This window comes from Coenobita brevimanus, chromosome 8 (assembly GCF_032717465.1).
Source record: "Coenobita brevimanus isolate Jiangsu-jjx chromosome 8, ASM3271746v2, whole genome shotgun sequence".
Taxonomy (NCBI): Eukaryota; Metazoa; Arthropoda; class Malacostraca; order Decapoda; family Coenobitidae; genus Coenobita; species Coenobita brevimanus.
The window spans coordinates 40,673,814-40,745,902 of record NC_136961.1 but is presented as its reverse complement, the minus strand read 5'-3'; the positions used below and the strand labels follow the sequence as shown (position 1 = coordinate 40,745,902).

Genomic DNA, 72,089 nt, shown 5'->3' with positions numbered 1-72,089 from the left:
CCCACCCCGTAAAAAGAACTATCTAAAAAAGCAAATAAAGCGCCTCGGACCCGGACGGACCATACGTTGACGACTAAGGAACGGACAAAGGACATTCTGAGGGTGGGAACATGGAATGTGAGAGGAGTGAATGATGAAGTGAAAGAGAGAGAGATTGTCCAGGTGCTTGAGGATGCAAAAGTGGATATATGTGGATTGACTGAAACTAAATGGCAAGGTGAAAGGGTGAGAGAATGGGAATACGGTGTAGGTATATGTGCGGGAGTCAGTGAGAATGAGAGGGCAAGAGAGGGAGTATGTCTGATGATAAGCAAGAAGTGGAAGGAGAATATAAGAGAGTATGGAACAGTGGGTACAAGGATTGTATGGGTGAGGATGAAAGTAGGTATACAAGCATGGGCGATTGTATGTGTGTATGCTCCAACCGAGGATCGGGTGGCAAGAGTGAAAGATGAGTTTTGGGCGAGAGTAGAAGCATGTATGGACAAGTTTGAGAGGAGCGAGAGAGTGCTGTTGATTGGAGACACGAATGGCAAAGTTGGGAATGTACGAGTGGATGGAGTGGTTGGTCAGTGGGGTGTGCCAGCTGAAGTAGATGGGAATGGTAGTGCTTTGGTGGACATCTGTGCTGGTAAGGGGTTGGCAATAGCCAACACCTACTTTCGTCATAAGATGATCCACCGGTATACATGGAGAGTAATGAGGAGGATGGATGGTGAACTTGTTGAACGAAAGGCAATGATAGACTACGTGTGTGTGGATGAGCGAATGAGAAGACAAGTGTTGGATGCAAGGGTGTGGAGAGGGTGGGGGAATGGAGTCTCGGACCATCACTTAGTGATGGCCAAGGTAGAGCTGCAAAGAAAGTGGTTGAGGAGACGAAGGGGAAGACAGGAGGAAGCAGCTCCTGTGAGAAGAGTGGAGAAATTGCAAGATAGTGAGAAAAGGACAGAGTATAAGAGCATAGTGGAAGAAAGATTGGGAAGGTATGAGCTAGAGCAGATGGAAAGGGTGGAAGACGTATGTAAGATATTCACGGAAGAGATAAGCCCAGCGTGTGAGGCGGTTTGTGGAGTGAGGAGGAGATGCAAGGGTGTGCAAGGGACAGCATGGTGGAATGATGAGGTGAAACGAGCTGTGGAACAAAAGAAGAAGGCATATGGTGAATGGTTGGCGAGTAGAGGTAGGGGAGAAGATGAGAGAGAGAAGAGAGAGGTATATGTGAGCAGGAGAAGGGAGGTTAAGAGACTGGTGAAGGAGAGTAAGAAGAAAGTGGATGAAGAGTTTGGGAGGAATCTGAGTGTGAAATGGAGGGAGAGTAAGAAATTGTTTTGGAAGGAGGTAAAGAAAGTAAGGCAGTGTGAAAGGGGAAATAGTAGGGGAGTGAAAGATAGGAATAATAGATTGTTGGTGGAGAAGAGAGAGAAATTGAGGAGATGGAAGGAGCACTTTGAGGATTTGTTGAATGTAGAGAGTGAGAGCAGTGTGAGTACAAGTGGTTGGGGAATGGCTGGGAGAGGAAGAGATGAGAGGAGGGAGGAAGAGATCAGTAGGTCGGAAGTAGTGGAAGCGATGAAGAAGATTAAGCTGGGAAAGGCTCCAGGAATTGATGGAGTGTGTTGTGAAATGCTTAGGTATGGGGGTGAGATTGTTGTGGAGTGGATATGGAAGTTGTGTAGATTGGCTTGGGAAGAGGGAAGGGTTCCAGAGGACTGGAAATCAGGTATAATTGTTCCTCTGTACAAAGGAAAAGGGGAGAGAGAAGTATGTGGTAACCATAGGGGTATTTGCCTTCTTAGTGTGACTGGTAAAATATATGGTAGAATACTCATTGATAGGGTTAGGCATAAGACAGAGGAGCTAGTTGGAGAAGAACAAGGGGGATTTAGGAAGGGAAAAGGGTGTGTAGATCAGATATTTGTTCTAAGATGTTTAGTGGAGAAGTATCTAGAGAAGGGAAGGAAAGTGTATGCTGCCTTCATGGACTTGGAGAAAGCTTATGACAGAATAGATAGGCAAGGTATGTGGAAGGTATTAAGAATATATGGAGTGGAGGGGAAATTGTTGAGTGCTGTGAAGAGTATGTACAAGGGAGCTAGGGCTACGGTGCGAGTGGATGGTGAGCTGAGTGAGTTCTTTGATCTCAGTGTGGGACTGAAACAGGGGTGTGTGATGTCTCCATGGCTGTTTAATATATATATATGGATGGGGTTGTAAAGGAGGTGCAAGGTAGGGCAGTGGATGTGGGGGTGGCCCTAATGAATGAGGGTGAGATTTGGAAGCTTCCGGTGTTGCTGTTTGCTGATGATACAGTATTGTTGAGTGAAGATGAATGGGAGTTGCAAGGTTTGGTGAATGAATCTGGGACAGTGTGTAGGAGGAGGAAGCTGAAAGTTAATGTAAACAAAAGTAAAGTTATGGTGTTTGAGAGGAATGAAGTCACAGAGTGTGCAGTGAGGTTGGATGGTGAGGATATGGAGAATGTGAGTGCATTCAAGTACTTGGGTAGTGTGATGAGTAAGGATGGAACTTTGGGGGATGAAGTACGTGAAAGGGTACAGCAGGGAAGAAAGGTTGTTGGTACACTGAAAGCAGTGATGAGAAATAGGGAGGTGAGTATGGAAGTTAAGAAGTCACTGCATGATGGTATTGTGATCCCTACCCTGACGTATGGAAGCGAGGCGTGGACCTTGCAAGAGGGGAACAAGTCAAGAGTGAGAGCAGTGGAAATGAGTTACTTGAGAGGAGCATGTGGAGTGACGTGGAGGGACAGGTTGACGAATGAAGAAGTGAAGGAACGTTGTGGGGTAGATGTGGATGTGGTTGAAAAGATTAGGAGAAATACACTGAGGTGGTTTGGACATGTGGAGAGAATGGAGAATGAAAGACTGACTAAGAGGGTGTATGTAGGTGAGGTGGAGGGAGGGAGAGGGAGGGGTAGACCGAGGATGAGGTGGAGGGATGGAGTTGAGAGGTATATGAGGGAGGGGGGGTGAGTTGGGGGGAGGGGAGTCAAATGGTGGGTGACAGAGTGACTTGGAGGCGTTTTGTCTGCGGCCACCCTTTGCGGGATTAGGGCGTCGGGCTATAGATAGATAGATAGATAGATTTATCTCGAACTTAGAGTCTAGGGTTGTGTGTGATAATAATAATAATAATAATTATAAAAAAAACGACAATCTATATGAGCGATTAACAGACTTTTCATTTTCCTTTAGACATAATGACATGGGAACTCCTAATTATAAGATCAGTCTCTGTAACTGTCATTCCTACCGAACATTACAAAGCGAAAGCAAAGAAGCATACCTTTGACAGTAAACACGTATTTGCAGTAATGTAGACAGACTTAGAGAACAGATTGGTACCATACAAACAACATATCGCTTTTGCACTTTGAGAACACGTTGGATGCATTATCATTGGCTAATGATACTGTGACGTTAGCAACTCTCCAAACCCTCCCACCCCCGGCCACCCTTCCTCCCACTCACAGTTACCAGACATATTGGGGTCTGCCTGCTGCTTTGTAACTATTCGTCGAGCACCAATGCTCCTAATAATGGGTAATGCGGACCTTTCCCTGACTGTACCATCCTCTGTAACTGCTCAGGAGGGGGAGGATAATATCACCTGGTGTGTATATCATTCAAAACTCTATGGATCCTACAACGACTCCATCGGCTAACCTCACCTCACATGTGTACACTCGAAAACACTAATTTCTCTCCCCTAGTAGCCGGAGTCGCGGTCAGTGAGCGACCAGGCGATCGAACACCCCTCACCTACCATCTTTACCCAACCCCAGTGTAAACGTTGTTGGACAGATGTGGAACGGCCAAAACTGGTGATGTAACAGTGTGCTATGATTGTTTTTATACACAATCAGATCCATTACTGGGAGATATATAAAGGTATTTAATGTGTATTACCGTGCTGTTATCCACACCATGTGAGAAAGGCACGAAAATTTAAGAAAATCTTCGTTGCATTATGTTATTGTCTATATACTTACTTCCTCTATTGTAATGTTTCAAATAAGTATAGTAAAGTGAACAGCATCTGGGGGCACTCATCATCCACTCACTCATTGTAGTGCTGCTCTTGGATGCCTGCCTTTTCCTGTCTTCCTTCTTTCAATCTTTCCTCTTCTCTCTTTCATTCCTTCATTCTTTCTTCTTCCTTCTTTCTACGGGTGACTCTACACTGAGTGACAAGCCAAATGGTTTCCTGTACACCAGGAAACAATTTACTACACTGGGTGGTAACCTTATAACCAGATTATGGCGCCTGGTAGTTTTGTGGGCAATTAAGGCGCTTCAATCGGATTAAGCTGGTGAAGGTTTATATCCAGAGGATGGTTGGGGTTTATTGCACATGTAATACCACTCAGGGATGAGTGAGGCTGGTCACTCTCATCTTAAATGTCAGGACCAATTTGTCTAGTCCCGGGCTCCTACGCTCCTTATGGGCCATTACTCGATTAGATGATGGATGGATGGATGGTATCCGTACAGTTTACAAGTGGACTGTTTGTTGTTCAGTAGGTATACTGTAGTGCCACCACAACCTGATGTGGCCGTTAACACAGTGGCGTCACTAGAGGGATGCGGACCGCACCGGCTGACACCATCAGAGGGGATGACACCAAAATGACTGTCAAAAAAAAAAAAAAAAAAAAAAAAAAAAAAAAATCGAGCAGTGTTTCAGGAAAAAAATATTATTTTTTATGAAAATATCTCTGTAGTTCTTAAGCGTTTTTACTTCATTTCTATTGTTTTCTTACAAAATTTTCACTTTAACCACATAAAACTATGTAAATGTAAATACATTTTGGCCATGCAAATTATATTATAATTTAAAGGTGTACTTTAAATTTTGTTAGCTATTCACCACATTACATTCAGTGATATACGGGAATTACGATTTATCAATAGAATAGTACAAAACATAGGCAACGATATGCTGTTGCAACCCGTCATCTGATCAAGCACATACCCCCCACCTCCCTGCACACCCAACCATGCGCATAACTGGCCTTACCCCCTTCTTCTCTGCATAACACAGATACATTAAAATTTAACAGTCTGAATAGTTTATCCATTGTAATACTGAAGCTATGAGCAGATTTGATGAAATTATGACTCATGCCTTTTTCATATAGGCAGCCATTTTTTATGAGTACATAATTAGTACAGTCATGGAACTTCATACACAATTAGATATTCATATAATCATTATCATGTACAATTTCGGCCTCCTAGTTGTAATAGTTGCAAAGTTTTAATAGAAAGAATAATTCAAATAATCAGTTTTTTGTATATTAGCAGTTTCATAATATAATCTCATGACAGTCTATCAAAAGGCACCAGAAGGCATATTAGCACACATTCCTGGAGAGTTTGAAGCCTTTACCCGTATTAGTTTCTGAGTCCTAACCCGGAAACGAAAAATAATTGTTTAAACTTTTTCATTTATATATATATATATATATATATATATATATATATATATATATATATATATATATATATATATATATATAAACTTTTTAAGACAGCTTTCTACTTATCAAAAGGCACCAGTTCAATATAAGACAAATAACTGTGAAATTTCATGATTCCATAGTTAATACTTTCTGAGATTTGCTCGGAAACGAAATCTCTCTGCCGGCACCTATTCTTGTTGATACCAGTGATAAAAGTACCCTCCTCTGACTTCGTCAGGTGAAGGGTAAAAATATTACTAAAGAATCTGTATGATCTGGTACGGGAGGAGGTCCATGGGGTGGGGGGTGACACCAACCCTAGTGACGCACAGCATCAGTGGTATAAATTCGAGGAATGACTGATGTATATTGATCGCATCATACCGGTCAGGAGAACCCAACTCGCTACTCTTACCTACAATGTCTCGAGTGTAGCTTACATCTGGGACTTTACGTTCCTGATAGAGCAATAAAGTATGGAACAATACCCAACACAGTAAAACTATGCAGCTACGCTCGACAGCAGGAGAGTATAGTTATGATCCCTAGAAGCTGACAGCAAACGTAAAAATAATAGTACGGATAACCCTTACGATGTTTCTGTAGCAATGTCATAGTTTGCCCTACCACATTTTCAGCAGCTGTTGTTAAGTACCTGTAAGGCTATCGGTTAGAGCCTCTTCCTCTCCCCCCTCCTCCTCTCCCTCCTCTTCCTTCTCCTCCTCCTCCTCCTCCTCCCTCTTATCATCATCATTATTACCATATGACTGGAAAAAGACCTTGTCTTTGTTTTTCTGGGAGGGAACAATCTTACGGGCTCCTGGATTTTGGTTCCTTCTTTCTTGCATAGAAAAACACCTGGCACAAAATTGGGACTGGGAAAAAAGAGAACTCGAATGCTAATACTGCATGTAATTCTATCAGTTGCGAAAAGAGCTACACTGCGTGACGGTGGTGGTGGTGAGCGAGGACCCAGTCTTCCTCGTCACCTTTGCTGAGTCTACCTTCAGAAGCCACCTATTGGTCCACACAACGAGGCTGCTCGCCTTCACTCGCCTGCCTCTCCACCGACTCCACACCCTCCATCACCTTCACAAGACCCTATCACGCACCAACTCACTCATCGCCGTCGTCAACAACGCTCCTTTCAGGTATTTTAGACATCTGAAAATCATCCGTTATAATTTTTTTTTCGATAGCATTCTATTTAATGGACAGATTACGCTATAAAAAGAATGTATAGCTGCAGACATTGATATTTCTTCCATAATCAACTGAACAGCTATGAAGCTTCTGTATGATATTGAAGAAAGTGAGTTGGATTATAAATATGGCACCGTTGTGTAAAAAAAAAAAACACTATCTCGTTAGTGAGTTAGTGCTCGTGTTTGCAGCTGGACACTGACCTATGTCAAAAAGTCCAAACCATACTACATCCGCTTATGAAGCAAACTTCAGAACAGAATGATGATTAGCATCTCTCTCTGCCGCACCTCTCTCTCTCTCTCTCTCTCTCTCTCTCTCTCTCTCTTTCTATTGTCGCATATGCACCGTGTGAGGACAGGAGTGTGAGAGAGAAAGACAGGTTTTGGGATGAACTGGATGAAGTAGTGGGAGAAATGCCCAGGAGCTAAAAAGTGATCGTAATGAGGGATATGAATGGAAGAGTAGGCACTGGCCCTGAGGATGACATACTATAATGGGTTATTATGGATGATGGATGGATGATTGGTGTTGGGGGTGTGCAGAGTAGGAATGCAGTGCCAGGGGACGTGACACTCGCACAGGAGAAAATGATAATGGGAAGCAACTAAAGGATATGTGTCAGAAGAGGAGGTTGTGCATTTGTAACTCATATTTCAAACACGAAGATGCACATAAATATACATGGTATAGAAGGAAATGGGATGTGTTGAAAGAAGCCTGATTGATTACGTGCTCGAGGTCGATGATGGGAATGGTTGCTCATACGAGGGCCATAAGAGGAAGATGTGGAGGTCTGTCAGATCATATGATTGTGGTATGCAAGATCAAGCTGAGAGGAATGAGGTGGATCAGGAGAAAGGGGAGCAGTCAGGGAGAAAGACTGAAAGTTGAGATGCTGGGGATCAAAGAAATTGTAGATGATTACAGGACCAAAGAGGAGGAGTTAGAATCAGTGAACTGGATGGACATGGATCTGGACAGCCTGTGGAATGCATATAGGGATTGTTTACTTAGGAATGCTAAAGTGGTGTGTGGTGTGGCAAGAGTAACAACAAGGAAGAAACATACGGCATGGTGGGATGAGGAGGTTAAGAGAGCGGTGGAGGAAAAGAGGAAGAAGTAGCTAAAGTGGTTATACAGGATAAGGGGTTCAGTTGAAATAAGAACTGATTATATTGAGAGCAACAAGTACGTAAAGAGACTAGTGAAGAGGAAAAAGAAGGAGGTAAATGATGACCTAGGAAGAAAAATGAACGCGAACTACTCTGAAAATAGGAAGTTATTCTGGAAAGAGGTGCGGAAATGTAGACGTGAAAACAGAAAGAAATGTGATGGTGTGAAGGATGTAGGTCGTAGATTATTAACCCATGGGGATGAAATAAGGACCAGATGGAAAGAATATTTTGAAAACCTGATGACTGGGAATAGAGAGAGCAGAGCGGCTGTAAACATGATTCGTGTTGGGGGTGTGCAGAGTAGGAATGCAATGCCAGGGGACGTGACACTCGCACAGGTGAAGAGTGCTGTGAAGTGGCTGAAAAATGGGAAAGCAGCTGGGGTTGATGAGGTGTATGCAGAGATGCTTAAGTGTAGTGGAAAGAGTGGAATGAAGTGCTTGTTGGAGATATGTAAGAAGGCATGGATGAGTGAAACTGTGCCTGCAGAGTGGAAAAAGGCTGTGACTGTACCCCTGTACAAAAATAAAGGTGAGCGAAGTGAGTGCAAGAATTATCGTGGCATAAGTTTCTTGAGCATGGTAGGGGAGGTATATGGAAGAATTATTATAGAGAAAGTAAGAGAGATAACAGAAGTCCTACTGAGTGATGAACAGGGTGGCGTTACAGCAGGAGTGGTAGAGGATGTGTGGATCAAATATTTGCAGTGAGACAGATAGTAGAGAAGGCTTGTGAGAAGGACCATGAGGTGTTTATGGAATTCATGGATCTGGAAAAAGCATACGACAAAGTAGACAGAGAAGGACTGTGGAAAGTTTTGCGCATGTACGGTGTAGATGGTAAGCTGCTAGTTTTTATGATGGTAGTGAAGCATGTGTAAGGGTTAATGGGCATCTAAGTGAATGGTTCACAAATGATATGGGCGTGCGACAAAGTTGTGTGATGTCCCCATGGTTGTTCAAAATATATATGGATGGGGTGATGAGAGGAGTAAAAGCACGAGTAATGGAGACAGGGATGGCGTTGGTAATGAATGGTGATGGATGGACTATCTCAAATTTGTTGTATGCTGATGATGTAGTACTGCTTGCAAGTACCGGACAATACCTTGGTAAGCTAGTGCAAAGTTTTGCTGATGTCTGTGATCGTCGTGCCTTGAGAGTAAATGTAGAAAAGAGTAAACTGATGATTACTGAGAGAGAAGGTGACTCCCAGTGTGATATTGCAGTGAATGGAGAGTGACTGGAATTGGTGAGAGAGTTCGAATACCTGGGTACAGTGAGAGAAAAGACAGGAAAATGTGCAAAAGAAACTGAAAGTAGGGTGACACAAGGAAGAAAAGTAGCTGGTGCAATGAAGGCCTTGATAAGAAACAGAGACTTGAGTGTTGCAGCTGCACGAGGCTTACATGGAGTGTTAGTGCTAACATTAACGTACAGTATGGATGTGAGACTATGGTGTGGTATGAAAATGAAAAGTCAAGAGTAAGAGCAGTGGAGATGGTACTGCTGAGGAATGTATGTGGAGTACAGAGGGTGGATAGGATACGAAATAATGTGATTCGTGAAAGACGTGGAATGAGGAAGTCGGTGGACACTAGAATCGAAGAGAGTGTACAGAGATGGTATAGTCATGTGGAGAGAATGGATAACAATGGAGTGGCGAAAAAGGTATATCTGAGCGAATTTGAAGGAGGGAGGAGGCGAGGTAGGCCAAGGAGATAGTGGAGAGATATGGTGGATGAGTGTGTGAGGAAGGGACGTTTGGAAGACGGTGAGGCTGCGGAACTGACAAGAAATCGAGCTGGCTGGATGAATGTTGTGAGAAGTGCATGATCAGGGTTTTGGCACCCTGTTTTAACGTGACAGCGTCCGGACTGACTCAATCGGATACGTTTATGTGAAGCTACGGAACGTGGTGAATGTTTTTGGTGTATCCGATAGAGCCAGGATTCCTGGGGCTTGAATGATGAGTGAATGGAGGCGTGGCCCATTGGATTGGGCAAATTTGGGCTGTCTGGACATTGCTACTCCTCACCCTGCCCTAGGGTGGGAAAGGAGGTCCAGATGATGACATGATATATATATATATATATATATATATATATATATATATATATATATATATATATATATATATATATATATATATATATATATATATATGTATATATATATATATATATATACTAGCAGGGGTACCCGGCGTTTCCCCTCCCCCTCCTTATTTATCTTCCTCCTCTTGTCCCTTCATCCCATCTCTATCTGTCTGTCTGTCTGTGTGTCTGTGTGTCTGTCTGTCTCTCTGTCTCTGTCTGTCTGTCTGTCTGTCTCTCTCTCTCTCTCTCTCTCTCTCTCTCTCCTTCATCCTTCTGTCGTTCCCCCTCCTTATTTAACTGATTCTTACTACTCTGCCCCCCTCCCTCAAAATATCGGTCTTTTTGAACTTAAAACCTTCCTTGGGTCATAAGACCAAAAAGACGAACACTCCAGTCCTATTTGTTATAATTCAGTCATTCTTTCTACTCCCGAAAGACCATGTACCTCTCATGCTTTTGAAAAGGGATTATAAGAGGTCCAGGAAATTTCTATTTCAGCTTTCACAGAATAATGCACAGTATTTGTGCGTACTTGTTTACTATCACAGGTGACCGAAAATGACCTCCTACCGGTAACCTCAAATGACCTCGGAGTCAACCTATAGCCTATGTCCGAACTAGAGGTCATGCGAGTCTCCATGTCAAAAAATGGGCTGCAGGGGTACCTGGCGTTGCCCAGGCCAAAAAGGTGAACACTCAACCGGTGACCTCAAATGACCCAGATCTGAATTTTGACCCTCTTTGGGTCATAAGGATTCCAAATATATAGGTTAACCCTAGATAGGTAATGTGGGGTCTCAGAGACCCCAGTTTTCGAAATTTAATTTTAAAAAATATGAGCATAAGGTCTACAGATCTGTCCGTCTCATTACCTTCCTGCCTAGTGATGCTCTTCATGGGGATGATGGGGTTATAGCTGTACCCGGCTCTGATTTTGCTCAATAGAGCCATTGGGGTATGTTAGACCCCAGATTACCTATAATGTAACCTCAGTTGAGCCCTCTTGTGATTTTTATATTTCAATTTGCTGTCTTTCTCCTTTTGTATACAGAAGGTCCCAACATCGGTCTACTGCAGACCATCCAAGGAATCATGATATTACTTTTCAATTTTGTAAGATTTAATTTTAAAATTTTTATACCTAAAATTTAACCATTTTTGTATAAACTTTAAAAAAATATATATTTTTTTCAATTAAACTTTATTTTTTCTGGTCCTGTTTACAGACAAGGGGTTGAATTATATGTGTTTTGAAGCATTTTGAAATATCTCAAACGGAAGTTTTTTTTTTTTTTTGCGTGGGGTCTGTCAGACCCCACGTTACCTAATATAGTAACAAAATCAAGATTACCTTACAAGGGTTAAGGCCAGATAAAATGAAAATTGAAGGAGTAGTTCGTGAACAAACCGACAGCCAGACAGAAAGTGCCCTTCACAGTGTGTGTATACATACATTATATATACTGTATATATATATATATATCCATCATCCAACCCTATGTTGCCACATGAGGAGCGTAGGATCCCGGGGCTAGGCAAGTTGTTCTTGACATTTAAGATGAGAGTGACCAGCCTCACTCATCCCTGAGTGGCATTACGTGAGCAATAAACCCCAACCATCCCTTGGATATAAACCTACACAAGGTCAATCCCATTGGAGCGCCTTAATTACCCACTAAACTACAAGGCGCCATAATTTCGTTATATGGTTACCACCCAGCGTAGTAAATGGTTTCCTGGTGTACATGAAACCATTTGGCTTGTCACTGAGTGTAGAGTCACCCACAGGCAGAAGAAAGAGGAAAGAATGAAGAAAAGAAAGACAGAAGAGGATGGAAGGAAAGAAAAATGGAGGAGAGGAAAGGGCAGACACCTAAGAGCAGCACTACATCAAGTGAGTGGATGGTGAGCGCCCCCACCTACCACATCTCTGTCTGTCTGTCTGTCTGTCTGTCTCTCTCTCTCTCTCTCCAGTATATATATATATATATATATATATATATATATATATATCTATCTATATCTATATATATATATATATATATATATATATATATATATATATATAAAACAGACCAGAACCGACGAAATCTCATTGTAGCAGTTTGTAAAATGATACCGAATTCTTCAGGTACTGCCAGAGTATAATGTCCATGTAAAGGAGCCTTCGTGACCGTGCTTATACTTTGCACAGGATAGCCGTGTACTACATGTTGCCGTACAGCCATCCTGATACTCGGCCACTGTGTGTGGCCATCTGGACTACTGCCCGGGGTCTGGTCCTCACATCGTCCACGCAGCTCTTCATAAACAAGTTTCTAAAGTTTGTTGAAATCACTTTTGTATGCAATGAAGCCAAGAATTTTGAAACCTTTAATGACGAGTGAATGGATGTGTGGTTCATCTTTCCTCGGCACTGTGCTGATAGTTCTCCCTCTTCTGTAGGCTAGTTTGCTTTTCCCGTTTTTGGATCCCTCTCACCCTATGTAAGTCATAAAAAGAGTTAAGATTATGCTTTTGCAAGCATTTGAGTAGAATGATTTCTTTCTCGCCCTGACTCTGGATGTGGACTCCATAGTCCGTTTCCTGAGGCCCAGTAAACCTATGTTCCACACTTTATATGTCACCACTTTGGCAACAATATCCACCTTCCATATCAAATGCAACCTAGAGCTGCCTCATTCAGGTGTGGTGTAATGGTATTAGCGGGAGTATAGTCATAACAAAATGGCTGGTCTTTGTAAAAGTTCTTTAAAGTTTCCTGTACGAAATTCAACTGTTTAGACTGCTCTCCGTCCACCATTTTTTGGGAGGGTAAAATTGGTCATGTCATCACATTGGCAACATCGGATCGAGTGCCTCGATAAAAAAAACTCAGCAATGTCGCACTTTCTGTCAACCCCCCCTCCCCCCCAAAAAAAGAAGGTTAACTTTAGGTTAGGCCTTAGTTGGTTAAGTATAGGTTGGCTGAATGTCAAAACACGGCTTTTCCGATGTTTTTTCAGATTGATAACCCGAATTGCTTCATGTATTCTCAAGCAAAGGTTTGACGATGCTGAATCACTACTCGCTGAACTCGCTCAGATGTTGCCGATATGACTGGATGACTACGTGTACCCGAATAAAAAAACACACTCCCCACCTCAGTTTAGGGTCAGTCTATCACTTCAGAGAACAGACAGTTTTTCTAACTACCTGACCTTTTCCTTATCTGACAGCAGCTTTCTTCGCAGGATGAGGCTGTGCAAGCTATACTGTTTAACCTGGTCCAGATTTTCTTCCTTTTGCAGCTTATTTCACAGAAGAAGACACTGCAATGACAGTAGAAGACAGTACTGTAGTTTTACATTTTTTATATGGCACTTTCTCATGGCTAGCATCACACCGTACTGATCATCCCATATTGCAGCCAGCATTAAAAATTTAGCGACGGCAATCTTAGTCCGTGTTTTTATTTTTTTTGTCCGACTCTGGGCAAAGGCTTCAGAGTTTATCCTCATGGCCCAGTAGTCCTCCTACATACCACACACTTCCACATGCCACCACCTCGGAGTTAACACCCACCGTCCATATTGAATACATGCTAGGGCTGTCTCATACAGGACTGGTGTACTGGTATAAGCAGGGATATTTTTACATGTCGTCAGCGGGTCATCTGGTAGATCAGAAAAGTTTGCTTTATGAAATTAAAATCCTTAAACAGTTCCCTGCCCCGGCCGGGATTCAAGCCTGAGTCCATTAGGACTGCAGGCCGCCTCTCTGCTGGTTCGTACAGAAGCAGTATAGTTTATTTTTCTTTGTCGTCCCCAAGACGTCGTTATTACTGTGTTTTGGCTAATGATGGGCGATGTTTTTCAGCATCGGTAGATGTCATCGGCGTTTAGTTATTAAAGAAGCGTATCATCTAACACCTTCGAATTAGAAAGTCTCCCCGAAACCGTATGAGACTATCTATAATAAACAGATAAAATAATGAAAAAAAAAAAAAATGGCTTCACAATGCATGAGAAAAGTCATTGTTAACTGTGCTGAAAATGTTATTACTACTCTTATTACTAAAACTGGGAGGACAAAGTCAGGAGAGCTTCATATTTTTAACGATCATTATGAAATGATGAAGGTTATGTTAGGACTCTAAAATATCATAACACACTACATAATAGCTAGTAAGGTATATATGTAATGCAGAGGTTAGATGAAAGTCATGCCTAAGCGAGAGGGCTAGAGGAAATAACGTTTGCACATCCTCAGTTAGGAATTTCAAACACAGCAAAGTTTGATGCCGGATGGAAACACCCCAGGCTCGAGAAGATTCCACACACCCGTGCCCTTACACGTGACACAATCAGTCATATACAGGAGAAATTGGAGAGACAGGGCAGAAGGCGTTTAGGAGAGAATAGAGGCACGGCGAAGAGAGGCAAGGAGAGTGCGGGGTTGGCCAGCATAAAACCGCTCTCACCTCAGTACTGCTTGTGTGAGATACTCCCTAGAAAACTCACCTCAGTATTACTCTTGAGATATTCCCTTTGAAGAAAATATACTGTAATCAAACCCCAGACTCATCTTTATCTGTCTCCTGCCATCTACGACAAGTACAATGAACAGTCTCTCCTTCTTAAAAATCCCTACAGTTCAACCCACTGCTACAATAGCTCGGCGACAACTACGATATATTTTACTGACAACTATGATATATTATATTTTGGTGGCAGCAAGCATACGAAGCACATCTACGAGTCTACAGTTGAGTCTACATTATCCAGACAAAAAACAAAACAAATACACACACACACACACACAAACTACTACAAGTTCGAACCACACGACGCCTCACTACTTTATACGGGCAGGTTTGACAATCTACAATTACAGCCAACCTTCCAATTTCTACATCAGTCTACAATCAACTTACGCCTCACGATTTTATCAACATTCAACATTCAGCTACGAAAATTTCACTCAGCTATGAGCTTCAGTTCTACGATTCACGATAAACTACAAATATCTACGATTGTCACAAAACAACTCACATATACAACTCTACATGCCTACAAGTACATCACAAAAAGTAAGATGCAAGAAAATGAAGTAAGGGCAGCAGGAGGAAGAGAGCTGTGGTGAGAACGCTGACCCACAACCACATCAACCCCCACCTCACTCCACCATTCTCCCCAGCAACTCTCCATCACCACCATTACCACAACTAACAGACTGAGGAGGCGCTGATGCCTCAGCAACTACCCGACAGCCCTGACCCCCCACCACTCACCTCACTCAACATGACTCATTGATGATCCATCACCACGGAGCTAAGTCTCCGAGGGTGACATCATTCTGCCTTCTAAGTGGATGTATGTACTTTACTTATTTTTCCCAGAGAGCTTAAACATACGATCTTTCTCTCTTTTTTTTTCTTCTAATAACGTCACAAATGAATATCACCATTATCCTATAGGGATGTATGGCAAATACGAGTGATGGACACATTGCCTAAGATATACAGTACAGGTGGCTCAATCGGTCGAGAGGTGGCCTGCAGTCCTAACGGACCCAGGTTCAAATCCCGGCTGGGGCAAGGAACAGTTTAAGGATTTGAATTTCATTAAATCAGGCTTTACTAATCTACCAGAAGAGCCGCCGACATGTAAACAAACCCCCGCTAATACCATTACACCAATCCTGTATGAGACAGCCCAAGCATATATTCAATATGGACGGTGGTGTTAGCGCCGAAGTGGTGACATGTGGAGGTGTATGGTATGTAGGAGGGCTGCTGGGCCTTGATAGCAGGCTGTGAAGCCTATGCCCAGAGTCGGACACATAAAGAAAAAAAAAATCGTATTTACAACAAACTAGGTAACACTTAATATACAGTTATTATGGAAAAGAGGGTTAGAAAAAACATATACAAAAAAATATACTAACACACAGGAAGTGAGTGACGTTACGACCTGAGATAGCATTGTCACACGCCGTTTAATTCTTTATTTTTTCTTACCACATTTTACTATTTCTAGTAACAAACACCACTTCATCTATATACAGACTTACATACATACACCTTCTTCACTTTAACTTAAGTCCATTACTGATTACTAGTACCAACAGTAACAATTATATATATATATATATATATATATATATATATATATATATATATATATATATATATATATATATATATATATATATATATATATATTCGTTGTTATCTATACAGTTAACCCATACATAAAATAAGAGTTTCATGACAACATTCCTTAGCAAAATGTGTTGCTTAATTAGAGATTAGTGCTATTATAGGATGATTGCAACGCCACCAATTTTATTGCCAGAGGAGACAGCATTTGAATTACCCAATGACGATTCACAGTTAGTACAAGAACAGGAAAATGTAACAAACACACATAGTTCTCCACAAACAAAAGATCAAGAAATATACACTTCTGGGAGAGGAATTGAGGATAATGACGTTTCTTGGACAGATTTCTCCGATGTAGAAAGTAAAGATTACAGCACTGGCATACACACCTATGAAAACTTACTCACTAGGGTTCACAGCTCAGGAAACACATACCCAACTATTCCTTCCCATAACAAGGGATTTCCAAGTGAATTTGACCAAACAAACAAACACTATGGCTAGCGGATCTAACATCACAGTTCCAATTTCCCCACAGCAGGCGTTTGTGTACCATGAAGATAAAAATCTCCCAAACTTCTCAGGCACAGAAAAGGACCGCACTGATGTGATATCTCTTAAAAATCAGTGTGAGCAACTTTTTGTTAAGAGACATATAACAGATGAGAGTGAAAAGATGGCTGTTTTTTTCATCATGGATTAACCAAGAAAGATGCCCAGCTGGTGATCTGCTTAGATTTGATAAGCTCTTACGAGCTCAGACATATGATGAGTTTAAGACAGAATTCCCTAAAGAAATCATCTGGATGTATAAATTTCTTCAATCTATCTATAGCCCAACTTCCTAATCCCGCAAAGGGTGGCCGCAGAAAAAGCTCCTCCAAGTCGCTCTGTCACCCACCATTTGACTGCCCTCCCCTCAACTGACTCTCCCCACCCTCATATACCTCTCAACTTCATCCCTCCGCCTCATCCTCGGTCTCCCCCTCCCTCTCCCTCCCTCCACTTCACCTACATACACCCTCTTAGTCAGTCGTTCATTCTCCATTCTCTCCACATGTCCAAACTACCACAGAGTATTTTTCCTAATTTTCTCAATCACATCCACATCCACCCCACAACGTTCTTTCACTTCTTCATTCATCAAGCTGTCCCTCCATGTCACTCCACATGCTCCTCTTAGGTAAATCATTTCCACTGCTCTCTCTCTTGACTTTTTCCCCTCAAGCAAGGTCAACGCCTCGCTTCCAAACGTCAGGGTAGGGATCACAATACTATCATGCAGTGACTTCTAAACGTCCATACTCACCTCCCTATTTCTCATCACCGCTTTCAGTGAACCAACAACCTTCCTTCCCTGCTGTATCCTTTCAAGTACATCATCCCCAAAACTTTCATCCTTCCTCATCACACTACCCAGGTACTTGAATGCACTCACATTCTCCATATCCTCACCAACCAACCTCACTGTGCATTCTGTGACTACATTCCTCTCAAACACCATAACTTACTCTTGTTTACATTAACTTTCAGATTCCTCTTCTTACACACTTTCCCGCATTCATTCACCAAACCTTGCAACGCCCGTTCATCTTCAGTCAAGAATACTGTATCATCAGCAAACAGCAACACTGGAATCTTCCACATCTCACCCTCACTCATTAGAGCCACCTCCACATCCACTGCCCTACCTTGCACCTCCTTTACAACCCATCCATGAATATATTAAACAGCCATGGAGACATCACACAACCCTGTATCAGTCCCACATTTAGACCAAAGAACTCAGCTCACCATCCACCTGCACACATCCCTGTTTCAGTCCGACATTTAGATCAAAGAACTCCCTCAGCTCACCATCCACCCGCACCATAGCCCTAGGTCTCTCGTACATACTCTTCACAGCACTCAACAATTTCCCATCCGGTCCATTATTCTTAAAACCTTCCACATACCTTGCCTGTCTACGCTGTCATATGCTTTCTCCAAGTCCATGAAGGAAGCATACACTTTCTTTCCCTTCTATAGATACTTCTCCACTAAACATCTTAGAACAAATATCTGATCTACACATCCTTTTCCCTTCCTAAATCCCCCTTGTTCTTCTCCAACTAGCTCCTCTGGTTTATGCCTAACCCTGTCAATAAGTATTCTACCATATATTTTTCCAGCCACACTAAGAGGGCAAATACCCCTATGGTTATCACATACTTCTCTCTTCCCTTTTCCTTTGCATAAAGGAACAATTATACCTGATTTCCAGTCCTCTGGAACCCTTCCCTCTTCCCAGGCCAATCTACACAACTTCCATATCCACTCCACAACAATCTCACCCCCATACTTCAGCATTTCACCATACACTCCATCAATTCCTCGGGCATTTCCCGTCTTGATCTTCTTCACTGCTTCAACTACTTCCACCCTACTGATCTCTTCCTCCCTCCTCTCATCTCTTCTTTTCCCAGCCATTCCCCAAACACTTATACTCGCATTGCTCTCACTCTCTATCTTCAACAAATCCTGAAAGTGCTCCATTCATCTCCTCATTTTCTCTCTCTTCTCCACCAACAATCTATTAATCCTATCTTCACTCCCCTACTGTTTCCCCTTTCACACTGCCTTACTTTTTTTACCTCCTTCCAAAACAGTTTCTTTCTCTCCCTCCATTTCAGACCCAGATTCCTCCTAAACTCTTCATCCACTTTCTTCTTACTCTCCTTCACCAGTCTCTTAACCTCCCTTCTCCTGCTCACATATACCTCTCTCTTCTCTCTCTCTCATCTTCTCCCCTATCTACAGTCGCTAGCCAGTCACTATATGCCTTCTTCTTTTGTTCCACAGCTCGTTTCACCTCATTATTCCACCATGCTGTTCCTTGCACACCCCTGCATCTCCTCCTCATTTCCACAAACCACCTCGCACGCTGCACCAATCTCTTTCGTGAATATCTTGCATACTTCTTCCACCTCTTCCATGTGCTCTAACTCATAACTTCCCAATCTTTCTTCCACTATGCTATTATACTCTGCCACTTTCTCACTTTCATGCAACTGCTTCACTCTTTTCATAGAAGCTGTTTCCTCCTGTCTTCCCCTTCATCTCTTCACCCATTTTCTTTGCAGCCTTACCTGGCCATCACTAAGTGAGGGTCAGAGATTCCATTCCCCCACCCTCTCCTCACTCTTGCATCCAACACTTGCCTTCTCATTCGCTCATCCACACACATGTAATCTATAACTGCCTTTCGTTCAGCAAGTTCACCGTCCATCCTCCTCATGACTCTCCATGCATACCTGTGGATCATCTTATGCCAGAAGAAGGTGTTGGCTATTGCCAACCCCTTACTAGCACAGAGGTCCACCAAAGCACTACCATTCCCATCTACTTCAGCTGGCACACCCCACTGACCAACCACACCATCCAGTCGTACATTCCCAACTTTGCCATTCATGTCTCTAATCAAGAACACACTCTCGTTCCTCTCAAACGTATCCATACATGCTTCTACACTCGCCCAAAACTCATCTTTCACTCTTGCCACTCAGTCCTCTGTCGGCACATACGCACATACAATTGTGCAAGCTTGTATACCTACTTTCATCCTCATCGACACAGTCCTTGGACCCACTGCTCCATACTCTCTTATATTCTCCTTCCACTTCTTGCTTAGCATCAGACATACTCCCTCTCTTGCCCTCTCATTCTCATTAACTCCCGCACATATTCGTAAACTATATTCCCATTCTCTCACCCTTTCACCTTTCCATCTAGTTTCAATCAATCCACATACATCTACTCTTCCATCCTCAAGCACCTGAACAGTCTCTCTTCCACTTCATCATTCACTCCTCTCACATTCCATATTCCCATCCTTAGAATGTCCTTTGTCCGTTCCTTGGTCGTCAAAGTATGGTCCGTCCTGGTCCGAGGCGCTTTGTTCGCTCGTTTAGTTAGTTCTTTTTACAGGGTGGGGCACTAACCCACCACTAACCCTTTTAGTCGCCTCATATAACAAGCAGGGATACTGAGGGAGTATTCTTGAAACCCCCTTACCTCGAGGGGGATAAATTTCTTGCCAGGTATAATTCCAGAGTTACACAACATACCACAAACCCTTTCTTATGTGAAGTAACGGCAGATGTGTCCACAATTAAGAGAACACTGTTAGCCACTATAGAGCTCAAACTGGGTGACAGCTGATGGGAAGATGTCACCAATGCATGTCGTAGACATCCTCGTTTATGTAGCTGCACTGAGTAAATTACCTGATTGGGTATTGAAAACTGCTAAAACTGTAGCATACACCCAAGGAATGTGTTTGTTAAATTATATGAACAAGGTAGAGATGAATTGTAGCATTGCAGGTGTGAGTGAAATATCACAACCTAATACAACCAGAATGAGAACTACAGACACAGTGGCAGCCATGAATACACCTAGCCCATGCACAGAACAAAAACGATCGTGTCCTGAGAACAAACAAACCAAACAACAGCTGACATCGAGGCAACAATCTCAAACACCAGGCCACAGGCAGCCTTAAAAGTACGTACATAGTCCAAGCAGAAACCATGCCATAGAAAAACCAAAATATGGAAAGTCATCTCGAGGGTCACATTCAGGAGATAGGTCCACTCTATGTTATTTCTGTGCGAATCCTGGTCACACGAAATCTGAATGTTACATTAAGCTTAGGGCGGATCAAGACAAGGAAAAAGGGATGCAACCATATTGCAGAAAACATAAAAACACAGGACACTGCACGTCACACTGTAAAACATTTGAAAGGATAGTATCTGTTTTTAAGTCAGGGGAAGGGCATGCCACGACAAAAAATGACTATACATATAGAAAGCCAAGTCTAAAGTACACATAGGAAGCATACTCGGAAACGAGTGTATCTTGGTGCCCGCTTCCTGTGAAGATCAAAACATTTCATTATTCTTGGATTCAGGCTCTCCAATGACTTTATTAACACAAGAGGAATTTGAGAGGATTTTTAGAAATAAGATGAAAGTAACTGTCATGGAGGAATCTGATTTAGACTTATATGTGTTATGCTAGGTGTTTTTAGGGCAGCTTCCTGTCCTAAGAACGCCTGGCCTAGTTTTAGGTTCTTTTCAAGACTGGGGCGATACCGCAAATATAAGAGGAACAGGGCATAGAAACTCAAGGCAACACCTTACACGTATATTCACTAAGGGTCTACAGGGACAATAAGATTTCTCACAAAATTATTGACTCGTCAATTCTGGGGCTGCTGAACAGGAGTGAGAGTATCTCGCAGGATACGTGACAGACACAGTTTACGATTCACAGTGGTACAATTCACGGTACAGTTCACACTGTAGGATGACACAGTTCACAGTACAGTTCACAGTATAGGGTGTTACAGTTCACAGTGTGATTCTAGGTGCCTCAGGATATTTATTTACATTCAGTCTTTAGGAACACTGGCTCCATGTCACGTGAGAATCTGTAAGTCCAACCTCGTGATGATCACTGAGGGAGGGGGAATGACTTGACTTTGTTGCAGTGAGTAAACAGAGGTGGGGGGGAGAATCTAGGTTGGCACAAATGCAAGGGGGGTGGGAGTTTGTGGAATCTTAACCTTTCGCGCGCGGTTAAGTTAAAAAGTTTTGTGTGACATGACGTGCCTGCTTTTCTCCCCTTCCCCCCTGCCCACCGTGTGCTCCAAATATGTGTATTCTCGGCTTATTTTCACCACCAAAACATATTTATTTTGCCACAAACCCCACATATTCCTATTCGTCGATGTTTGTTCTACACGAGCAAAAAAAAAAAAAAAAAAAAACTATACATACATTAGGGCCATATGAATAAACATTCAAGAGCATACATTTCACTTCCCAGCGTCATAAGTCGGATATTTACTGACCAATCTCTACATGTTATACCATCATTGAAAAGAGAATTTTATTAGCTTTCGAATGCCGGAGGTCCCAGTTTGATACGAGGTATGGTGTTCGAGTAATGAGCGAAAAAGTAAAACCCATTTCTGACAGACAACAGATTTTCTTTATTCGGGGAGCTCTAGCAAAAAACCTTTCGTGCCACTGTCATGTTTTTATTTTATCATCCTATGCAGATTTTAATTGGCTTTCATTTGAGCCCACAACGGTGATCCTAGGTCTCATAGCTTTCGAGAAAAAAGCAAAAAACTACGGTGTACCAATGCCATGTCATGACTGTATGGCAGTTTCCTGCCTTCCTCTAAGCTACTGCACGTATTTCACCAATTCTTTGTACACTAGATATGCACACTATATTCACATAATTCACTGTCACTATTATTATAGCTGAATACTCACATTTGGTGCAGGATTGAGGCAGTGTGGTTGATTAGAAACAGTAGCATAATCTTCGTTGGGCCAACGGTTGATAACGACCAGGATTGCTTCACAAAAACCAAATATCCTATTGCAAACACCAAATCTAATTGCAACAGTGCCCAGACATTATATACAAGCACTACTGGTATAGTGAAATGTGTTGCACAGCTGGGACAGGAGTAAGAGTGGAAATTTAAAGGGACAAAGCCACACACTACCTTCCCCACTCACAGCTCATTTGGTACTGAATAACCTGTCGGCTCTCTTGCTGGTATCAAGACCCACAGTTGCCAACTCATCACTTTTGACAAGGAACAGAGAAGCTATGAAGCCTCCGAAAATGATGCCGATGGGCCAAACACTTTTCCTCTGAAGAAAGTTTTTATGCTTTAATGACGCCAAAAGCGTCAATGAGTATAGTCGCAGCCACACCCATATGACAAATGCCTCATTGTGTACGAAGGGGTTAACCCCTAATGCGCGGCCATGGACAGCCGACCCCCCCCCCCTGGGTGGCAGGGTTGTATCGCGGTCTGAGTACCTGTAGGAAAATATTAGCCAAAAATCAGAAATTAACCCTAGAACATTATACTTGGTATGGCAGATAGTACTTCCATTCAGCATTCTCCAGAGACAAGTTTTGAGCCTTTGTGGACTACCCAAGGATTTGTGGAGACTTGCAAAGTTGGGTAACAAAATCTTCACTTTCACACCTCCAGCAACCCGGTTTCCCCTCTACCACAGCCTCATTCTGTCACAGTAAACTTTATACTACAACGTACAGGTAGTTTGGAATCCGTATTTGTACAATAAGCACTGAAAATAAGGCTAAAATCAACGAAGCGTACGGCCGACATGCAGCGCGGTGGCGGTCTTCCCGTCACTCAACAAACATTTCCATTTTCACAGCTAAAAACATGTATACTACATTATTTTCAATCATATTACTTCCCAAAAGATCACCGCAGCGTGCTTTTTATTGTGCCTTACGCCAGTCACTTTATTCTCCTTCCTGTCGGCCGCTCGCACTGACTCGGAAGAGCTAGAACTCGCCATAATGTCACTTTGAAAGCCTGCGGTAAACTGACGCTAAACAGGGGCAAACCATGCGAAAAAAAGCTAGTGTTACAACTGGGGAAACAAGCGTTTCCTATTAGCATAAACTGCTTGTGAGAGGAGAGTGCAGATTTAGTTCTGAGCAGTCAGAGCGCTGCCATGTATCACAGCCAGGCTGGCTGGGCCGTGGTGGGGAGGGGGAGGGGGGAAAAACGCGATACTTGGCAACAACGGAGGTCAGTAGTACAAAGGTAAAGTATGCTAATTGTAGCTAAAGGGTGGTGGTACTGATAGACAATACCAGCTGGAACATCCTTGCCCGTGTTTATTCAAAATTAACTCAAATCGCAATTGCGACGCTCCGCCGTTATGTCCTTTTTGGCGAGGATCGCAAACGCGACGATCCGCATTTAAGGGGTTAATATCACTACTTCGGGTATGGGAGCCTTACATCTATGACACTGCACATTAAGTCACTGTCTGATCACGGTCACTTAACGATTTTACTCTTGGCACTTTCACTGTATATTCTCGTACTGTTACACACCTGAATCACTTTACAGTCCGGGCAGGTTTGTGTCATCCCCTGTGGGCATGATGAAGGGCTCCAGGTGCTGGGGGCTTGAGACAGAGGTCTGGCTTGTGGGGTAAGGACCAAACAACTCCTCCAGATGCCTTCTGAGCTGCTGGGTGCAGGATCCACGACGCCTTGGCCGGGAGTGGGGTGGTTCTTGCCCCGGGGAGCCAAGGGCACCATCAGGGACCCAGGGGCTGCAGTCCACTCTGGGGTGCTTCACCGTCAGGAGGGGGCTGCGGTGTCATTCTGGGGAGGGTTCCGTCAGGGGCAGGTCCTCCTCAGGGACTGGCTGCAGGGAGAATAGCCCCGGGGACACTACAGGGCCCTGCCACCAGGCTGATGGTGGACTCCCTGGCTGGAGACTGTTACTACGGCAGGTGGATGTGGGAGGACGACGTGCTGGCGTAGAGCAGCTGGAGGTTGTCTCTTGTTTACAGGTGCGGCAGGAAGCTGTCACCGGTGTCTTGTCCTCAGGACTGCTACCTACTCTGAGGGTAGTCCTTGTGGAGTGGGTTGAGGCCGTCTCAATAGTCGAGCGGCTTGAGGCCGTCTTATTAGTGAAGGAGCAGCTTGAGGCCATCTCGTTAGTGGAGTGGCTTGAGGCCATCCCGTGTGTGGAGTGACTGGAGGCCGTCTCAGTAGTGTAGCAGCTTGAGGCTGTCTCTAAAGTGGAGAGGCTTGAGGCCGTCTCTAAAGTGGAGCGGCTTGAGGCTGTCTCTAAAGTGGAGCGGCTTGAGGCTGTCTCTAAAGTGGAGTGGCTTGAGGCCGTCTCCTTGGGGCTGTAAGGGGTGTAGGATTCAGCTCCACCCCGATCCTGATGCAGGCTGGGCTGGTGAGAAGGTAGTGCACCCAGGCTGAGGTGTACGGGCTGGGTCGGTTCTGGGGAGTAGGGGCGCGTGGCTACCCAGGACTTGTGCCCATATGGTACAGACACCCCGTATGCTGCATCTACCCCTCTGTTGTTGCCTCCTGGGGGTGTTGTGTCATCTTCCGTTGTTATCATGTCTTCTGCTGTTATCATTTCAATATGCTGTAGATGGCAAACAGATAATCGTAAAGGACATGATACAGTTAGACATCAGTTTTAGAGACTACGAGACTAATCTCCGCTATTTTCTAAAAACAGTAGTAGAGAACTTAGCAATTGAGCTAACATGTTACTGGGTTTGAGAACTATAAGGAAAAAGAATAATAGTTTTACTCTCACAAATGAATGGGATACAACATGATAATGAATTCACAGTGGAATTTTCACCAGAATTGTCACCCAACAATGGTAGAAAATGGAAAGGAGTTGGAACTATCAAACGACTAAACAGAACTACTCAGTCTGATGAGGGTACACATGCACTCACACCATCCCTCTCATCCCCCCCCCATCCCCTTTGTCAATGGGCCCGAGGTGACAGTAAACCCCCAACATTACTCCCCACAATCTCACCAATGATGTAGTTATTCTGCCTAACTCATATATGAAAGTCACCATAAAGAGTAAATTGAAGAATGGTACTGTTCTTGTCTCAGAAGAATTATGTAAAGTCAAAGGACTCTCGGTGGAAAACGCCTTATGTCAGGTGAATAACATAGGGAAACTCATGTGTTCCTAATTAATCAGATCAATGGAGAAGTGCAGATGAAAAGGGGGACTTGTATATGCAATTTTGAGACATGTCCCACTCCTATATGGGAAATAACTATAACTGGAACTTCAAGTTAAGATAAAATCGATGGACAGAGAATGCATAAAGAATTTGATTCATTCAGGAAATTTTGACGTGGAAAATGATCAGCCTGATTTATAACAAGAACACCAATAAACTGTAGCATTACCTAGAGAACAATTAGGGTGCACTAACCTGATTAAACACATGATTAACGTACACCAGGACACAATCAATATATGTACCAGCTTATTTTATGGAATATTTTTGAATTGGCTACACAAGATCTTCAAGAAATAAAAAACAAATTTAATATGATTGTAGTGCCAATAAGTTAGGTTAAGATGTAATAAAAGTGTAACTTAGATGTAAGATAGTTGTAATTTAGTAATTAAGAACAACTTAGATAAGTGTGAATAATTATAATATAGTATGTGTATTATTAGTATAAAAATAAGAATGATTTTTGTATCCTAGAGATAAGTTAGAAGTGAACATCTATGTATTATGTACTTCGCATTACTATATCAGCCGACCACATCCCCTCCTCCCTTCCATAAAACACGCGGGTAGCGGAGTTTGGCGAACATTAAAATTGGCTTAACCCCTTAACTGTGGGGTGTCACTTTCGTGACGCTTGGGAGCAAGGGATCATACCACAGGGCGTCACTTTTGTGATTCTGTGTTATTTTTAATTCAACCGGGCTTTCAAGTGGTGGTTTGTATCATCTATCAGTACTGCCTATGTCCAACACTAGTCAGCACTCCTAATCTCATCTGTACTCCCATCCATTGTTGACAATTTAGCCATTTCTCCCCGTTCTTAACTTCCCTCCCTACCTCCCCTCCATTACCCTATCCTCTCGCCTGCCCGGCCGTGCTATGCTAAGTAAATCTTCCCTGGAATTTTTCACTGATTTCATCCATTGAAATAAGCCCTAAGCCCTATTCTTATACCAAATAATATATACAAGAAAGAAATAAGGTAAATGAGAGTGCCATACACCTAGAATTGGCTAATTATCACCTGACAACACCTCACATACACTCGTTCGCTAATTTTCGCTGTTTATTTCCCCTTGAAATATGCTGTATAATCTATTTTCGTAATAAAAATATATATATAAGAAAGGAAGGGAGAAGCCTAAGTGATATTTACATTCACCTGGAACTACCTAATTATTGCAGGCCACCACACTGTATTCTACTGGAATTATCCACTGATTTCATCCATTGAAATAAGCCCTATGCCCTTGTTTTATATCAACAAGATCTGAAGCAAAAGTGTCAAAGAACACATGGGTATATTTTACATTTGTCTCAATAACTGGCTGTCTGCTTAACTTTAACCATGTTCCTTTAAGATCATAAAAGGGGCCATAGCTACATATTTGTAAAGTTACAGCTTTGCAACTTTTGTGGTTTTCTCTACAACATGTTGCAAAGGAAACACTGAGCAGATTTGAATTTGGTACTATCCACTAATGGCAAAATATCCAGCCACAGTTCTCAGAAAACGTTTTTGTTTATCGGATTTTCAATCAGACAGCTGTATCTCAATTAGTTTACTAGAGATTTCAATTTAAAATCTGCAATTTTCACACAAAAAATGAGTATATGACCTTCCAAAATAGGTCATGGCCATTTACATTTGACACCAGTACTTGGGTTACCCAAGGGTACCTTCCTATATAATATTATTAACCCGCCCCCATCCTGACCGATTTTCCACCACTGCCCCCCCCCCCCATCCCGACCAGTTTTGGAAAAAAAATCTTTTTGGCTCAAACCTCCGCTTTTTGGTGAGAAACATTGAAAATTCATAGAGAAATTGCTCACCTGAGGTTTAAAATACTCGATACTGGTAGCAGTACCCCTTACCTCACTGGGTTTTCTATCATGCTGGGTCCAAAGAAAATGAGTTCTATGGGAGGGTAACTGTTCCACACCACTCATAAACGGTATATATTTATTTATTTGGTACGAATTTATATGTAGTATGAGAGTATATTGGTTTTCACACAGTAATATTGGCAATATTAGCAATGTTTCACTCACCAAACATATCAACATACCTGACCTTTTTTGGCGACATTAGCTTATCATCATTTCTGACTGTTTCTTCCTCTAATGCTACATAAACTTTGTCCTCCACATTGTCATTGATTGCGGAATCACTCTGGCCCTAAATTTCGTACAGTGGCACAACATGTCTTTACTGGCCAAGTCACTGGTAACAGATGAATTGCCGAGACAATAGCATGTGGAGGGGGGGGAGGTCATGCGGGGTAAGGCATTGTCCCTGCCTGACATCTTGTAGAGGAAGGTGTCCCGTGTATACGTACCAAAAATCATGCATGAAAATTGAAAATTGTGCATATTAGGGACCTTGCAATTGCTTCGTATTTATATACGTCAACGGGACTGACAGTGACAAAACGTGTGGACGTATATATACGTCAATGGGACACGGCGGGTTAAGATCTAAGAAAAATAAAATTGCAAAGAAAAATAATAATAATGCCTAATTACCTGTTTACTTATTGTGCAGCTACAATAAGAAACCTGTGTATGGGTACATCTTACATTTGTCTCAATAACTGGCTAACTGTATTCTTAACTGTTACCATAATCCTTTCAGATAATGAGAGGGACCACAGCTATATTTCTTTAAAGTTACAGCCTTACAGCGTTTGTGGTTTTCTCTAAAACGTGTTACAAAGGAAACAGTGGGCAAATTTGAGTTTGGTACTTTCCACTAGGCTAAATGGCAAAACATTCAGCGAAAATTCTCAGCAAACTTTCTTATCATAGGATTAACAACCAAACAGCTGTATCTCAATTAATTTCTGAGATATTTTAATTTCAAATATCAATTTTTGCACCAGAAATGATTATATGGCCTTCAAAAATAGGTCAAGGTCATTTATATATGGAACAAGTTACCCTAGAATACCTTCGATCACCATGATCTAAGAAAAAAAAGGTGCAAACAAAAATAACAATACTACCAAAGCAATAAGCTTCACCATATATATGGCAAAGCTTAATAATAATAATACTGTTGAAAACAACAATCTATGCGATTTATATGGCGAAGCTTAATAATACTAATCATAACTGTACCAACACTAAAATGAAATAAACAGCAGTAAAAGCCCCAAGTATGCTGACAGGTAAATTTGGAATAGGTGGCACTTGCACAAACGTAACTGATAGGAAAAGCACCCCTCAATGAAAGAGTCATATTTGTCTTACAGTACTGGTAAGTTTAAAATTAAATTGGACAACAGTCTATGTGATATATACAGTAATTTATTTTAGGAATGCACCGATGAGATATTAACAGTTGGGACACTTGAGATAACTGTGTATCTTTGATCAATGTCTGTTTATACACACTCTGATGCAACACCAGAAAGGCTTTCATAAGGATAAAGTTATACACCGTGTCAATATACAAGCCTCCTCTCACCTTGGTACAATGATGAACAAAGAAAGCACGTCACTTATCTGTGGGTGATGTTTGACAATGATGTTGATGATCGTGATGGTACTGATGATAGTCATAGTACGTGATGATTGTTCTTAATGACTGATGACAATGATGATATTGCTGGTGGTATCAGGTACCCACACGGCCCCCACCTGCTGGTGACGGGAGAGGAGCTGCCAGATCAGAAGGCCATCATGGTGGATGACCCCACAGCACCAGGGGGCAAGAGGCTCACCTTCAGGGGGCCCATGGATGACGTCATGAGGGTCGCCAGCAAGCACATGAACCTCACGTATGTACTGTACGTTAAACCTTTCACTGTGGTTGGGACACTTGCCTAATTTTTCAAGCTAAGGGAAAAAAAAAATATTGGTCTATTAAAGAAATATGTAACATGTATTATCATTGATATTTGGCATCACCACTTACTGATACTGAAGGAGATAACAAAAGGTGTTCTTGATGTTGACTGCTTTATTCTTAAATAGAATTGCGCATACTCGCACGTGTACCCTCATAACATTCTGCCCTCAACAAACTCGATTTCTCAAATGCAGGTGGAAGCGAGTGACACAGAGCACACTTGCAATAATGCTAACTCGGTAATCTCCACTTCTCGCTCTCTCTCTCTCTCTCTCTCTCTCTCTCTCTCTCTCTAAAACGGTATTGTCCTCGTCGGTTGTCAACTTACATAAAGTCATGTATAAGTAACTACCCTAATAAATATGTACAGAAATACAAAATAATTTTGGAAATACATGTTACGATCAAATGTAAAAAAAAGAAAAAAAAGCAGTTCGTAGCACCCTCTTAATATCATAGCATTAGCTGAGCAATTAATCCTAACCAATCTTCGGGTATAAATGTAAGATGTAAGCCTATTAATAGTCCATCGGGATTTCAGGCTATTTAAATGACTCCCACGACCACTACAGTAGCTACGGTAATGGAATAAGGCCGTGCTACCCTCGGATTCTAGTTGTTCTCTGTCTCTCCTAATTTCGTTGGGAGTGGGGAAAGTGAGCTTCAGTTTACCACCACGTTACGCCAAGGGATTCTCGGATGTGTACACATAGAACAGTAATCTCAGCGTTTTCTTTCTTAGCTTGCAAATTTAACGACAGGAAAATGTCAGTGCAAGTCAGCGCATGCAAGCAGCGCCTGGATCATCAAAACTCAGTATCAAATATCTGCTCACTTACTCTGCATATTACATTTGTCTCTCCCTGGGTAAATAAGATGTCTCCCGACATGTTATAGGCGTAAATAAGATGTCTCCCGACATGTTATATGCGTTGATACTGATACAATTCAGTCAGTAAAAGAACACTGGTAATGTAAGTGAATGATAAGAAATTTATATGAATAAAATATGTCCTATACTAATAATAAGAGCAAACTAGTTAATAGGAAGATAATTAACTAAAGTAGTGTACACACAGAAAAGAATGATGATTAGAGCTTCATTTAACTTTTGTTTTACTGTTAACGTTATAAACATTAATTTCTTGCTGCAGCATGTTGATGGTAATGTATTATATACTTTTTGCAAACTCTAGTGTTTTATGTTTGTGAATTATGTGTTACCATGAGTGTTAAGTATGAGGTCAGCTTGAGATGTAACTGCCAGTTAAGAATGACGGGAGGTGGTTGCGTTAGGTAGGGGCATGGCGTAGGGTCGGGAGCTGGATAACAGGCGGGTGGAGCTCGTTTCGTCCCTCCCTCCCCTCTTCCCTCGGTATGCAGGGGTAGGATGGGGGCATCCCTGAGCAGATATTAGTGCTCGTGAGTGCAATGCGTATGAAAAAATTCCGACTGCACAGAAACATAATAAACGAGCATAATGCAGAACGGAATAAATCTTATATTGGCTTCAAATGTAAATTATTGTAATATTTTCTTTACATTCAAGCTCGCTTGGAATTCTGTCCGGCAGAGAACCATGTTGTTGGACAGAAGCCATATTCAGAGAGATAGACAGGGAGACAGAAAAACTGACGAAAAGACAGGTATATGCCTTGGAGAGATTCGATACTGTTGTTATGTTATTCTCAGTATCAACAACTTAGTAAGCCAAGATGAATATGAGTATAAACTATTCCAGCAAGGAAAAGGATTCACACAGACGAACACACGCCGTTTGAGATTCAGGATGTATGCTATTTTATTCTTGTTAAAGACAGACGATTACATCCATCCTCTGAAGGAAATTATCTCCTAAATATGAAAACAGATATACAGACATAAACAGTCTCTGGATTATTGATTCATGTTGACTTACTTCTTTTTTAGCTCCACCAGATAGCGTGATTCAGATTAAGTGCTAACAGACCCCTCTCGTTGAGGAAGATGTGATAGTCACTAGGATAGACGGACAGAGGGAACGACAAACAGAATGTTTCTCAATTATTATTTCACATTGATTGCACTTTTTTACTCCTGCTAAAGGCAGACGATATTATTCGGCATAAGTTAGAATAAACTCTTTCTACAGATGAAGACGTGAAAGACAAAGAGACAGAACAAACTGAATGAAAGTGGGGCCGACAGTTTCCGAAATATTATTCTCACATTAATTGGAATTATCAGTTCATATTAATTGGTAATCCATTATTGTAACTACAACGCCTCACTCGTGGCACAGATATTTTTACTTACTGAATTACATCAGCCACATTGATGCCCAAGAAGTCAGAGCGGGTGTTATTTTTTAGCAAGATTGAGCCAAGCTCGAAATGACCAGTTTTCTTTCCTTATTTTATTATGTATTTGTGTGTGTGTGTGTGTGTGTGTGTGTGTGTGTGTGTGTGTGAGTGTGTGTGTGTGAGTGTGTGTGTGTGTGTGTGTGTGTGTGTGTGTGTGTGTGTGTGTGTGTGTGTGTGTGTGTGTGTGTTCTTCAAACCGCGAAGCAAAGGAGTAAGCTACCTCTGGATCAAGAGAGGTGGTGGTAGTTGATAATAACTGAAGGAGGGAGGAGGAGGGGAGAGGGTTTGAAGTCGTGTCCGAACTCCAGACCATTCTTTGTTTCCTGGCCACGGCATTGAGAAGTCCTGGATCCTTTCCCTTGCGTCTGTACTCCTGCGGACATATGAACCTGCAACACGTCAAGTAGCTGGTTGGCGATATCTGGTAACCTGCCCTAGCAAAGCTTAGAAATCAATGAATGAACCTCGTCACTTGTAAGAGTGATCCTGATTGGCTGCTGTATTTTATGGTGTAGTTATTGGTAAGTTTTGCTGAAATGTATAACATGGCAATAATGAACTCATGCTTTCACAATAGAACAGGGAGAAAATAGACCTGAAGAACTCCTACAGGAGAAGCAAAGAATGATACCGACTTGATTATAGCAGATATGGATGACACAGTCATAAATGTCACACTCATCAACGAAATATTTATAGAAAGTGGCCACAGAATGGTGGGTTGCACAGCCAGACTCAATTTCAGAAGTGAAAGAAAAAAGCTGATTAGAAGTGAAAAGATATGCTCAGTACAAGTAAGCGAAAACAATGCAGCCTTTGAGTTAGAAATAACGAACAGATTTCAGGCTGTAAGTTATGCGGAGTGTAAGTTATGCGGAGGTAGTAGGGAATGATGGTACCACCAAAGCCAACAAGTGTTCAAAAATGACCCTCTAGCTCACGAAAAGAAGAAAGGAGATGAAAATAAAAACAAAAAAAGATGAAGCAGAAAGAGTGGAATTGAGTAAGCCAATCAGCAAGAGACAGAGAGAAGAAAGAAGAAAGAGAAATATGGATCAAATGAAAGAAACTGTCAAAGAAGGAGAGTCTGAAACAGGTCCGAAGTAAAATGGCACTAGGAAAGCAACAAAATATATCACTGAAAGACAAAAACGAAGTCATTACATGCAGAGGTAGAGTGGTGAAGAGAGTTGAAGAATTTTACAAAGAATTGTACGGATCAAAGATAATAGTACCAATACGAGTATCTAATCTTTCAGTTGACAAGTTAAATACCTGAATAACACCAAACGAAGTAAACTTTCTCTTAAAAGTATGAAAGGAGGGAAGGCCCCAGGAGAAGGTGGAATAGTAACAGATTTACTGTCAGATGCAGGAGTAAAAGTACTATGGGTCACAAAAGCATTCATGCACAGAGGGTCAGATGCCTACTGAAAACATTTGAACAACTGCTGTACATTACCAACGTCTCATTATGTATTAACAATGTCTGTTTATTTAAACAAGTCGTGCCAGGCACAACAAACCTTGCCCGACAGCAGTTGTTTTATTGCTGTTAAATACTTCATCGAAACTGCCATTTAATGTCTGTACGGTACACAATAATTGTCTAAGGTAATGGCGCAAATGTTTTCAAGTTACAACCTCTCAAAATCCTTGATCTTGCTTTTGACCTTTCAAGGTCACTAAAGTCATAAGTCACGGTGCCAAATAAAAGCCCATATGAGACTTCCCATATCTTGATAGTAGTAAATATCTATCTTCAGTGAATTTCGATTTATAGCCCCCTGAATATCCGTGACTCTGAATTTGACCTCTCAGGGTCACTTAGAGTCAAATGTCATAATACCAATTAAAAGCTCATATGGGACTTCTTATATGATGATAGCAGTAAATATCTATCTTCAACCAGTTTCAGAGTTATAGCCCTCTGAGTATCTGTGACCTTGAGTTTGACCATTCAGGGTCACCCAAAGCCAAAGGTCTTGGTGCCAGAGAAAGCCTACATTCAAGAGTCCTGTATGTTCATAATAATAAATAACTCTATCTTCAACCGGTTTCAAGTTATAGCCCTCTGAAAATCTGTGACTTTGATTTTGACCTTTTAGGGTCACCCCATTACCTCCAAAATGTAATCACTTTCTTTTGGGACCAGTGCCCACATATCCTGAAAGTTTTATGTAATTTCATTTAGACGTTTTTCTGTAATGTTGCTAATAAACCAACCAAAAAACAAACAAACTCAACCAAAAACAATACCTCGCCTGCTTCCGTCCATGCGAGGTAATAAAAAATTTGCTGTATGTGTGGAAGGGGATATTGCCAGTTGCTGATATAATATAACACATCCCAACATCAGGGCTGCCAACGTGTGGCAGGGCAGACACTAATATCAGTGACGTTCGTTGTGTTCCCAAATGTTTCACGTACAGTAGTGCACCAACTTTCGCTACAGCAGGATTCGCGGAATCCACTTTCGCGGCATGCACCAAATATTCCCTAACTTCCACTTTCGCTTGAAAAAAATCGATTTTCGCGCACAAATTTTGGGTTTGGGACAATATTTTGAACTTTGAATTTCCTGCACCGCCCGCCCGCAACCCACCGCCATCTTGAATGACGTCATGTCAACACTCTGTCCACCCATTCCTGCCATTGTGTACGAGCGTGCTAGCTCCATTGTGTTGGATTCTCACGGTTCAATGGCCTCTACTATACCCGGTAATGTGGGGAAAGGGCCTGGTGGTGTGGGGGGAGAGCCTGGTGGTGTGGGGGGAGTTGCATCTGAGGAGGCAGAGAAAGAGAGTGGTAGCGAGGCAGCAAGAGGTGGCGCCAATAGCCTACGTCTGGCGTGGCTAAATAAGCCCGCCACGCGCCTCGGATACTTACCCCCAACATCCATTAAACACCTCAACCTGGTCTCTGTGGTATGTTTCTCCTCATATAATGTGTACTGTACAGTTTTTATTGTTTGTATCTCACAATGCAATGTATAATAGTGATTTGATGTACTGTATTGCAAGTGAAAATGAAAATCTGATGTTACTTTAGGATAACCGGGAACCAATTAGCCTTTTTGCCATAAAGACAATGCCCCAACTTTCGCTAATTCCACTTTCGCGCATTATTTTTGGCCCCAATTAGGCGCGAAAATTGGTGCCCCACTGTATGTAGTGCACGGATAAGCAGTCCCCCCCACTTTTCAACTTGATGTATAAAGAAGAAAATTCCCAAACCGTGGTGTAATGCAATAGTTATTTTGCTTTACAAAAAAGGTAACTCAAAAGAGCTTAGTAACCATCGACCCATTAGCTTATTACCAGATATTTATAAACTCTTCACTAAGTTCTTGCAAATAACAAGAAATTTGGAAGAAAACCAACCGCGTGAGCAGGCAGGATTCCGAAGTGGGTATTCAACTACCGATCACCTACACGCAGTGAATTAGCTATTTGAGAAAACAACAGAATATAATAAACCACTGTGTTTAAGTTTAAATATTACGAGAAGGCTTTTGACTCAGTGGAGCACATAATTCTAAATTCACTGCAGGAACAAGGAGTAAATAACATCGTAAAACTGTTCGAAACATACGTACAGAGGGAACTGCTACAATTAAATTACATAAAGAATCGGAAAAAAATAAGATGAAAAGGGCGTGCATCAGGGAGATACAGTTTCACAAAAATAATTTAACAACATGCCTAGAAGGTATTTTCAGATAGCTCGACTGGGAGAGCAAGGAAATCACATAGATGGAGAAAACCTAAACCATTTAAGATTTGCAGATGATGCTGTCCTAATCTCAGAAACAGCAGAGATATTGCAAGAAATGTTAAATGACCTAAAGAGGGAACGTCTCAATGTAGGGCTAATGATGAATGAATTAATTAATGAACGAAAATATGACATGGCGGCGCAACACCAATGGTCGTATGTCGCCGAACACAATCATTAAAAGAAAGTCAAAATAAAAGAAAACCTTAAAAAGCAAAAAGAAAGGCCATACTTAAACCAACAGAAGAAAGAACTAACAAAAACTAAAAACTAGTGGAAAGATAAAGGTTAAAACAAACTAAAATACAATAAAGCCCTACAGTTTGTGAAGAAGGCCAGCACTCAACACAAAGGAGAAGGTGCCTTCCCCCATAGCACAGGCTTCCTTCCCAAGCACTGAGGAAAGTAGGTATGATCTGTCCCCGGCTTAGCACCTGGAAAGGTATTGCTGACGAAGGTCCCCTAGAATGGGGCATTCCACAAGAAGGTGCCACATGGTCAAAGGGACCAGGCAGTCACCACAAAAGGGAGGGGGTGCCCTCACCATTAAAAAAACCATGAGTTAGCCTTGTGTGGCCAATCCGGAGGCAGGCCAAAGTTGTCTCTCACCGTCGGAAGTCTCACATAACCCGGTCGCCCAAGTCCCAATGAATGCTGTGCAGTTTGTTTGCCCCTACTACATCCCACCTTCTCTGCCAGAAGAAGTGGACAGCTTCCATAGTGGCTGTACATAGATCCTCGGACGGGACACGGTAATGAGGAGAGGAAGGGCAAGAGGCAGCAACTCTTGCCCAAGCATCAGCACGCTCATTGCCCACGACCCCCACATGAGCAGGGACCCAACACAACTGTACAGAGCATCTGTGTCTGTGTAATAAGAAGAGCCACTCCACAATAGACAGGACTGAGGGATGTGATGGGAAGCCAAGAGACAAAGCTTGCAAGGCACTGGTTGAGTCAGTAAAAATTGTAAAAGAAGCTGGAGGGAAACTAAAAATAAATTCAGCTGCAACTAAAATCGCAGTAAGTTCAGCAGCAAAAACATGCGGAAGAAGGGAGACTCCCACCATGGCTAAAATAATTGAAAATATCACCAAAGCCTGTTCCTGCACAGGATTTGGATTCATCAGTATATACTAGGATTGAGTCACTGTGAGCAGAGGCATGTTCTAAAAAATAATAAAGTGCTGCCTGTGAGGAAAGAGAGACCTTCCTGTCAGGGAAGTAAACACATGGTCATGCTTCTGGGAAAAGCCAGGGAATCACTCGGGGAACATGCACTGGGCAAACAGGGGAGAACTGAACACCCTATTACCCCATGGCAGCCCTCACTCTGTACCCAGATGGGTGTGGATAGTGAGGGTGGGTGTTGTAAAAGGGAAGAAGAATTTACTGGTTGCATCTGTGCCTTAGTAGCAAAGGAGTATAGTACACAACCATGGTCCAATTTGCTCCTTACTAAGGCATGGTAAAGGCGAAGTAAGGTAGTTCTGTCAGTGTCCTGGGCAAGTGAGACAGAGTCCATAAGAGAGAAGGAGGGCTCAGAGGCAAGATTGTCATAATGAACGGATGTGAGGAACCCACGTCGATCTCCTGCCAAAAACAAGTCTAAGAAACCGTGCCTCATCCACACGTTGTTCAGTGTGGCCATATCCCTGGAGGTCAGGGTCAGAGTGAACACCTCTCAAGTGGCAGAAATGCAAGGTCACCGTTTTCGTTGGTGAGAAACGGAAACCACGCATGCTGGCCCAGTGGAAGACTCTGTCCTGGATGAGCTGAATGCAAGGTTCAGCCACGGACATTCAGGAAGCAGCATACCATAGAGCCAAAGCATTGACATACAGTTATGCAGACACCCCCTCTGGAATAAAGAACACAATACCGTTCAGCACTATAGCAAAAAGGGTCATACTGAGGACATTTCCTTTAGCCACCCCTTCCTCCTGAGTGTATGAAGACAGGGTGACATCAACCTGAACCCTGAATGAACGGTCATGCAGAAAATTCAGTATGAATAGGGGCAGCCTGCCAAGTAAACTAAAAGAATGGACTTGTTTGAAGATACCAATCCGCCATGTAGTATCATATGCTTTTTATAGGTCAAAGAAAATGCAGACCATATGCTGCATCCTAGCAAAAGCATCACATGCTGCAGCCTCAAGATGGACAAGTGCAATTGTTGTTGAATGACATTTTCGAAAACCTGACTGACACTGAGAGAGACATTTATTCCTTTCAAGAAAATACTTTTGGAGGGTACTGACCATTCTTTCAACTAATCTACACAAGTAAGTTAGGACAATTAGCCGATATTCCAGGAGACTGTAACCTTCCTTCCCTGGCTTCTGGAATGGCGGACTATAGCCTCACGCCAAGAGGTGGGAAGAGAAGAGTCCCTCCAGAGTCTGTTAAAGAGGCTGAGGAGAAAAGACAGTGTATCATCATCCTGGTGCTGAAGCATCGCGTATGGAATAACATCCAGCCCTGGTGAGATGTCATGACAGGGGGAAAGGGCAGACTGGAGTTCGTGATAAGAGAAAGGGAGGTTGTAAAGTTCCCCATTCTCTGAATGGAAGTCTAGCACCCTAGCCTCCTCTACCTCCCAATGTCTGGCAAAAATTGGAGAGCTAGTATCTCTATGACTGACTGTCGCAAAGGCAAATGCCAAAATATCAACTACAACTGCAAGGTCACCAACAAGCTCACCATTAGACATCAGCACGGGGGACCTGCTTTAAGCAAATTTATCCAAAATCTTTTGCACCCTCTTCCACACCTGAGACACTGGCGTCTTAGATTTCACAACTGACACATAAGCCATCCAAGATTCCCGAAGAGCTTGTCTGAATACCTGATGAGCCTCAGCCCACGCCCTCCTGAATTCAACAAGATTATGCTCTTTCTGCATCGACAGTAACTTGAGAAAGCTATCTACTTAGCATGTACAGCAACACTACAATCCTCATAACACCATGGGACAAGTCGATAGCGATACATGTCAGAGGTTTTAGGAACAGCGTGAAGGGCAGCAGAATGTAGGGCAGAGGTAAAGAATGAAACAGACTCAGCTGTGTGTGGAAAGACTTCAACAGAGATATTAAGAGAAATCAAAGACGAGAAGGGAACAGCTCACCTTATCCAACCTCCACCTCAATAGATGGGAACTAGGACTAGATGCCACTGCAGTTAGGAGGATGAGAAAGTGATCAATCCCATGCAGATCCTCCATAACACCCCAGGTAAAGTCCAGGAGGCAGTCAGGAGAGCAGACAAAGAGGTGGCTAATGATGAACCAGAATACGAGTAATGTTTCATTCAAATACATCAAAGAGCGTCACCAGAATATGTGAAGAAATTCTTGCAGAGGTCGAGGAGTACAATTACTTCGGACAACTACTAAAACTAACGAAAGACCATAATAGCAAAATTAAAAGATGCACTACGGTTTGACGGAAAGCTTGCAGTAAACAGAGAAATAATTAAAAGTAGCATGCCAAATTGTATGAAACGACAAGTACTGTATATATTCATCCATCCATCATCCAATCCAGTGTTGCCTCATGAGGAGCACAGGAGCCCGGGACTAGGCAAGTTGGTCCTGACATTTCAGATGAGGGTGACCAGACTCACTCTTCCCTGAGTGGCATCATGTGAGCAATAAACTCCAACCATCTCTTGTATATAAATATGCAAGGGCTCAATCCAATTGGAGCACCTTAATTACCTGCTAAACCACCAGGTGCCATAATTTGGTTTATATTGTTTATGTGGTTAGCACCAGTCGAGCTTGGCAGTACTCCCAAGGTAGATGGAAAGCTGATGACAGGGAGAGCTGGAGCTCACGTTTCATCAGCCCTCGGGACTAGGTCCCGACCATCCCCGTTTGCTGAACTTTTTCAGTGTCTCAGTAACACAGAGAGTAGACCAGCATGCTCTCCATTACCAGTTTCTCTAACTATCAACACCAGACTACATGCACAGTACACAATAACACTTCCTTTTCCAAAATTTTATGAAATCATGCCATCTCAACACGTGGCCTCAGAGTCCCCAGGGGGGGGGGGAACATAAATGTCCCCACCTTCTGCCCCTCTCCCGGTGATGACCCGAGCTGCCCGGAACCACTGTCTGATTCTCTTCTTCATTTCTACAACATTCGCGGCCTTTCCTCTAACTTTCGCTCTGTTGAGCACCACCTCTCCTTCTCTAAACCTCACCTTCATTTTCTAACTGAGACTCAGCTGTCTGAGGCAACTGACAGCAGACCCTTTTCTGTATCCTCCTACTTTCTCTATACTTTTTTCAAAGCCAAAGGTGACTGTTGTGTATATATACTTAACGACTTTTCTTGCTCTCATGTTCCTGAACTCGATTCTTCTAAATTCTCTACACTCTGGCTTCGGCTCTCCTGTCATTCCCTGACTAAATATATCTGCATTGTTTACTTATTCCCTAATTCTACAGACTATCAAAAATTCTTTGACTATCTTACTTCTACCATGGAACACATTCTATCCATTTCTCCTTTCTCTGAAATCTCCCTTCTAGGAGATTTCAATGTTCTTCACCACCTTTGGCTCTCCTCTCCTTTCAGTGATCCACCTGGTGAACAAGCCTACACTTTTTCTATCCTTAACGACCTCGAGCAGCTTGTACAGCACCCTACCCGTTCACTGACCGCCTTTGAGAGAGCTCCAACATACTTGACCTTTTCCTTACAACTAATTCTTCTGCTTACACTGTTAATCACTCCTTTTCATTGGGCTCCTCCGATCACAACCTTATCACCTTAACCTGTCCCATCATACCGGTATGGCCTGTGGACCCTCCAAAGAAATGTCGTCTGTGGCACTTTGTAGCTGCGGATTGGGAGGCCTTCAGGCAGTATTTCTTTGATTTTCCCTGGAATGGTTATTGCTTCCATGGCCGGGAGCCATCTGGTTGTGCCTTGCACATTACAGAGGTTATGCTCTCGGGCATGGAAGCATACATTCCTTTCTCATATCCTCTGACTAATGCAAGAAAGACTTGGTTTAATCACGCTTGTTCTAATGCTGTCCACAACAAGTAGAGGGCCTATAAAAGGTACCGGAGCCAACCCACCCCTGAATCATCTTTAATATGGTTCTGCCCTGAATTGTGCTAAGTCTGTTCTTCTCTCTGCTAAAAATAATTTCATCCATCCTAAATGCTCTCAACTCTCCAACTCGAATGCTTCCCGCTCCTTCTGGCACCTTGTCAAAAACCTTTCTAACAACTTTACCTCATCATCCTTCCCTCCTTTATTCTACTCTGATGGTTCTGTAGCTATTTCTCCTACTGATGAAGCAAATCTCTTCACTCAGACTTTCTCCTCCAATTCCACATTAGACAATTCTGGTGCTGTTCCTCCATCACTTCCTCCCTCTGACTTCTTCATGGCTGACATTAAAATTTCTTCAGCTGATGTATTTTCTGCCATCACAGGCCTCAGTACTAATACAGTAAGGCATATGGGCCTGATGGAGTCCATCCTGTTGTTCTCAAGAACTGTACTTCAGTGCTTACACCCTCCCTAGGCAAACTCTGTCGCCTTTGTCTATCAACTTGTACCTTTCCTTCTTGCTGGAAGTTTGCTATCATTCAGCCAGTCCCAAAGAAGGGTGACCATTCCCAACTCTCTAACTATCGTCCAATTGCTTTAACATACTGTATCTCAAAAGATTTCGAGTCAGTTCTTAATAGAAAAATTTTAAAGCATATTTCCCATCACAACTTCTTTCTGATCAATCAGTATGGGTTCCATCAGGGATGCTCCATGGGCGATCCTCTCACCTACATTTCAGACTCGTGATCATCCTCCTTTTGGGACTTTGGCGAAAGCTTTGCCATTGCACTTGACATCTCAAAGGCTTTCGATCGAGTCTGACATAAATCTTTATCCCTTAGGCGACGGGCATGGGTTTACTTATCCACGTCCCAGAACCGGGTTATTTTCAGGAGAATCGATTTTCCCCGAAAATTTTTTTTTCATTACAAATCAATCATAAGTGACAAAAAACACATAAAAAAGTGCGTACTTATTGTCTGTTGGCGATATGGAGGTGGTGGTGTGGTGTGAGGGAGCCGGTGTGTGGCAGCTGGGCTTAGCATGTTCAGGGTCACAGTGGTGTGTTGGCGGTATTAGTGAATGGAAGACGGATGATTACCTCACGCCAAAATAAGTGTTGAGTGTGTATTTGTTTCTCTCACTAATTCACAGTGCCGTATGAACACAATATTACAACGAAAATAGCAAAAAAACGCAAGAAAGTAACTTATTTTCTAACAAATTTATGTCTATTTATTCACTATTATTTACGCACTATTTACACATTATTTCACTGTTTTTAGTAACTCTTGACGGTATGATACTCTCCATACACTCTCCCCCACACCCCTCAGGGCCCTATAGTAGCCCTCCTTGCCACCCCACCCCTCCTGACCCCTACCCCAACCCTGAACAAGTATCAACTGATTCCAAGGCCACACTCTCCCTACGCCGGTTTCCCTCCACCCTCCACCACCCTCCTCACTGCTGGGCTGCCCTCCCACCCGGCCAGCCAGCATTACCCCGCGCACCAGCCATGCTGGGACAATACTCTGAGTCCATATGGCACGCTACCAAGTTCAAACATGCCTGTGAAAAATTAAAATGTCATATGACGTGGACTGTAGGCCACTACCAACACGTCATATGATGTGGACCGGCACCTAGGGGTTAATTTCCAAACTGCCCTTTTCTGTCCTTCTATCTATGTTATCATCTCTAGCTTCCTTTCTGGTCATTTTATAGCCGCTGTTGTAGATGGCCATCGTTCTTCTCTTAGATCTATCAACAGTGGTGTTCCTTAGGGCTCTGTCCTATCACCAACTCTCTTCCTTTTATTCATCAATGACCTTCTAAGCTGTACATCTAACCCTATCCACTCATATGCTGATGACTCCACTCTTCACCTTTCCATTCGGTTCCTGCAACATCCATCTCAGCAGTTACTTCAACAAACAAGGGAGGAGGCTATGGCTCACCTAATATCTGACTTGGGTCAAATCTCTAACTGGGGTAAAAATAATCTGGTTGTTTTTAATGCATCAAAGACTCAGTTTATACACCTATCAACCCGACAAAATCTTCCACAGGTATACCCACTAATGTTAAATAATACTCAGCTTAATCCTGCATCATCCTTGAACATGCTTTGGGTTTCATTTACTCGGGACTTATCTTGGAAAGATCATATTACATCTCTTGTCAAATCTGCGTCCAAGAGATTGGGTGTGCTAAGCCGACTCCATTCCTTCTTTACCCCTGAACAACTGTTGACTCTATACAGGGGTTTTATCCACCCCTGTTTAGAGTACAACTCTCATGTGTGGGAAGGCTCCCCACATACAGCTCTTCTTAATAAGGTGGAGTCAAAGGCTTTTCATCTCATTAACTCTCCTCCTCTTACTGACGTCCTTCAACCTCTGTCTCTTCATTGGACTGTTGCCTCTTTATCTCTTTTGTATCGCTACTTCAATGGTCTCCTCTGAGCTGTCTGCATGCATTCCTCCACCTCTATGATGGGTGTGTAGCACCCATCTAGCAGCAAACTCTCATCCCTTTTCTGTCCAACTCTCTAATGCAAGAGTTAACCGTTACTCTGAGTCCTTCATTTATGCAACGGGTCAACTCTGGAACTGTCTTCCTCTGTCTGTATTCTCTGCTTCCTATGATCTCCAGTCTTTCAAATGCAGTGTGTCCAGGCACCTCGAAAAAATTGGATCTTGAATGTGGCTCACTCTTCTATTTTGTTTTTCTCTTGGAAGGAACAATAATTGCGAGCTCCTGGCATTTGGTTCGTTCTTCCTCGGATAAAAAAACCAGAATAGTAAATGATATCCTGGTGCATGGGAAACCATTTGGCTTGTCACTGACTGTAGAGTCGCCCATAGACAAAAGGAAAAGGAAAGAATGAAGGAAGAGAGTTAACGGCAGGCACCCGAGAGCAGCACTACATCGAGTGAGTGGATTGGGAGCTCCCCCACCTACCACAATATAACGAATGGGTAGTCCCACCTATGACATACAGTTGTGAGACCTAGAAACTGACAAAATCTATTGAATATCAACTAATCCGTTCTCAAAGAGCAGTGGAAAGGTCAGTGTTGGAAATATTTTTAGGAGACAGGAAAAGATCAACTTGAGTGAGAGAGCTAACTAATGTTAAAGACTTACAGATTTTATAAAAGAACAGGGATGGAGGTGGGCAGGTCATGTAGCAAGAATAATAGATAACCGATGGAGCAAGAGGCTAACTGACTGGACTCCAAGAGATATGAGTAGCAGAAAAAGGCCAGGCAGGAGGTGGAGAGATGAGATAGAGAAGTTTGCCTGCAAAACATGGGTGAAATTGGTTCACTCGAGGAATTTGCTGAAAAGGTTGGGGGAGGCCTTTGTTCAGTAGTGGACTTGCAATGGCTGATGAGGATGATTGCCTATCAGTTCCAGATGGTCTTACACCTTCTTCCTCCGAAGATGATGATTCACCTTGTGCTTGCTCACCTTCAGGCGAAAACTCATGTACAACTGTTGCTGATGCAGCTGAATATTTCTCCATTCTCTTCTTCCTCTCATCTTGAGTTCTCTTCCATTCCAGTGCTGCTGTCATTATCTTTGTTGTCAATGTATTCACTGTACTGATAGCCCCTCTTGTCCTGGTGCTGACATCATTTCCACGATGAGTTAAGTCTCATGCTATTTTTACATATTACATACAGGAGTGTTTATTCATAACTGAAGAGTATGTAATATAGTGATGAGATCAATAACCAAATACAACTTCACTATGAGTGTGGTGTGGGAACGAGATGAGAGCCCAGACGTGCAAATGCTAGCATTTTAAGACATAAATAGAAAGGATGAAAGAGGGTGATAGGAGGATATAAAGTATGCATATGTTTAAGTCTTGGGGAAATATATATATGTGTTAATACACCTTATCCAATTAATACTGCCTTATTGAGATGTATGATGTGCATTGCAGAGTTGTAACTCACGCCTACTCATGTACATACCTCTCTATGTGTGAGAGATATGGCATCTCTAAATTTGCTGACCTATTCCTGGTTCCTAGGATGACAGTGAGCCAGATCAGATCACTCTTAGCATTTGCTGGATGGGAACACTCTACTCCATTGCTTTCTCTCTTGTCACAGCTGTATCTTTATTTTGTGGCATAATAGAAACACATCGACTCCAGTCTTCTGATTCACCTGCACATTACCCTACTCCTGACTCACAGGCTTATCACCACCATTCTTGGCGGCAACTGTGGCAGCAGAGACTTAGCTGCAGTAACTTAGTGACCAACTGGAGAACTCAGTGCAGTCTACACGAGCTGGTACATTAAAATTGGTGGCAGCGGTGGGATAAAAGACAAGGAGTTCTTTAGCTTTCAAGAACTCCTTTTCTTTTGGTTGTTAAATAAGCTTCATTGCATTGCCATGGGCGACATGAACAAAATGGTGAGCTCACTCTTGAAGGTTCCTCTTTTTCTTCTTGGGTTGGAATGCAGCGTAACATGTCTTCTTCAGACCCTGCCATTTTTGATGGAAGTCCAAAATCATTTTTATCATGTGATCCTTCCTCCTACTGGAGATAGAAGCACGATTCCAGAGGGCTTCCAATTGTCTCCAGACCTCTTTGGTGTTATCCTTTGTGCACTTTTTCAAGGTGATGTGGTGGTGGGGAAAAATTCTGAGAACCTGCCCTTTTGATGGATGTTGACTCTCCAGAAATTGGTCAGGATTTACCATGAGATAAAATCACCATTCGTCTTCTTAGACATATGGCATTCATTAACGCTCAGCCTCAGTTACTTGTGAATAGGATATGAAACAATTTTGAGTTGACGGCATTTCAGCATTAGTATTCACTGAACATGCCTAGGTTAGGTTAGGTTATGCGCTTTGGTAAACTAACCTAGTGTGTTTTGAGCGACCCCTAAGTGTCATGCGAACTGGTTTAAACTTGTACAGACATGTTTTTATGACAAAAGGAAAAGATCTAAGGGGTGGGAGTGAAGTTTCTCAGACGTTTGTATTTGTGGACCACCCTAATATATATATATATATATTTATATATATATATATATATATATATATATATATATATATATATATATGTATAAAGAGAGAGAGAGAGAGAGATCCATACAAAAATACACATACATACACAGATATATGTATTTATCCATATGCAGTATATTATATGTCTGTATATATATATATATATATATATATATATATATATATATATATATATCTTGATAAACACCAGACATTGTACGTAACCTCCCTCGTCCGAAACATCGTAGCTGGTAAAATCTCCTACCACTGATCACCATCTTCAGCCCACTTTAAACCGTTTAACTACCGGTATATGTCCCACACAACCATATCTAATTAGTTACATTTTTTCTGGCTTCAAATTCATTTTTTGATTCAGGTACTCGTACATCCGAGCTGAGGACCGCAATTGGGGCGGGTTAAAGAGTGATGGCTCCTGGACTGGCATGCTGGGCCTTTTGATGAATGAGGTTAGTGTTGGTGTTCAGTAATATCACAAGTTATTTTTCTTACTTGCGAGCAGAAACACAGTTGATTTTTGTTAACTTCTTTATTGCTGGACCATCCCAGCACCCAGCCTACGACTGGAATGGTCTCTGAGTCACTCACTGTAATGTCATCAGATGTAGTCGTGTGCCAGCCAACTCGTTGTTGTCAGCCAGCCCAGGTTTGGTACAAACATCCTATGCTGTCGACTCTACTACTGTATAAGACTAGAGCTCTTATTTGAGTCCGATCGTAAGAGCCTCCATATGTGTAAAATATCTGTAATATTTACTGTATACCTGATACTAAATATTTAATAAAAAGTAGAAGTAATGAAAAGGGCTGAGGAGAGGGAGTGGGTGGGCATCAAGGGGATAATCCTCGGGGCCTGTACCTGAGGGGGGTGCCTGTGCCCTCCCAGATAGTGTTAAGAAGTAGGAAAATATAACATAGCGTAGTTCATTCTACAATGACACATTTGATTTCTAGATATATATATATATATATATATATATATATATATAGATACATATATATATATATATATATATATATATATATATATATATATAGATATACACATATATATATATATATATATATATATATATATATATATATATATATATAGATATATATATATATATATATCCATCCATCCATCCATCCATCCATCATCCAATCCTACATTGCCCCATGAGGAGTGTAGGAGCCCGGGGCTAGGCAGTTGGTTCCAACATTTAAGATGAGAGTGAACAATTAAGATGAGTGATATATATATATATATATATATAATGCCGGGTATAGGCTCTGAGGACGACATGACACCCCCAGAAGGAGCCTACAGAGGGGCAGAGAGCGTGCGATCCAGCTCCGAGCGAGAGGGACATAAGTTCACCTGGGCCGCGCGCCCCTATGACCTGGAGCTTGCCCCCCGCCACCATAGCAGGAAACCGCAAGTACCTTGCGGGTGACCCGACCCTCAACAGGATCGGGGTGGAGCTATTATTCTAGCTCCAATCAGCACCCCTGAGACAGCTGGAAGCTGCTCAACCCTCCTACAGGAGACGGCCTGCAGCCGCTCTGGAGGTAAACAGGAGACGGCCAGTAGCCATTCCCGCCTTCGTCAAGAGATGGCCAGAAGCCACACTGAAGGTGCCCTGCAAGAGACGGCTGGCAGCCGCTCGACCCTTCTACAGGAGACGGCCGGTAGCCGCTCCCTCCTTCGTCAGGAGATGGCTGGTAGCTGCTCTGAAGGTGCCCTAGAGACAGCTGGCAGCCGCTCGACCACACAGGCCACAGACAGTAGCCGGGCCTTAGTGACGGCCGGTAGCTGCGCCTTTAGAAGGCCATGGCCAGTAGCTGGGCCCTATGAGAAGAGACAGCCAGTAGCCGCTCCTCCATCAGGTGCTACCTCCTCTCCACGAGACTACGACCCAGGGGGAGGTCTCAGCCTGGAGGACTGCTAGAGAGGCCCTATGACCACCATTGGGCTCTTCTCCCTACAGCCGGTCCCTGAGAGGCCTCGCCTGACAGACCACGATGGAGGCCGACTTCGCAGCTTGCTCCTGACGGTGTCACCGACCCTTGGAGACCTCAGGCTGCAGGACCTCGAGACTGTGCCCAGGACCCCTGGGCGGAACATCCCCAGCCCTTGATGCCGGAGACCCTCGTCCTCTGTCAGGCACCTGAGCAAACGGTTCAGGAAGCTGTTCGGCCCCAGTCCAGAGGGCCAGACTCCAGCCCCGAGCCCCGAGAGCACGGGACCCTTCGCCACCCACAGCCCCGGAAGAGAGAGGACGCCCCTACGAGTGATTCCATGGCCCCTGAATACGGAGGCCCCTGGCGGAACTCAGCCTATCAGTAGTCAGGCTGAGCTATTCCCGCTGCCCTTGTACCTGACCGCCACGACACCCAAATTCCGATAGTGAGTGACAGTGAATGCACAGTGAAAGTGGTACAGTGAAGCAAGGGCAGAACAGTGAATTATTAGAATATGGGAAGTCAGAAATAAAAGTAGTCAATGTTAATGTAAAAGAAAGGTGGAATAGATAAAGTGACTGTGAGTCAGTGAACACAGCTGGGCAGTGAGTAAAGTGTCTGTCCAAGTGAACGTAATACCATCATAGTGACATAGCCTCACGCTGAGATCAATCAGAGGCTCCCAGTGCCATAGTATTAATTAACCCAAGGCGTCCCAACGACGTATGGATATGTTGTGCAATTGCGAGGTCCGTCATTTGCACATTTTTCAAGTTTCACAGGTGATTTTTGGTAGACATATGTGGGAGACCTTCCTCTACCCAATGCCAGGCGGGGATAAAGCCTGGCCCCACCTGACCCCGTCTCCCCCCCCCACGCCATTTTCTCGGCAACTCACCTGTTAGCAGTGACCTGGCCAGTAAAGACATGTCGCACCACAGTCTTACCAATGACGACATTCAAGGCAAAAGTGATTCTTGAGATGGAGGACAAAGGAAGAAATAAGCCAGAGGAAGAAACAAGCAGAAGTGAAGACGCAGTAACGTCGTAAAAGAAGGTACCATATGTTGATATTTTTGGTGAGTGAACAACACTTATATCACCTATATTATTGTCTGAAAACCAATATACTCTTGTACTACAAATAAATTCGTACCAAATAAATAAATATCTAACCAGTTATGAATGGTTTGGAATAACTACCCCTCCCATAGAATACGTTTTCTCTCGAGCCTAGCCTAAGAGAACACTGTAACAAGGTAAAGGTACTCTTACTTCTACCATATTTCTAAACTCAACTGAGCACTTTCTGAATTTTCGATGTTTCTCATAAAAAGCAGAGGTTTTAGCCAAAAAAAAAAAAACTTTTCGAAAATCTGCCGGGATTGGGGGACAGGTTAGTGCTGAAAAATCTGCCGGGACGCAGTGGGTTAATAACATGACAGACAAACGAAGTAGACTGCCAACAGTGATAACAGTGACACGGCCCCGGTGAACGGAACTCCACCTGATAGATAAAGCCTGGACTTCCCCCGAGTGACAGTATTTGGTTTCACTGCCCTAGGACTCCTGATCTTAGTGCTATTCACTTTACCTGATCTTGTCTCAAATAGTATCCTGTGTGATACTAATACCCACAGTCTAGACCTAAGGTTTATAATTGTTCAGAATAATTATTCTTGTGACATCTACCCATTTGACTTGTAGAATTTAGCAATACACGTGTAACGTTGTTGCCATGAGTTATATATATAAGAAAGTAGGAATAGTTACATCTAAACACATTAAAATGAGGCTATGTATAACATTTACAGTCCAGAGTTATGTATTACACTATCTTTATATCATAGTGAAGGGGCTGAGAGATATAGAGAGAATCTGACCTGCCGTCTTCTTTTGTTTTAAGCTCTTATAGACTTATGAATCAGGAATACATATACATAAACAAATACAGCACTCTCTCGCCAACCACGGGTGTTTGGTTCCTGAAAACCAGCTTGGTTTGGAAAACCGTGGTTGATTATGTTAAATTTATGTAGGGAAAATAGAGTTAGGGAACCATAGGTCATAGGTAAAAGGGGTTTAACATGAAAAAATGTACTATTTTTCTGGTCTTTAATGCACAGTATTGCACTGTACCTAATGTAATCATAAGCAAATAAACAAATGTACGGTAAAAATTGATTTACTATACAACTTTAGAAACGAAGATTATTGGCTGGGTAGAGCGTCGTACTTGTGGAAGTACTTCGATGATGGCTTGAAGTGGCAGAGGATAGATGGTTGCTTCATTTTATTTCGGAGATCTTTCTATCTTTTTTGTATGGAGCCAGGAACGTGTCTAATCAATCCATATTTGAATTTTAGACTTCATTTCATGAAGGGATCTGTGTCAATGAAGAAACAGCGAGACTGTTGGCCATGAGTATCTTTCCTAAAGGTTGCAAGAGTAATTTTTGATAAATGTACGTTTAAGTTCAAGAAACAGAAAGGCCTTACCAATTCAACTGATATTCATCTAGTTTGTTTTAGGTGCTTTTCTGACTATTTTAAGTATGGTAAATTACCTTTTCCTGCTGAAAAATTTCTCCCCTATTATTATCACCACGATCCTTAACCAGTACCTACAATTGTTTCCGGCGTAACGGAAGAAACTTGATGTGCTCAAAGGTTAACTTCATTTCATAATTTCCCAGCTGGAGGTTAGGTTAGGTTAAGTTTAATTATTAGGAGCAATTAAATTTGGTGAGAGGTTTAATTAAACACTCAGGGTAGGACAGTTCCTTCCGCCATTACGCTGACGAATCAAACGAGTTGTCACAGCAGAACAGCTAATAACAACAAGGAAACAAATTTAACAAGAAATGTTCACATACCAGCCCAAATACAATAAGAAAAATATGACATACTGTAGTCTACTATCAGGAAGAACAAAAACTGATATGGTTAGGTGCTTTTGTAGTGCCAGTAAATTAAGATGTAACATGAGTATAACCTAGATGTAAGATATTTGTAATTTAATAATTAAGAACAATTTAGTATAAGTGTGGATAATTATAATCTAGTATAAGTGTACTATAGGTATAATATAAGAGTGATTTTTGCATCGTAGAGAAAAGTTATAAGTGAACATCTATGTATTATGTAATTCGCATTAAGTATTACATCAGCCGACCACACTCCCTCCTCCCCTCCATACATTTCCCCCCCCCTCCATACATTTCCCCCCCCCTCCATAAAACACGCTGGTAGCGGAGTTTGGCGATCATTTAAATTGGCTTAGGCTTCATAGCCTCTTAATTGAGTAAATTCAAAGATATCTTTCGGTCTTAGTCCCTTTTAGTGATACAATTGCTGAGAAAGTGCCAGAAGGGGAGAAACAGTCCATAATATTCTATGTATAGTTAACCTCTAAATATCGATCGTTGTACATTCCCACGCTGAGCTAACTGACAAATAGCATCTGAACATCTTTACGAAGACTTGATATTAAGTGATGTGATCATTATCGATACTACTCAAATTCTCCCTATCGTCGTGTAATCTCTGAGATGCGATAAGCTCTAAAGAAGTCAATTCCTAAATGAGTGATGCGAGACATACTTGTTAACGTGAAAGCTGTAACCGGAAGTTAACATCCTCGAATGAAATTATAAGACGAGAGCGAGCTGTGACTGCGTGACTCAACCACCGCCTTTCATCTGATCCGCAGATTAGTGTTAAAACCTCATAATCTCCCCTTTCCATTGTTTCCACAATGAAAGTTATAGAGAATAGAGTGATTAATAGTGTGTTCAATAGCAAAGTTCTTGTGTGACTCAACCACCGCCTTTCGTCTGATCCGCAGATCTTAACATCAAATCAGGTCGTAATCTGCCAAACGCATCACCACACTTACGTACCATACACTTCTCCCCCGCATTCATTGTGTTAGGCAAAAATGTAAATAACTGTACCTTAACCTAAGTCGGGGAGTTTTCTGTATCACCAGTCACAAGGGAAATAATGTAATCGAAGTGTATTTCAATAGTCTAAAATGGTAATCTAATTCTCGGAAGATGTGTAAGTATTAAGTTAGGTCATTTTGGGTCTTACCATTATTTGAACAGAGTGTTATGGTTAAGTCTCACCACTGAAGTGAAACTGTTATTGTTGGAGAGGGGTGCAGGATGTATCATTGAGTAAGTGGTCTTTATATCGTTTTAGTATCGTCCCTCCTCGAGTCCCTCAGTGACCAAGGAGAACGACGTCCAATCATTACTCGTATGGTCTTTCTGATTCAAGTGTTGTTAGAACAATGTTAACTAGGGAAGTGAGTCTATGGATTTAAGTATTCATCTAATTCTGGGTATGATTAAAATCAATGCAATGCTGTTTAGATTCGGGTTTCCACCTACCTTTCTTTGATGGCTATGTACGGGGTGGCCCGCAAGGCGCATAAAGGGGAATTAACAACTCGGGAACCTAAAACTACCTAAATTCACGCTAACCCATTCAGTATGAAATCTGATCCTACAGTTTGGACATAAGTCGGGTATTCATTTGTACCTATTTCGGAGTAAGGGAATTAAAACACCCCAGTTGGTTTTGGGTTTACACTAAAAAAGGCTCGGTAATTTAATGGCAGCCACGTTGTTAAGTTAAAAGTGTTAAGGTCAAGGTCAATACAGTGACGGCTAGCCATAAAGAATATCATGTTACCACACCTCCCACCCTCCATAAATTCTAATACAACCCTAAATTGAAGAAGGACAACTAGAACCGGCATAGAAACCTCACCGGTTACTAAATTCCCATTACCAACTGACACCAATATAATCTCAACTTTAAATTCAATGTGCATCCTGGTGATTTACACTCCAACGCTTAGCGGTAATATAAGAAATTGTTGTAAGAGGAGAGATTGTAGTGACATCAAAGTTTTTGTGGGATCAGAGACATCGTAACATTACTCTGGTGTCATAACAGTGAGACATAATTAAAATTCTGTAACAATATACTGGGGTCAGCAGTGGGATATTCACCAAAAAGACGAGGACAATACACTTTTACTGCTTAAAGCGTATGTTTACCTCATTTTTTTACTATCTTCTTTGTCGTCCTCGTCTTCATCCTCGTCCTCGCTACACTTAACTATTTTGCCCCATAACGGCAACAGGACAAGTGATAAACTGTTAGAGAGAGGTACTGTAACAGCACTCGTACTCAGCTTGCTCCCAGTAACAACACAGACTGAACTGAATGGCGGGAAATCCACTGCAAATCGAATGTAAGTGAACCAAGGACCCGCGGCAAGTGATGTGGTATACAAATATATTACCGAGTATAAGTGAATTCCTCGGTTGGTGAAACACGTGGTTGGTGGAGGGATTACTGTTCATGCCAAATAGTATTTCTAATTTTTCTTTACATAATATGCTATAATTTCCCTGTTGTTATTATTGTTGCTTTATAAAGAGGAAGGGAAAAGTGCTATGGCACACCAGGATTCTTTTGGCAGTACATGAATGTGCCGTGACACACTGGTTAGGCAGCAGACTAGCCAAGAGCATAGTATATTCAACACAGTTTTCAGGGCGAGGAAGGGGTCCGTTGTCGATAATCTTCCCCCAGGCCAGGTGATGGCTGTCGGCGGCCCTAGTGATGAGTTTTAAAAATTCAACTAATTTTTCAGCTTGGAGACCTCTGGCACCAGGTAGCAGCCGTGTTGACCTCCAGTAATCCCATCCATTTAATGACATGTAGAAAATAAATATTTCCGTGTAGTTTTGTTGTGCCTTTTGCGGGGTCCGACAAGTGCAGCAAATGCTGCTCTTTTATTTCACGTATTCATTTGTTCATTTATTTTTTTTGCCCTTTACCAGGTACAGAGTTAATGGTTCGTTGTTATTGTTACTAGATCACTTATTTCCATGTCCAGTACCAGCATCCAAACATTCTATTCTCTGCATAAAGTTCCCTTTCTTGGTGGGGGAAGACATCCCTTGAGAACCCCCAGGCTAAGCTGGTAGATATGAATTTACCCTAGTATTCTTTCCTTGTTCTAGGATGCAACTAAATGATTGAGTCTGACGTGAACCAAAAATCTTAATACACTTCAATTGATCAACCTAGGTTCAAGTAAAACATGGCATTCTCATAAGGGTGTGTGACGTGTTGGAGGTGTAAATTGGAAATGTGAAAGAAAAGGTAGTGAAAAACTTCATAGAAAATTATGATGTAGTGGTACTGTGTAAGTTAGTATCACAGTGAGTGTAGTGCAGGAATAGGAAGATGTGGAAATACATTAATGCCAGTTATGAGTATTCATTGCTGAAGTAATGAGAGAGTTGGTATCAATATTATGAGTGCATCTCAGAGCAGTATCACCACTTATGCACTGGGGTGTTGGTGGGATACCCGAGGTGATGGGCGAGACATTTATGCATTCTGCATTCCTGCTAACAAGCGATGATAACAGTGGAGGCTGTCGAGACTTCCCTGGGTTGCCTGATGATGTAAGAAACAGAATGTTTTTTGTTTCTTCTGATGCAGATAAGTATGCCCTGCATATTGATGCCACAGAACAGTGCCGAGCTGACGTGGTTGAATTCCAGTACTTTAAAAAGAAAATGAACAGAAGTTTACCCCCTAGATATTTCAGAGCCATAGTGTGATTAATATTTTATATATGACAATATAAAGAATAAAGAATCATTTGATTCTCAGGAAGTGGAGTTGGCTCTGGGTCCATTCGGCATGACTCCTGACCGGAACTTTTGGATGGACTTCACGCAGTATATGACTCTGATTGGGTTCCGGGTTCTTGCTGCCCGTGGTCGTCCTGAGGTGGACCCGTGGGGCTTCCTGCTGCCTTGGTCACCACTGGTGTGGGCGGCCGTGGTGACGGCGCTGTTGGCAGTGATCACTGTCATGCTGATCCTGCCCTCATGCCTTCCCACACACACACAGGACACAGACAGGCGCTGGGCAAAAGGCTTCAGCTGTGTGCGTGCTTTGCTTCAACAAGGTAATTTCGACAGATTCCGATGGTCACTTCAGACAGGATGTGAGAGTAATGTCATAAATTTTATTACTATATTCCTACTCTTTCCTACTGTTTATTGTTATGTATATGGGACGGAATTTAAAGAAACTTATTGTTTATACATATATGCATGTACAAGGTCTGTTCAGAAAGTATCCATCCTTCGACCCTAAAAAAATAAAAACCTTACCTGTTGAACTGCGACACTAATCACCCTCAAATAAGATTCTTCTAACTTGACATACATGGCCCAGTGTTCTTCCCAGTGCTTGAAACATTTTTCAAAGTCAGTTTTCGGTATCGCCTGCAAGTGCCTCGTATTCGCCATCATCTCTTTCTTGTATGAATTTTCCTCAAGACATGTTGGAGTGTGCAAATCGCGATCTACACTTTCTGAACACTGTTATCATTGGAGATGAGGTTTGACTGTACGGATACGACCAAGAAACCAAAGCACAGTCGTCCCAGTGGAAGCATGCATGGTCATCTTGGCCAAAAAATGTACAACAGGTCTGCAGCAAGATGAGGTATACTTGCATGGTGACAGTATTTTTCGACTACTGTTCTGTTGTGCATTATGAAAACACCAGATCAGACTGTCAACAAACATTACTATCTCGACGTTATCCATCGTCTTTGTGATGCAGTTCGGTGGAAGAAACAAGGTCTTGGAAATTGGCAAGTTGGAAGCTGCACCATGACAATGACAATGACCATTCTTCTCATCTGATTCAAGAATTTTGTTCAAGCACAACATCCCACAGGTCTAGCAGGCTCCCTACTCACTAGACATGGCTCCGTGTGACTTTTGTTTATTTCCCAAGATCAAAACTCCACTAAAGGGTTCTTGATTTGAGAAGAGAGAAGAGATCATGACGAATGCAACAAAGCACCTGTCAGAGATACCGAAAACCGACGTAAAAAGTGTTTCAGGCAATGGAAAGAACGCTGGGCTGTGTGTCCAGTCAGCAAGGGCCTGTTTTGAGGAGGATTAGTGTCCTACCTCAACAAGTTAGCTATTTATCTTTCAAGAGCATATATATATATATATATATATATATATATATATATATATATATATATATATGTATATATATATATATATATATATATATATATATATATATATATATATATATATATATATATACTGTATATATTTTCCAAGCCTTGATCAATTTATTACATGCAAAATTGATATAAGCACAGACTAGGATATGCACAGATAGCCTTGAGTTAATGGCCACTACTCTTACTTTTGACCTGTGATGGGCTGTGGATCACTGAGGGTCCCTTGGTAGTGAAGTGACCACCATTGGGATTTTTTTTTAATGTACCAGGGGTCACTGCTTCAGGAGGTAACTTGTGTGCTTGTCCCGCATGGGAAAGTTCCTTGTCTCAGTGGAGTGAATGGAGCTGGGGCCTGATTGACTGCTGCCTACCTTAAAAGAGCCAGGCAAGGCTGCCGCACCACCCCTGAACATTCACACTGTGCACTGTGCAATTCCCATGCTGTGTCTACAGATGCCCCCGTTAACGTGCCCATACATAATGTCATGCCATAGTTATTTATTTGATTACTTTCTCTTTCAGGTTATTCAGACTGGTAACGTATAGATAAAGTATTACAGAATATAACTTTTCCTTTTCAATCTTTTTTATGAAATATCCATGTCAGTTTTTCCATGCTGCATGGTGGTTTATCTCACTTTTTCCTGCCAGTTTTAACTGGAGGGTTTGGAGGCAGGGCAGCCATCTTGCTTTACTATCCTTATCCTTCACATGTAGAATTAGATCTCATAGTCATAGTCTACTCTGTAACAAACAGCCTCGAAACTACCGTAAGGTCTGTTGCTGTTTGCTTTCCTTTGTACTCCTTTGTACACCCCTTGTAATATTTATAAATGATGGCGATTGTACCAAAGTGTCAGCCTGAGTGTTGACTTTGCTTCTTGGATCAGTCTACTCATACCTGAAGAGGGTCCAAATCGGGACGAATGTGATACGAGTAAATCTTCTCAATTAGCGTTTCCTTATTTTTTTTTTCTTTAATGCAAAGAAGAAGGAACCAAAGGCTAGAAGCCCACAGGTTGTTCCCTCCAAGAAAAAACAAAAACAAGATAACAGAGAGCCAAATTCAAGATCTGTTCACTTCAAAATACCTGGACACACTGCGTTTGTAAGGCTGGAGATCATAGGCAGTAGGAAAAACAGTCAGAGGGAGACAGTTCCAGAGTTAGCCTGTTGCATAAATGAAGGACTGGGAGTAACGGTTAAATCTTACATGAGAGAGAGTTAGAAATGGATGAGAGTTTGTTGCTAGGTAGGTGTGGATGCACGTTAGTTCAGAGGAGCAGTGATCATTGAAAAGGAGATAATAATGGAACAGTGCAGCGAGAGACAGAGATTGAAGGGAGCCACTAGGAGGAGGAGAGTTAATGAAACGGAAAGCCTTTAACTCCACCTTGTTGAGAATAGGTGTATGTGAGGAGCCTCCCCACACGTGTGAGTTGTACACTACACTGGGGCAAATAAAACCCATGTACATAGTCAACAACAGTGCAGGGGTAGAGGGCACGGAGTTGGCTTAGCACACCTAATCTCTATCTATCTATCTATCTATCTATAGCCCGACGCCCTAATCCCGCAAAGGGTGGCCGCAGACAAAACGCCTCCAAGTCGTTCTGTCACCCATCATTAGACTACCCTCCCCCCAACTCACTCCCCCCTCCCTCATATACTTCTCAACTCCAACCCTCCACCTCATCCTCGGTCTTCCCCTCCCTCTCCCTCCCTCCACCTCACCTGCATACACCCTCTTAGTCATTCTTTCATTCTCCAGAGTCTCCACATGTCCAAACCACCTCAGTGTATTTCTCCTAATCTTCTCAACCACATCCACATCAACTCGACAACGTTCTTTCACTTCTTCATTCGTCAACCTGTCCCTCCATGTCACACCACATGCTCCTCTCAAGTAGCTGATTTCCACCGCTCTCACTCTTAACTTGTTCCCCTCTTGCAAGGTCCATGCCTTGCTTCCATACGTCAGGGTAGGGATCACAATACTATCATGCAGTGACTTCTTAACTTCCATACTCACCTCCCTATTTCTCATCACTGCTTTCAGTGAACCAACAACCTTCCTTCCCTGCTGTACCCTTTCACTCACTTCATCCCTCCAGGTTCCATCCTTACTCATCACACTACCCAAGTACTTGAATGCACTCACATTCTCCATATCCTCGCCATCCAACCTCACCGTGCATTCTGTGACTTTATTCCTCTCAAACACCATAACTTTACTCTTGTTTACATTAACTTTCAGATTCCTCTCCCTACACACTGTCCTGCATTCATTCACCAAACCTTGCAACTCCCATTCATCTTCACTCAACAGTACTGTATCATCAGCAAACAACAACACCGGAATCTTCCAAATCTCACCCTCATTCATTAGAGCCAGCCCCACATCCACTGCCCTACCTTGCACCTCCTTTAACAACCCCATCCATGTATATATTAAACACCCATGGAGACATCACACAACCCTGTCTCAGTCCCACACTGAGATCAAAGAACTCATTCAGCTCACCATCCACCTAATCTCTAGGAAGCAAACTTTACAAAAGAGGTAATACGTTCCTTTCAAGGAAAATCCCGAGAGGATGAAACCCCCAGGTATTTTTTAAGATGATGCAGGATTAAGCTAGATACTGGTAATAATTAGAGGGTACTCCCGTGGAAGATTTTGTCTGCATGATAGATGTAAGAAGTGATTTTTTGATGCATTAAAAAAAAACAAGATTACTTTTACCCCAATCAAGGATATGAGCCAAGTCAGACATTAGGTGTGCCATAGCCTCATCCCTTGTTAGATGAAGCAATTGCTGAGATGGATGATGTGGAAAGTGAATGGAAAGGTGAAGGGTGGAGTCATCTGCATATGAGTGGATAGGGTTAGATGTACAGCTTAGAAGGTCGCTGATGAATGAAAGGAAGAGAGTTGGTGATAGGACAGAACCTGAGGAACACCACTATTGATAGCTCTAGGAGTAAAATGGTAGCCATCTACAGCAGCAGCTGTAGAACGACGAGAAAGGAAGCTAGAGATGAAGGCATAAATAGAAGGATAGAAACCTTAAGAGGGCAGTTTGGAAATTAAAGATTTATATCAGACTCGACCGAAAGCCTTTGAGCCGTCAAGTATAATGGCAAAACTTTCGCCAGAGTCCCGAAAGGAGGATGACCAGGAGTCTGAAAGGTAGGTGAGAAGATCGCCAATGGAGCATCCCTGTTGGAACCCATACTGACTATCAGAGAGAAGCTTGTGGTAGGAAGAATTCTTTAAATTTTTTTGTTAAGAACAGATTTTAAAAATTTTGAACCACAGTATGTTAAAGCAACTGCGCGATAGTTAGAGGGCTGGGAATGGTCACCCTTCTTTGGGACAGGTTGAATGGGAGCAAACTTCTAGCAAAAAGTAAAGGAACAAACTGATAGACATAGGCGAAAGAGCTTATGTAGGCAGAGTGTAAGCACAGAAGCACTGTTCTTGAGGACAACAGGAGGGATACCATCAGACCCATGTGCCTTTTTAGTATTGAGGCCAGTGATGGCAAATACATCAACTGAAGAAATTTTAATGTCAGCAGTGAGGAAGTCAGAGGGGGGAAGTAATGGAGGAAAACCACCGGAATTGTCTAAGGTGGAATTGGAGGAGAAAGTCTGAACAAAGAGTTCTGCTTTATCAGTAGAAGAATTAGCTACAAGGTCATGGGAGTAGAAAAGAGGAGGGAAGGATGATAAGGTTAAACTGTTAAGTTTTTGGCAATGTGCTAGAAGGAGCAGGAAGAATTCGAATTGGAGAGTTCAGAGCATCTGGTACGATAAAAATTATTTTTCACAGATTGAAGAACAGACAGCACAATTTTGGGCAGAAACATAAACGAGATGAGAGTCAGGGGTGGGTTGGCTATGTAGTGTATCTTTTGTAGGCCTTCTCCTTGTTGTGGACAGGATTTGAACAAGTGTGATTAAAACAAGGTTTTTTTTTGTTTTATCATTAGTCAAAGGATAATATGAAATGGAATATATGCTTCCATGCCCAAGAGAAGAACCTCTGTAATATGCAAGGCACACTCAGATGGATCTCGGCCATGGAAGCAATATTCATTCCAGGGAAAATCAATGAAGTACTGCCTGAGGGCCTCCCAATCAGTAGCTCCAAAGTGCCATAACTGATGCTTCTTGGGAGAGTCCACAGGCCATAGTGAAGTGATAGGACAAAATAAGGTGATAAGGTTGTGAATGGAGGAGTCCAATAGAGAGGACTGATTAACAGCATAAGCAGAAGGATTAATCATAAGGAAGAGGTCAAGTATGTTGGAACTCTCCCAGACTGCTCTAGGTCATTAACCCACCGCATGCCAGTGCCATTTTAAAATGGTCTGACATAATGCCGTGTCCAGTGCCAGTGCCATTTTAAAACGGTCTAAAATAAAAAACTTCACTGTGACCGCATTTTTCAAGATTCGCAGGTAAAAATCGGCAGGCACGTAAGGTAACTGTTCCTCTACTATCTCCCAGGCAGTCAAGGCCATACACTCACTCCCTCCCCCCCCCTCATGCTCGCTTTGCCTCACTCTGCCTGTTTGCCTCACCCAGTGCTGTACATAGTGAAGGCATTTTGTAAATATTTTCATGTAAGTGTAAGTTGTAAATATTTTCTTGTAAGTGTAAGGACTATATAGTGATGTCAAGTTGTAAATACCTTCTTGTAAGTGCCACGACTGTGCGTAATGAAGTCAGGTTGTACCTATCTTCAAGTAAGTGTAAGATAATGCATTCACAGTGAGGAAGACATGCAGATTGTGATAGATGCTGAAGTAATAAGTGATCAGAGAAGTGTACTGAACATTGCTATACCTTCCCAGCATAAATACCTGAGTATACCTTACATAGAAAACGGCTTTCTCTCACGTATGTAGTGAGCGTGAGAGAGCGGCTATACCTGTACACGAGTATACAGGACTCAGGAAAATTCATTTTTGAGCCTCGATGAGCATTTTAACGGCAAAATTCGTTGTTTCCACATCAAAATCTATCATTTTTGCCGAAAAAAGAAAGGTCAAAAAATGGCCGGCACTGGGGTGGCCCAGAGGGCTAAAAATAGCCGGCATGCATTGGGTTAGGGATAAGAAAAGATGTAGGCTTGTTCACTAGGTGGATCAGTGAAAGGAGAGGAGAGCCAAAGGTGGTGGTGAACATTGAAATCTTCTAGAATGCAGGTCTCAGAGAAAGGAGAAATTGATAGGATGTATTCCACCTTAGAAGTAGGATATTGGCTGAATTGTTCATAGATAGTAGAATTAGGGGATAAGTAAATAGCACAAATATATTTAGTCAGAGAATGACAGGAAAGCCAAAGCCAGAGAGAAGAGAATTCAGAAGATTCAAGTTCAGGAACATGAGAGCAACATATGTTGTTGCATACATATACACACCTTTGGCTTTGAAATGAGTATAAAGTTGGAGGATACAGAGAAGGGTTTGCTATCAGTTGTCTCAGACATTTGAGTCTGAGTTAGGAAGCAAAGTTGAGGTTTAGAGGAGGAGATGTGGTGCTCATTAGAGAGAAAGTTAGAGGACAGGCCCCGAATGTTGCAAAAATGAAGACAAAGTGAGTCAGACAGTGCTTCTATAGTCAAACCAGAATATGATGAGCTCTGGGGTGGAGTGGGGGATTAAGTACAGCACTGCCACATCTTTACCAAAACAAAACTACCTGGTATCCAACGTTTTCTATAGTATTTTGAATGGGATAACTCCGCCAAGAACATGCTACACTTTTGTTACGTTTACTCTTTTTGGTTCCATTAAGGGTATTATCGCCTATTATAGAATAAAAATACAAGCTATGGTGGGTGGTAGGTGAGTGGCCATGACTGACCCAAACACGTGGGTCACTGGAAACGTGGCAGCGTGGTCTAAACAACGATGTCACATGTTGTATAGAGTCGTTGTTTATATTCTTATAAAGAAAATAAATCGTTACCATGAAGTTTTTTTTTTTACTGTATTATATATGGAGTGGTTCAAGCTAATATAAAGTTGTTAATATGTTAACATTCGACAATGTAAAGTTGAAGGGTTAAATGATTGGCATATGCGCTGTTCTTTCCTGCCTCACCTCAGAGCTCGTCATTTCCTGGTTTGACTCTAGGTATCTCACTTGGTCATCACTGGGTGTGGTGCAGATGATGGAGGCGGTGATACCCCCCTCCCCCCCGAGGACTCCAAGGCTTTGTGATATGACGTCATTTTAGTAAAAATAATGAATAGGAAGTGTAGTGTGTAATGTGCATGTAGTTTGGTGTTGACAGTCAGAGGAACTTGAATTAGAGAGAACTAGCCTACTCTCTGAGATGCTGAAACACTGAAAAAGTTTAGCAATGGGGAATGGTCAGAAGCTACTGTAGTCTTGAGGGCTGATGAAACGGGAGCTCCAGCTCTTGTGTCATCAGCTTTCCATCAGACTTGGGAGTACCATCCTGCTCGACTGGTGCTGCAGTCTACTCCCCCTGTGTAGGATAAGCCTTTCATTTAAACAATTCTTGTCACTGTAAAATCAAGACAGTTAACGAACTCATCATTTGACTTAATCTTTTGGTATACACTTTTACCTTCAGACAATTTTCTTCATTTTAGTAGCAGCAGTAGTATTAGTAGTAGTAGGGGTAGTCATTGCCGTGGTCGTCATCGTAGGAGTAGTAGTAGCACTAGTAGTAGTAGTAGTGTTAATAGTTGCAACACCAGGCTCATGTGACGCCAGTGGACTGCTGGCTAAGGGTACCTTCCTCCTGCAGTCCACAACCCTTCTTTCGGCGAACAGGAAAGGAGTTGAGTAGACTGTAGCACCAGTCAAACAGATCAGTACTCACGAGGTGGATGGTAAGATTGTGATAGGGAGAGCTGGAGCTCCCATTTCACCAGCCTTCGGGACTGGATCCTGACCATCTCCTTTTGTTGAACATTTTCAGTGCACTCACACAGATAGTAGGCCAGCATGCTCTCTTAATACCTCTACCTTCAACTGTCTACAGCACACTACATGCGCATAACATATCACACCTTCTATTCACTCTCTTTAGCAATGGCCGCTGCAATGTTACTATCAAATGAGGTGGTACCTTGGATTGCCACCACCAGCAGGGTAGGGCTGGCGTCACAGACTCCTCCTAGTCACCATCAAGCGACTGTGCCGGCAGCGACTGTTGCAATTTCCGGTAATGCTCGTCAGTGGAGAAGTGAAAGTGCGGCCTTAATCTTCAACATCCGCGGCCTTAGCACAAATTTAAACTCAGTTCATTTTTTCCTTCAGTCCATATCCCCTTTGGCCCTTTTCCTCACAGAACCACAAATCTCACCCTCTACTGATATATCCCCATTTTGTTTTCCCGGTTACCATCTTACAAACTTCCGTCACAAGGGCGGCACCTGTTGTTATATCAAATCCCAATATGCAGTTGACACTATTTTAAACCTTACTTCATCCAGTTTTGATTACTCATTGTAAAAACTAAATTGTCAAAATATTACCAAATATAATTGTGTAGTCTATCGCTCCCCCAGTGCTTCTTCGGAACCCAGTGTATTTGATTCCATGTCCACACAGTTCAGTAACCTTAACCTTACCCTTAGGACCGAAATTACCATTATGGGTGATTTTAACATACATAATGTTGAATGGTTATTGCATTCTGCCAGGACTGACGATGCTGGTCTAGAGTGAGAGCTGTTTGCAGAATTGTTTGATATCACCCAGCTGGTAAAGCAACCAACCAGAATACCAAATAATCCTGACCATAATGCCCATCTCTTGGATTTTATTTTTGACAAATAATGCAGATCAATACAGGATAGAGGTACTGTCACCACTTGGATCCTCCGACCACAATCTAATCAAAGCCTCATTATGTAACCCCCTCACACCTCCCCGTTCTGAACCAGTCAGGGTGACCCAGTGGCACTTTGATAGGGCAACTGGGATGGATTTAGAAATTATCTTGCTGGCATTCCATGGCAGTCTTTCTTCTCTAGTGATCCCAATTCTACCCATTCCCACATTTGTGACTTAATATTAGCTGGTATGGAATTATTCATACCAAGTCAACAATTCACTAAAAGATCGAACTCTCCAGACTGGTTTGATGGCAACTGTGCCAAAGCAACAGCCCAAAAGTCATTAGCATATAACTCTTACTTAAAATAAAAAATATCTGAATCACTCTCAATTTTAAATTGCTAGAAATTATGCGAAAGCTGTAATAAATCTAGCTAAATCAAACTTTCTTCTTTTTTTTTTTTTATGTGTCCGACTCTGGGCAAAGGCTTCAGGGCCTATATCTCAGGGGCAGTAGCCTATCCCAAGGCCCAGTAGTCCTCCTACACCTCCACATGTCACCACTTCGGCGCTAACACCCACCGTCCATACTGAATACATGCTAGGGCTGTCTTATCCAGGACTGGTGTATTGGTATTAGCGGGGGTGTTTTTACGACATGTCGGCGGGTCATCTGGTAGATCAGGAAAGTCTGCCTTTTATGAAATTCAAATCCTTAAACTGTTCCCTGCCCCAGCCGGGATTCGAACTTGGGTCCATCAGGACTGCAGGCCGCCTCTCTACCGGTTCAGCCACGCCTCCCCCAAAGCAAGCACCAAAATAACTTAACAACCCTAATGACAATAGCATATTCTGGTCAACTCTTAATTCTTTCAATAATAACTTTAACAAGTCATCTTCCATTCCCCCACTAAAATCTTCAGATGGCAACATTACAAATGACCCGCGTGGGAAAGCAGATATTTTTGCCAGTACTGTACATTTGCCAGAAATTCCACCACAGAGGATGCCAGCCAGAATGTTCCAGTACTACTGTAGAACTTGACTCTCCCGAAATTGTCCCACTTAAAATACAGACAAAAGACGTAAAATCCATCCTAGACAATTTACCTACCAACAAAGCTCCAGGCCCAGATGGAATTCCACCAATTGTTTTGAAAAAGTGTTCCGCTGAACTTGCCTCTGTTCTAGCTAAATTATTCAGACTATGCCTATGTACTTCTTTATTCCCAAATTCATGGAAAGAAGCTAATAATCACCCATTCTGAAGAAAGGAAGTTCCTATGACCCCTCTGATTACAGACCAATAGCTGTCACATCTCTTGGTAAGGTATTTGAAACTTTAATTAATGAGCACATTGTTAAACATCTTGAATCCACCAACTTAATTAGTGATAGACAATATGGTTTTCGCCACGAAACATCCACCATTGACATACTCAATCTCCTAACTCATACCATCCATCAATCAATTGACCTACATGGAGAAACTCATGCAGTAGACCTTGATATTCCTAAAGCTTTTGACAGAGTATGGCACTGTTCCCTACAGTCCAAACTCCCTTGCAATGGACTAACGTCTTTTGTTCCTTTGATGTCTTCATATCTTAGTGACAGGAAAATAAGAGTAAAAGAAGATGATGTATATTCCAATTTCCACTCAATTAACGACTGTGTGCCGCAGAGATCAGTTCTGGCGCTAACCCTATTCCTGGTTCATATTAATGATCTCTTGTCTGTCACCCACAATCCCATCCACTCATATGCAGATGACTCAACATTACATAGTCCATTCACACTCAGACACTCATTTACAAAGTCTAATATCTCTACCTCTCAACTCAGTGCAGCCATCTCCATAAATCATGGTCAGTGAATGGGGACAAAACAACCTTGTCTCATTTAATGCTAGTAAAACTAAATATATACAATTTACTAATGGACAGATATTGCCAGATTCATACATTACCTTCAGTGCTATTAAGATTCCCATTTTCAAAAGTATGGAAATTCTCGGCGTCTCACTTAACAATGCCCTCAGCTGGACCTCTCATGTTAGATCACTTGCTAAAACTGCCTGAAAGAAACTTGGATTATTGTACACAGTCCGTAACTTCGTCACTGACGAGCAGTTAGCTTTAATTTATGAGTCATGTGTTCTCTCAGCTTGAATATTGCTCACCCTTGTGGAATGGATGTAGAGAGGTTGCATTAAAACAACTAGATAAAATTCAGAACAAAGCTGTTAGAATTATCAACAACCTTGCCATTACAAATAAACTACCTCCTCTACAAGTAAGACGGAAGGTTGCCTCCCTTGTAGTATTTTACATCTATTTTTATGGCAAATGCTCAGACGAATTTGCGTCCATGATGCCACCTCTCCATGCCTTCCCTCGTGCTCCACGGGCATCTGGTAGCGCTCATGCCTGGAATGTCACTCAGCCATATTGCAGAACTTCTGCCTATCAGAATTCTGTCATTCCCCGGACTGCATCTCTCTGGAACTCGCTTCCCCACAGTTGTTTCCCTCAAAACTTCAACCCACAGCTGTTCAAGTCTAACTGTTACAGATATTTTATGGACAGAGGACACCAGTAATCTGACGTATGAATTATTTTTTTTATTCATTTGTTTTTCCGTCCTCTGTTCTGTTATTAAAAAAAAAAAAAATGGGGATCAGAGCTGACCGATTAGATCAGTGCCACTGCGATTTGTATTAGTAGAGACCTTTCGCAGTGAAGGAGCTGGTGAGAGCTGTATGTAACCCCCCCTCCTCGTTTAGATGGTCTCCCTCCTCGTTTAGATGGTCTCCCGGAAACTGAATACAATTTGACTGGAGGCAACAGGAATTAAAATAAAACACATGAGGATTTAGATGCAGTCTGTAATGCCAGTGATCCAGACTGAAGAAGGTTTGGCCTTGGAACAAGATATGTGGAAGCTCATGAATTCACCAAGGCTGGAGACGTCTTTTCAATTTATTCTTGCAATATTCCATTTTGTTCATGATAGGATTGACCTTTTGATCTGAAGAGGTTGGATATAACCCTAACAAACCCCTTCAGTATGAGAGGCCTTTTCTGACCTGAATCAGATTGCCTGGTAGTACCAAGAGTACACTTAAAAGGACAACACCCAGATTTCCAGGGGATAAGAGAGAGAAACCATTTTTGCTAATGGTCATGTGAAGATGGCAGGGCTTAGTGACGACAAGGTTACTTGTGTTTTCCTCAGTGATGCTCTCCATATTCCTTGCTTGGTTGAAGCTTACTTAGACATAAACTCTTGGCAACATCTTTAAGTCAAGGTTCGCAGACACAGGCACATCAGGCTGTAGGTCTGCAGTAATAATTTTTGGTGCAATACGAGTATAAGACGATACATGGATTTTCTATGTGCACTGAAGCAGTGAAAAACGGAGTACAGGCACTGAATTAACACATGCACCAAACACCAAGTCTGCATCGAGCTTAAATAAAGACAGTTACTTAGCATTTGAGAACCCTCTTGCTGACTAGAAGTAACATCCTCTCATCTCCAACGAAATAAATTTCGTGAATGACAAGTTAGTTTCATGTTTACTGTTACTTGTTGCATGTTAATGTGATGAGAGCTTCGTATGCCATCTAAAGGATATAATGGTCTAATGTAGGGAAAATCACGTAGGGGTTGTCGACATCCAACTAGAGGAAGGCAAGCAAAAATGAATGTAGTATAAACACTGGCACTACACTTTGCATTATACGATTTCTACATTGTGTTCCAGTGGATGTATAATCCAGAACCCTTAATCTTCCTCTAGATCACAACTCGCAGTAGTCAATGTTAAATTTAGTTCTCCAGTTAAGCTGCTGGGTATACGTGGATTACTGTATATGGAAATAAATGTATCTGTCTGGCAATTGCGAAAGTCGATTTCGGGATTTCATTTGTGAACTGTTTGTAATTCTTTAATCTTGACTTGATTCATTTTTCGTTCATTAGCTGTTTAGTTCACAAAGCCCAATGGCCAAATACGACAATACTACGGGTCGATGTAGTTTCCAAAGCAGTTCGTTTTGAATGAAACCAGCGTTTGAAAATAGTGGTAGTCCGGTGGTCCGCTGCAGTTGGAAAAAATGATGTACTACGAAATTCTTCATACCGCTAGTTCGATGTTCTTATAAAATATAACATGGAGTTCCAGTTATGAATCTGTGATTGCTTCCGTCTCTTTGTTAAAGCTGAATAAACACTTTTTTCTTTAAATGCAAAAAACTATTCAGTGTCCTGGTTGTAGTTCTTAAATTTGGTCATACAGTCAGAAAATACGTTAATAACTGTGTAGTGCCATAATTTTAAGTATAGTATAAGTTAGTATAAGCTAGTATTGTAAGTGTAATGTTAACCTTAAATATTGATATATAGTTCGTACAGTTCATGATTTAGCCGTTAAATCCTAAATTTAAGTTTAGTCTTAGTTGATATTCATAGTGGGAACATGATTCTGTTACTGATAGTACTTAGTTGAGTATTGGTGTGAATATGATTAACTTTTATTACATATGAACCAGCCGTTTCAACGAAGACGTACACCTGTGGAAGTTTTAGCAGGGATTAATAGTCGCAAATGTCTTTCTTCATATTCTGATCTAGAGATTTACATGCCGAAGTTAATAGTATTTCCCTTCTGAACTATGCAGTGGAGAATTGAAAGTTATCTGAGATATGATTGTTGATGATAGTCATTTGTGAAACGTGAAATCATGTTATTGGAGTCGTGTTTACAGTCACGTAGGCACATGAACCTTACATGGTAATAAAATTGTTCGGATTCCTAATTGATTTGGCTTCATTATGATTAAAGTTCCTTTATACCTATTACAAATATTTTAAACATCGTAGGTCACTTTTCTACGTATGTTGAGTGCAAACGTATCTTTCTTATTCTTTGGAGAACTTAGAGGAGTCAATACTACTGCAAGGTAATAAGTTATATTCCCGAATGCTGTGATGATGAGTATAAAAAGGCAGGGAGCGGTGTCTATCAATGAGACCGGCGCTTCTCTCACCATCGTTCACAGGTTAGTGCCGAACTCTCATCCTCCCCCCTCCTCCCCCTTTTCTCCCTCGTGAACTTGAGTTTAATTAGTGATATTTCTGATCCCACTTGTACTGAATAATGAGACCGCCACTCCTCTCTCCATCGTTCACAGATCGTGCGTTCAAGCCACTGCCGAACCTCTAACACTAAATCACACACCCTCCCCTTTTTCTTAGTTCATGCAATCAAAGTGCTTATCGGTTTGTCCATTTGATTACTGTCCATTTGAATACTGTATTCAGTTGTATATGATTCTTGAGTTGCACCTATTTAGTCTTAAGATAATATCTTTGGTGGTAATCTATAGGTTTCTTTCTGAAGAGTCCAACTGAGACCACGGGATTAATATATCCAGGTGTATCAGTATTATTTGAATATTAATTTAGGTTGTAAAGATTGATAATTCTGGAGTTACAGACCCTGATTATATTTTGTCTGCTTTGTTTCATTCACAGTTCGAAGAGTAATCTGTCTTTCAGTTCTTAATGTTTAGTAAATCTTAGGTTAAGTTATTTCGAGTTTAAATTTTGCAACCCTTTGAGGAGTGACACAGACGAGACTGAGTGGCCCGCAAAGGGTACTAATATCTAAACTGCTCACGCATTCTCAGATAAAATCACGCTACCCCATTTCCCATAATCCCAAAAATTCTCATGTAAGATCAAGCTACCCTATTTTACATAGTCAGATAAGATCACGCAACCCTATTACCCATAATGCCTAAAAACTCTCAAAGAAGATCACGCTACCCAATTTCTAATAATCTCTAAAATTCTGATCGTTACACTGGTGACAAATTCTCGTCATTACACTGGTGGTGAAAATTTCCCAGCATTACACTGGTGGCATTAGCGGTGGTATTTAAATTTTCCAGCATGAAACTGGTGGCATGGTGGCAAAATTTTTCAGCGTTACAATTGGACTCCATGAAACCCCAGCAGAGTAGGTTATATATTTAACAAATCTGGGAGTCTGGTGGTCTACGTGTCTAATTTTCCTAATTTCTAACCTCGACTGGGACGATATTCTGTTGTTGATCTATAATTGTAACTTGGCACTCAAGGTGGAGAGACTGCATTCAAGACTGAGATGGTGATTTTAGGTCAAGTTAGAGAAAAAGAGTATTAGTACTGCAACATCAGCTTCGTACACAGATGTGGAGAATGCGGCGGGTTGTGGGTGGTGGTGGTGGGAGCGTGTGGTGGTCGGGGTGTGGATGATGATGATGCTGGTGATGACGAGGAGCTACGCCGGCAGCCTCATGTCCCTCTTGGCCGTCAGACACATCCCACAGCCTTACCAGAGCCTCAGAGATGTGCTGGATGACACCATTAAATTGATCATCCAGAAGGATAATGCCAATACTATTTATTACGCTGTAAGTTGTCAAAATTATTGCCTTTGCCATTACTATCGCCTACTCTAAACACGGTGAGGCGATGTAGTGTGTGTGTGTGTTCTTACCTAATTGTTCTTACCTAATTGTATCTTTACAGGAATGAGTCAAGCTCGTACTGTCCCGTGTCTTAAACCATATTTATCGTACATATCCTTAAATTTGTGAATTATTTTGGCACACACTATTTCATTCGGTAGTGCATTCCATTGATCAATTGCTCTGTTTGGGAAACTGAATTTCCTTACGTCTTTATCACCTCTCTTCTTATGCAGTTTTTTGCAGTGTCCTCTTGCTGATGCTTCTCCATATGTTAAGTAATCATTTATGTCTATTTTCTCCTTTCCTGATATGCACTTATATAGCATTATCATGTCACCTCTTTTCCTTTTCTCCTGTAGTGTTGGTAGATTCAGTTTATTTAGTCTTTCTTCGTAGCTTAGGTCCCTTAAGCTTGGTATCCATCTTGTAGCGGCCCTTTGAACTTTTTCAATCTTGTCTATATGCTTTTTGAGATGAGGACTCCAGACTACTGATGCATATTCCAGGGTTGGTCTAATGAATGATGTTATTATCCTTCTTAGCATGTCTTCATTTATGTATATGAATGCTATTCTCATATTTGCAAGCAGTGTATACATGTTCCATACCTTCTCGCTGATGTGGTCAGCCGGAGATAGTCTGTTATTGATAATCACACCTAGGTCTTTCTCTCTTTCTGATGTGTATAGGGTTTTATTTCCTAACTTATAATCCCAATCAGGTCTTTTTCCACTTTTACCAAACTTGATTACATGACACTTGTCCACATTGAATTCCATTTGCCATGTACTACTCCATTCATGAAGTTTATTTAATTCTTCTTGTAGCTCCCTACAAGAGTCTGTGCTAGAAATTCTCCTTTGTATTTTTGCATCATCTTTTTTTTTTTTTTTTTTTTATGCGAGGAAGAAGGAACCAAAGGCCATGAGCCCGCAGTAACAGTTCCCTCCAAGAGAAAAACAAAATACAATATAGAGCCAAATTCAAGATCCGATCATTTTGAGATGCCTGGACACACTGCGTTTGAAAGACTGGAGATCATAGGCAGCAGGAAATACAGACAGAGGGAGACAGTTCCAGAGCTGACCTGTTGCATAAATGAAAGACTGGGAGTAACGGTTAACTCTTGCATTAGAGAGTTGGACAGAAAAAGGATGAGAGTTTGCTGCCAGACGGGTGCTTCGCGCCCGTCGTAGAGGTGGAGGAATGCAAGCAGAGAGTTCAGAGGAGCAGTGACCATTAAAGTAGCGATAGAAAAGAGATAAAGATGCAACAGTGCGGCGAAGAGACAGAGGTTGAAGGGAGTCAGTAAGAGGAGGAGAGTTAATGAGACGTAAAGCCTTTGCCTCCACACTATTGAGAAGAGCTGTATGTGGGGAGCCTCCCCACTCATGAGAGTTGTACTCACACAGGGCGGATAAAACCCCTGTATAAAGTCAGCAATTGTGCAGGGGTGAAGAAAGTGCGGAGTCGGCTTAGCACACCCAACCTCTTGGAAGCAGATTTTACAAGAGATGTAATATGATATTTCCAAGATAAGTCCCGAGTAAATGAAACCCCAAGCATGTTCAAGGATGATGCAGGATTAAGCTGAATATTATTAAACATTAGTGGGTATACCTGTGGAAGATTTTGTCAAGTTGATAGGTGTAAGAACTGAGTCTTAGATGCATTAAAGACAACCATATTATTTTTACCCCAGTCAGAGATACGAGCCAAATCAGACATTAGGTGTGCCACAGCCTCATCCCTTGCTTGTTGAAGTAACTGTTGAGATGGGCGTTGCGGGAACCGAAT

The 72,089-nt window shown here is 42.1% G+C and overlaps 1 protein-coding gene across 1 annotated transcript; it reads left to right on the top strand.

Moving 5' to 3' along the window:
• Positions 1–29,350: 29,350 nt before the first annotated feature.
• On the top strand, positions 29,351–56,428 carry LOC145407749 (glutamate receptor ionotropic, kainate 5-like). Its single transcript, XM_080278625.1, has 4 exons — positions 29,351–29,547; positions 46,248–46,338; positions 54,545–54,845; positions 56,388–56,428. Exons 1-4 carry the CDS (start codon positions 29,351–29,353, stop codon positions 56,426–56,428), a joined length of 630 nt encoding a protein of 209 aa, XP_080134751.1.
• The last annotated feature ends 15,661 nt before the right edge of the window (positions 56,429–72,089 follow it).

What these genes read in the sequence shown, in the direction of transcription:
- LOC145407749 (XM_080278625.1), top strand. Translation starts at nt 29,351, where the DNA reads ATGACTGATGACAATGATGATATTGCTGGTGGTATCAGGTACCCACAC. An exon ending in AGCAAGCACATGAACCTCAC is followed by an intron (nt 29,548 to 46,247) that starts GTATGTACTGTA and finishes TTTTTGATTCAG; the next exon opens with GTACTCGTACATCCGAGCTG. An exon ending in GCGTGCTTTGCTTCAACAAG is followed by an intron (nt 54,846 to 56,387) that starts GTAATTTCGACA and finishes CTGTGTCTACAG; the next exon opens with ATGCCCCCGTTAACGTGCCC.